Raw genomic sequence first — 70,406 nt, 5'->3', positions numbered from 1 at the left:
CACCAGCCGATTATAGATCATGGAATACTTTCTTGAAATTTTGGGGAATTTTTTTAAAAATTTTTTAAAATGAAAAAATTATAGTCCCCCGAAAATGCCCCGGTGACGTTTTTACCTTTTAAAAAGAAAGGACGTCATATACCTTTTAAGTTGCCGTCCCCCAAAAAAAATTTTAAAGCTATAATTTCCCCTCAAATTTGGTTTTTTTTTTTAATTTTTCGAAAACCCCTAAAAATCGGCTTAAATTCCTAATTAATTGGGGTTTACCGCTTAAGGGAGAAAAACCCCCCCAAATACCAAAAATTCATTTAAAACCCCTCTCATTTTAAAAAGGCTTTACAGATCGAAAAACCCCTTTTACGGAGAAAAGGGGGGGGTTACAAAAAAAGGGTGGGATTGTCAAAATTAAAAAAATTTAAAAAAAAAATTTTAAAATCCCTGCCCCTTAAAAACCTTATTTTCTGATATAAACATTTTTATACAATGGGGAAAATTAAATTTCCCCCCTTCAAAGCGTGCACAAAAATTTTAAAGTCCTTTGAAATTGATTTTAAAGGGGCCTAAATTAAAAAGGGGGATTTTTGAAACGATCGTGTTTTTTTAAACAAAAAATTACGCGGAAAAAGCAATTATGTCACAGCAGTATTTCCCCCGGTTTTTGCGAGATTTTGGCGAGATGGCGCCCGCAGTTGGGGGCAGTTTTTTCCCCGGGGGGTGGCTACTTTTTTTTTTTAAAAAACAAAAATCGAACAGCCCGATATAGGATAAAAATATCTTTTTTAGGTTTTTAAAAATTTTTTTTTAAATTATTACAATTTTTTTAATTTACAAACCCCCACCCCCATTTTAGCCCCTAAACCCCACCCCTTTTTAAAAAGGGGATTTTGCGTTTTTAATGAAGCCGTTTAAAAAACCCCGAGCTTTGAAAGATAGTGGTAAGATATCGCGTTAGGTTTTTTTAATTTTTTTTCAATTTTAAAACAAATTTTTTAAAACCCCCTTTTCATTAGTACCAAAATTTTTTACTCCTAAAAAAGGGGTTTTTGGGGCGCCCCTTGAACCCTTTTTTAAAAAAAAAAATTTTTTGAAAGATAGGGGCCCCCAGGGGGCCCTTTTCTATCAAAAAAACGTTGGGTAAACTCTGCTCTAACAGAAAAGCTGCAATTTTTTTTGGTTTTTAAAAATTTTGGCCCCCGAGCAAATCAATTTGCACCTTTTTTTTAGAGCGTTTTTTGGAAAATTTTTTCCGTTAGAAAACGGGCCCATGGGGGAAAGATTTTCTCTTAAAAGGAAAAAATTTTCTTTTTTTAATTTTTTACAAAAATTTTTTCCCCTCCCCCCTTTATTTTTAAACCCAAACTTTACCCCTGAAAAAAGGTTTTTTTGACCATGAAGCCGTTTCAAAGAACGAGCTTTGACCCGTTTGTCGCTTTCAGATGCCTCGTTAGAAAAGGGACAGAATCTCTCGTTTAAAATTTTCCTTTTTTTCTAGAAAAGAATTTGCATCCCCCCCATTTATTCCTCTCTTTCTTTTCCCCCCTCTCTCTCTCTCTCTCCCCTCTTCCCCCCCCCCCCTCCCCTCCCCTCTTTCCTCTTCGGGGGGGGCCCTCTCTCTCTTAGTACACTGGGAGCGTAAAACTTGTAGGAAAATCGGGTTTTTTTTGGAATTCAAAGGGAATTTTGGGGGAAAAAAGAAAAAGGTTTTTAATTTTTTTTGGAAAAAAAAACTCTGTTTTTATTTCGTTGAAAAATTTTTTAAAAAGGGAAAAACAAAATACAATAAATGAATTTTAATTTTTTTTTTTTTATTTTACAATTTTCCTCTCAAAATTTTAAATAATATACAAAAAAAAACCGTAACCCCAATTTTAAAACCTACATTTCCCCTACACGGGGCACAGCAACAAAACGAGCACGTGGGGCAACGCACTTAAATATATTTTTTTTTTTTTTTTTTTTGGGGGGCCCCCCCCGCCCCACGAGGACGATGTCCGGACGGGGGTTTTTTCCCCGGGTTTCCCCCTTTTTACTTTTTTATAACAATAAGAAAAATTCCCCTTGTTTTAAATTTTTTTTTTGGCCTTTTTTATCTGGGGTTTTTTTAAAAGTCAAAGTGTTTTTGCAAATTTTTGCGGAAGATGTATACAAAACCCCACAACACCCACGCCCGCCCCCCCGCACCACGCACGCCCAAAACACACGCAAAAACCACGAACGCACGCCCGCCCACGCACAAAAACAAAACGCGGGGAACCCAGGCACCCCCCGCACGCACGACGCACGCACGCACCACGCCCCCGGGCACGCCCGACAAAACGCACGCACGACGCACGCACGCACGCCGCACGCCCCCCCACGCACGCACGCACGCACGCACGCCGCACGCACGCACGCCCACCCCCCGCACGACGCGGGGAAAGCCGCCCCCCAGCACGCACGCACCCCCCCACGCACCACGCACGCACGCACCACCACGCACCCCCCGCACGCACGCACCCACGCACGCACGCCGCACGCCCCCCACGCACGCACGCACCCGCACGCACGCACAAAACGCACGCACGCACGCCCAAAACCCAACAAAACCCCGCACGCACGCACGCCGAACAAAAGCACGCACGCACGCACGCACGCACGCCCCCCACGCCGCCCACGCACGACGCACGCACGCCCCAAAACGCACAAAAGGGCACCACAAAACCCCACGCCGCCGCACGCACGCACGCCCCCCGGGGAAACGAACCACCACGCAGCACGCACGAAACCCCACGCACAAAACGCACGCCGCCCCCCACCCCCCGCACCACACCCCCCACAAAAAACACCACACACTTTTTAAAAACCGAGCGTTTTTTTCTGTAGAATTACAATTTTCACTTTTTCCCCGGAGTAATTTTCTAGTTTTTTAAAAACCTTTTTTCCCGGCAAGGGGAATTATCTAAATTTTTTTACTTTTAGAAAAACCTTTTCGCAAAAAGGGAGAAAAGACTCACACCCACCTGTTTTTTTATGGGGGGGTTTTCCACGCCAAAGGGGAGACCCCTTTTTGGGGTTTTTGCTTTTTGATTTTTTTGAAAATTTTTTTTTTTTATAGTAGTGGTTAAAAGCCTCCATTTTTTTTTTCAAAATTTTTTTTTCGAACCTTTTTTAAAATTTTTTTTTTTTAAAAATTACTTTTTTTTTTTTAAAAACCCCCAAAAAATTTTACGAAACATGGGAAAAGGGGAACGTTTTTTTTTTTCAAAAAATTTTTTTTTTAATTTTTTTTTAAACTTTTTTTTCAAAAAGTTTTAAAAAATTTTTGAAAACCAAAATTTTTTTATTTACAAAAACACGTACTGATCTTTTTCCCCAAATTTTTTAAAAAAAATATCATCTTTTTTAAAAAATTTTAAAAAAGCCAAAATTTTAAAAATGAGAAAAAAACGGGATCTTTTTTTTTTTTCTTTTTTTTAAATTTTTCCATTTTTTTTTACCCTTTTCAAAAAAATTTTCTGAAAAGAAAAAAAATTTTTACAAGGAAAACTACTATTAAGAATATCAAGGGGGGGGGGGGGGGGGGGGGGGACATAGTGTTTACTTACTAAATTTTCCCCAAATTTTTTTAAGAAAAAAATACAGTAAATTTAAAAAGCGTTTTTTTTTGCTTGAAAAATTTTTTTTTTTTAAAGTAGCTTATTTTTTTACATTTTTAAATTTTTTTTAAAAATTTTCGATTTTTCAAAAATAAAAAAATTTGGGGTTTAAAAAATTAAAGTGCCTTTTTTCCGTCGGAATTAAAAAAGGATTTTTTTTGTTTTCCTTTAAAATTCCCCGGGGCCAAAAATTATCTTTTGTCTAATGATTCTTTGCTCTGAATATAATCTTTGTTAGAGAAGAATTGCGCATAGATATTTGGCAAAAAATTTAATTTTATCGCCCAGTTGATATAGTTCTTGAGGAGTTGAGATTTGTTCGTCATATGAAAGTTGAAGACTTGCCTGTGCCGCTATTATTTAACAGTTCCTTCTACTCCATCACAAGGACCTTTGCCATGAGCTGTTGCAAAATAATGCCATTCAGCCAAAGTCTTCTTCATGAAAATTAAGATTTACAAAATTTTTATAATTTTTAAATTGTTGAGGTGCTCCGTCGGAAAATTTGCCAAATATCTATGCGCAATTCTTCTCTAACAAAGATTATATTCAGTTGCAAAGAATCATTAGACAAGCGATATATTAGAGCTAAACAATAACAGGAACGCAAGAAATAATCATTGGTATTCCAGACGGAGAAGGCACTTTTGAGATTTAAACAATTTTCATCATCTGTTGAATCTCGAATTTTTAAAATATTTTTAAACGTGTAAAAAAATAAACGCTACTTATAAAAAAAAAATTTATCAAGCATAAATAATAACGCTTTAATTTCACTGTATTTTTTTCTGAAATCAATTTGTAAACTATTTAGTAAGTAATTCACTATGTCTTAGATAATTATTAATAGTAGTTCCTGTGTAAATTATTTTTTCTTTTCAGATATTTTTCAGCACGGATAAATAAAAGATGGAAATTAAAAAATCGAAAAAAGAAATAGATCCCGTTATTATCTCATTATAAATTTAGGCTTTTAAAAGTTGTGGAAATCAATCGATGAGTTTTTTACAAAAAATTTTGGAGGAAGAAAAATCGATCAATACGTATTTTTTGTAAATCAAAAATTTTTGTCAAAAAGAACCCCGCACAAAAACCTATGGAAATGGGTGTTTCGGCGAATTTGTCTGAACTTTGGGAAAATGTTGTTCATGTCATCTTGATCAAAAGTTCTCATGGCAACAACTTTCTTTAAACAGAATTTTTGATCCAGGAGACCTCAAAGATGGATTATTTATCACGCGATCACAGATGATTTTACCCATTCAGCTTTTAGAATAACTAGACATCACAGACGCGCGCTTCGCGCGCGCTATTTAGCTTTAATATTACACACAACTGTCAAAATATGCTATGACAGCCGCTCACGAAGTTAGCGCAGCAACAGAATCAATCCAGCATCGCGGAAAAGAGCCAACAAAGCAATTCGAGACTTTCGAGAAGACTTCGAGAGATGCGAGTATCGATTTAACATGCCTTTTTTTAGAAAGGATGATTGTGTGTGTGTATTGCATAACCCATGAAACCTGAGAACAAAATCGGTCCTTTTCAGGGCCATAATAATGTGCAAAATCCGATCGCGCAACCTTCTTGCGGTGCACATTGGATAACGCTAATCCCGACGGTTCATACTGTTATTACTGTTATTCATCAATACATTAGGTTATTAGGTTTTATGGGTTATGCAATACACACACAAACACACACAATCATTATTCTGAAAGCTGAATGGGTGAAATCATCTGTGATCGCGTGATAAAATATCCATCTTTGAGGTCTCTTGGAGCAAAAATTCTGCTTTAAAGAGAGTTGTTGCCTTGAGAACTTTTGATCAAGATGACATGAACAACATTTTCCCAAAGTTTCAGACAAATTCGCCGAGAACCTATTTCCATAGGTTTTTGTGCGGGGTCCTTTGAAAATCTTATAGAAACACAGTTTGAAAATATTTTTTGATATTTTTTATTAAGTGTGTTTAAAAAAAAATTTGAAAAAAACGTCCCATTTTTTTGGCCCATTTTTCGTAAAATTATGGGCGTTTAAAAAAAAAGTAACGTAATTTTTCAAAAATCGATATTTTGAAAACGGTTCGACAAAAAATTTGAAAAAAATCATGGAGGTATTTTTCAACTAATACTATAACATAAAAAATTTTCAAAAAAATCGGAGATGCAAAACCCAAATGGTGTCCGATTTGGCGCGGTACGTCTTATATATATCTTCCATCGCGTAAATTCTACAAATGAACTTTGCTGGAAAAATACATGTGATATAAAAGGCACAAAAGAAATTTATGCAAAATTATTCTTAGTACAAAGTAATCGGAGCACGATCCTGGAGACATCCCGTGTCCGCGATATCGTCATCGTGGACGAGGCTCCGGGCCCAGAGAAAAAATAATCGTATTATACAAACGATAGACCCCCAATATTGTCGTACAAAATGTATGTGTATCTATCCCTATAGCTTCTTCTCCTCTCTATATTATAATGAAAGAAACGTATCCTACTGAGAAAGGCCCGTTTAGCGAAATAGTAAGCCGATGCCAGCTAGTCTCACGCAAAAAGCGAACGTCGAATTTATAACACAATGGCTGTGTTCGGGAAGCGCGCTATTAGCGCTATTGCATCATTCTATCTTTATCGCTTCATCAGGTGTAAAACAAGGATAAAATAAGCAAATAGCACTAATAGCGTCTTCCCGAACGCACCTAATAAATTAATATTTAGCATCTCTATCGAATTTCTATAAAAAAACGAGACAGGTCATTTTTTTGTTTTCTAAGAGAATTCAATCACTCTCTCTAACCGAATTTCACTAATATTTAAACGTCAGAAACGCACGTGGTCCGAGTTAGCACAGGTCCGACAGATTTCTTTCTATAGACGGCATAGTTGCCAAAATATATTTCATGAAAAGAAAATTAATCTACAAAAATCAAATAATATTATGAGCATTGCACAAAAAAATATACACGAAGAATGTATTTTGAGAATCAGAAAGATTAAAAAAATGCGACAAAGTTTTTTCCCTCCGGATGAAATTCCAACGTGCACTTCTAAGGTCAACGCGCATCCTTTGCTAAACGAATGAATTCATACACGTTTTGCAGCCAGATTTTTATTGACGTGATACAGACGGGTGTACATCTGAGCCTCAATAAAGCGCAAGTTTAATCGTAAATCAGTTATGCGAAAGATCTTAGATCTTATACTTGTCAATAAAGTTATAAAATCCGCAAATAATGCGAAAATTTGCGCAGTCCCTCGTGATCGAATATAAATGGATCGCGTCGCTTCGCTAATGATCGGATGAACATTTTCTAAAAAACGCAACAAAATATTTGCTCCACGAAATAAGCTCGCACAAATCGCATCTGACAAAACTGAAATTTAACAATTATATGTAAAATCATAAAGCTATAAATTAGTTTTTGTTTTTAACAAGAGTTGAGACACGTAGCGATAAAATTGAATGAATTTCCAACACGATAAAGATAAGTTTAATAATTTTCTTCTACGGTTTTCGTTTCTTTTTTAAAAAATAAAGATGTTAAAAAAATCAAAATAAAGTAATATGTAACAAAAGTTTCTCTTGGTGTAAATTTTTAAAAGGAGAAAGCAAGTTTGAAAGAATAATATGATGAATCAACATTCTCTGAATACATATAGAAACCATTCAATTTTTTCCCGACGCGTTGTGTAAAATATGACGGCTCCGTATATAATCGTTAATTACCGCTAACAAACCGTCGTAAGCAAATTCCTCGAAACGTTCGCTACAAAAGAAAACGAAAACAATTTTGGGACAAGAACGGAAGCGTTCGTTTGATCGTCATCGTCTTCGTTTCTAAGCCGAAAAGATGTACGTACTCCACTAAGATAAATTATAATTATTCTTGATATCAGCATTCGCGGCACCCTAAAGTCTCAATGGATAAAAACTAAATACTTAGTAGCATCCGAGTTTGATTTAGTCGGGCAACGTGAACACAGTTACACGTTTGCCCGTCTCTGTGAAAAAAAAACGCGACGATCACCTTTTTTCTTTCTTTTCAAGTACTCTGTATACTTGTAAACTATAAATGTATAAAAACGATTAGGTACTCGCCGCGATGGAAAGAAAGTAACACAATACAATTTCTTTATGATTCTCGAAATCAAATCTGTTTGGATTTCTAAGCACAAGGAAAAACATCTCTTTTGCTTATGTATTATTCGACAAAGCAATGATACTCTTCATGGAGTGCAGTAACGGCTGTCGCATACTAACAATGGAAACGAAGACGAGGGCGAAAACGGATACAAGATTGAAAAGCGCACTCGGAAGGGAAATGAAAGCACTGCGAGTTTCCTCTTCTCGACGGTCCTTCGACTTTATTCGCGAGGCAACGATACTTTACGCAAATATCCAGTATTCTGTATACAATCATAATTAGCTAATCATCCGTCGACGAAACATATCGCTCGCGTTAAAACAGCCGCTTCGGCGTAAACTGCACACGTTATGCAGTTATAGATAATTAACAAACTGAATAAAAATCTTAATTATTATAACATAATGATATTAAGAATTAAGATTTTTATTCAGTTTGTTATCTATACTGTTCATCAGCTGCGTTACCCTCTACTCTGATGCTAAGAGACTGAGTGTAATAAATCAATACTATATAAATTTAATATTTATTGCATTTGTGTTATAGAAGTTATTGTTTTACCCCATCAAGAATGGATCGATAGATCCTTTGAAATAGTTTTACATCATTCATTTACATTACAAGAAAAAAATTATTTGAGGTGCAAGAGATGCAGTAAATTGCCAAGTCTAATAAGTACCCGCGTCGCATCAATATATACTATGTATACTAATTCACATTCTCAATTGTGCTACTGTTATTATTTGTCATCAGACAATTATAAACATACACATAATAATTAGATAGATATTATATATATATATATATACGCATGTGTGCATAAGAATATATGTAATTTATAAAAAGCGGGTGCTTATCAGCCTTGATACGTTACTGCCTTCTGCTACGCGGACGGCCAGAAAGCATTTTCAGGTTCAGGCCGTATTGCTAAAGAATCCAAGACGCGGCAACGCCGCGCGGCGTTGCCGCGTCTATAGCATATGTCTCTCTACCGTGCGTCCGTGTGAGCAATTCAGTGGTTTCAGTGGTGTGTGTATGTACGTGTACGGACATATGTACACCACTTCATAGAATCTGAAATAAGTTGGTAACACTGAAACCGGAGTTTCGCGTTGTCACCACGCGAGGTCTCCAATATCAGTTCGGCTTTTGCTTTAGTTGACAGAGTTGACATTACCGACGTCGAGGAAGTTCGGCCTTAGCTTTAGCATCCCCTTAAGGGTCGACAGGAGTAAGAGTGGAGACCTCTGTCGGCCGGTCGGGAATTACGGATTCGTTTTTCCCAAAGTTTAGCCTAATTAATTAACGAATCTCATTTTACTTATGCTCGTTTTAATCAGTAAGATCAGCCGCAAGCTGGTACAGAGCCGGATTTTGGAAAAAGGATCGAAATAAAATTTATAATAAATGTGGGGAAACGCGCAGCTAGACACGGGTCAGGTTGGGTCAGCTGCGAGTCCGTATTTTATTTATAATAAATTTTTAAGAGCCAAAATGCAAAATCCGGCTCTGTACCAGCTTGCGGCTGATCTTACTGATTAAAATGAGCCTAATTTTAATGAGATTCATTACGTAATTAGGCTAAACTTTGGGACAAACGATTCTCACTAGTAAGAGCAGCTTATGGGGAATTTCCGTGGTAACATACTGACAACTCTGACAAGGGCTGTGTTCAGAGGTGCCAACCTCTATGAAGTTGGCCGGACAACTTCAACGTATCGAACTTTCATTAATTGGAATCGATTGGTGGTCGTTTGGTGGTCTTTGGTAGTCTAGTCCGATCGTTTGGTGGTTAGTCGTTTTCCTGTAAAATAAAAATGAAATTTCCGGTGTGAAGTTAGCCGGGCAATTTTTATTTTTCAACCAATTTAACTTTTTTATAGCTCATTCGACGCGGAATCGTTTGATGGTCACGAATATCGTAATTTAAACGTTTGGTGGTCAATGGTTTTCCTAAGAAATAGAAAAAACCGTATTTTCACGCCATTGGTCGCATGACTCCGTGACGTTGCTTGGTAATTTGATGGATAAACATTATTTATCAATCAAATTGACTTTCATACGGCTCAATCGACGCGGAATCGTTTGGTGGTCACGAATATCGTCATTAAAACGTTTGGTGGTCAATTGTTTTTTTAAGAAATAGATAAAACCGTACTCTCACGCCATTGGTCGCATGACTCCGTGACGTTGGCTCGGTAATTTGATGGATAAATATTATTTATCAATCAAATTGACTTTCATACGGCTCAATCGACGCGGAATCGTTTGGTGGTCTCGAATATCGACATTAAAACGTTTGGTGGGTCAATGGTTTTTCTGAGATATAGAAAAAACCGTACTCTCACGCCATTGGTCGCATGACTCCGTGACGTTGGCTCGGTTATTTGATGGATAAACATTATTTATCAATCAAATTGACTTTCATACGGCTCAATCGACGCGGAATCGTTTGGTGGTCACGAATATCGTCATTAAAACGTTTGGTAGTCAATCGTTTTCCTAAGAAATAGATAAAACCGTACTCTTACGCCATTGGTCGTATGACTCTGTGCTATTAGTCATACGACCAATGGCGTGAGCGCACGGTATTTTCTATTTTTTAGGAAAATGATTGACCACCATACGTTTTAATGACTATATTCGTGACCACCAAACGATTCCGCGTCGATTGAGCCGTATGAAAGTCAATTTGATTGATAAATAATGTTTATCCATCAAATTACCGAGCCAACGTCACGGAGTCATGCGACCAATGGCGTGAGAGTACGGTTCTTTCTATTTCTTAAGAAAACCATTGACCACCAAACGTTTTAATGACGATATTTGTGACCACCAAACGATTCCGCGTCGATTGAGCCCTATCAAAGTCAATTTGGGTGATAAATACAATTGTTCCGACTAATGGCACAGAGGTGATATGTCCGGCATTATGCGCATACGGTTTTTTCTATTTTTGGGGAAAACGGTTGACCACCAAACGTTTTTATGATGATATTCGTGACCACCAAACGATTCCGTGTCGAATGAGCTATAAAAAAGTTAAATTGGTGGAAAAATAAAAATTGTCCGGCTAACTTCACACCGAAAATTTCATTTTTATTTTACAGGAAAACGACTAACCACCAAACGATCGGACTAGACTACCAAAGACCACCAAACGACCACCAATCGATTCCAATTAATGAAAGTTCGATACGTTGAAGTTGTCCGGCCAACTTCACAGAGGTGAGGTGCCAATGGTGCTGTTTGCCCGCTGCCTGCGCGCCTGGTGGGGACACGCACACAGCTGACGAGTGACGGAGCCGTGTACGTGTGCGCTGGGCGCTCGGCGGCGACCGGCGACTCGGCGCGGCTCGGCCAGCTTCGGGCGGGTAGAAGAGCGCCTTACATAAGCATAGCCATAGCCATAGCCCGCATAGCCGGTCCGAAAGTCGGCGTATGCGTTCATATGCGTTAGCGCGTCGGCTGACTTGACTCGTCTGTTATGTCTCGCGTTTCCCTTCTGATGTTGATTTATGAATAAAATATATATTATGACATTGCATATGACAATAAAATATCCCTTCCCACACTAGGCGTGAAACACTATCGTGTGTCTCTTATTTAAAATAAGTAATGAAACTAATAACAAAAAATGTTAGTAAAATTGATCAATTACATAAATAATATCTAATAAAACTATATTATCTTTATTTTGAAAATAAACTGTATATAAGAAATAAAAAACAGAAAAAGCGTAAATAATAGAAATCCACTCTTGGCCAATATATGTACGCTTTCTTCTAAAAAAAATCATGTTATTAATGTAGAAAATAAATTATTGTTAACACAAGAAAAGTGAAATAAAACATTAAATTATATATTGTTTGTTTTAGAAATATTGTTTTGATAGTATAATTACTTTGCTAATGGCAAATACATGTAATATAAAATTTAAAAAAGGAATAAATTATTTGTGCAACAATATGATAAATTTATTGTAATTGTTCTCAAATAAATGCATGGACAACGTACATATTGTTGCTCAACGGAAACCGCGAGAAGGTGGTGGTCTTTTCCGTCAAGAGAAAATGTAAAAATTGTTTTCTTTAATATTAAAGAAAACAATTCTTTACATTTCCTACGAATACAAATAGAACAAAGAAAGAGAAAGATAGAGAGAGACATAGAATTGGTATAAAGGATAGACATAAAAAAAATATAAAAGGATAGACAAAAATATATAGGACAGAACATAGAAAAAGAAAAGATATTAAAAGAGTATTAGTTTTAATTTACACGATTTATAATTCACGACAGTTTGTGACAAAATTGCATATATAAAAAAACATTCAAAAAATTAGAGGTACATGTAAAAAAATATATACAGATACAGACATATGTATACATACATACATTAATTATACATCTTCAAATGTTCTCTAGATTACAAAATACAAAACATAACAAATAGAATTATATAATTCTTCTGACGTGAATTATATTAGATTGTCTAAAGTAACCTTTACACTAGAAATATCAAATAATTTTCTACCGTTTCAATTTTTAAAAGTAATGTTACATTAATTATGTTAAAAACATCGAATAATTTTTTTATTATAATCTACATTTTCTACTTTTACAATAAAAAACAGGATATTAAAAAATAGAAACGGTTGAAAATAGCTTTTGGTATTTCTAGTGTTTAATCGGAAAAAAATGCACATGTTTTATTTATTATAATACTGAAAATAATAACATTCCAGGTAGCAAGCACTCGTCATTTTGACGTCAATATTTGGTCATAATTGGTCAGTAACGTCATTCGTCGATTAAGTGACGTATATTTAACGTCATGTTTTAATACGTCAAAAAGACTTTGTAAAATGACATTATATAGACGTTTACGTGACTACCCAGGTAGCAGACAGTCGTCATAATGACGTGATTCTTACGTCATTTTATGACGCATGTTACGTCATTTATTCCTAAAGTTTAACGTAAAAATGGCATATTTTTCACAGTATTTTTCACAGGAATATTCCTACATTTATAAAGTGTTTCGTAATTTTATGATTGACGTGGTGAATTTATGGTATAAGTGGATCTAGTTGCGTGTGTAATTATAGTTTTATGACAACTACTTCATGCAGTGTTATAACTATCAAGAAGATATTATTACAAGATTTTTGAACACTTTAAAGATGTACCTGTTTTATAGATAAGTACAGTTAATAAGAAAGCATCAGGGTGAGAAGATCGTCACTGTCCACTGGATCATCGAAGTCAAGCGACTCCGACGCGGTACTGTACTAGGATGGGTGGGTGACCGCCTTGAGAGAGCGTCTATATGCACATGGCATGTAACGAAACAGTTAAAAAAACTTTTTTTTTCTTAAATAAAGAAAAAGAACATATTTTTATAAACGTTTATCAAGTAGACAAAATTTTCAAGTTTTAAAATTTTAATTTCATAAAAAACATTTCTAGAAACCGGTATGTCGTACATTGAACCCATTTTTGCCGTCAATAAAACGTCAGAAAATGACGTCTTTGGGATGTGACTTAGGACCGTGTAAAATACGTCATTTTTACGTTAAACTCTAGGAATAAATGACGTAACATACGTCATAAAATGACGTAAAAATCACGTCATTATGACGATCCGACTGTCTGCTACCTGGTTTATAGCAAAAATATTTCAGAAATCATCCAAACTATTACGACTACAGCCAATTTTTGAAATTAACAAAAGAAATATGTTATAATAAAATCAAAATCGATATAAATAATGTTATTACAAAAAAAACAGATATAAAACTTAATTTATAACCACGGATTAAATACACATATATACATATATGTATTTAATGAAATAATAATATATATATTTCTTCTACATTTTTTACACAATTTAAAATAGAAAAAGTTGTTTGATTTTGCCAAGGGAAACATTCTATAGGAATGTCGTACTTAAAAGTACAATTTTGTGCAAAATTATGTACAGCTGTTTAAAAAAACAACGTTTTAAAGAACTGTCATTTAAAACCCGTTTTTATCTTGAAAAACTAACATGAAATACGTACATTACGTCCGTATACATTCAACGTACGTTGAATACCTCGTCAAATAATAATTTATTTTCCTCTTTACCAATGACTATTTTAAACATTTTGTACAATATATTGTAATACAGGCCGTAGAGCTGTGTTCCGAAATTGACTGCCAGTGCTGAAAATCTGTAATACATGTGACGTGACCTATAGATTTTTAGTACTGGGCAGTTTCGGAACACGACCAAGAGTGACATAATTTATATTATATTATTTATTATATTTTTTTATTTGACAAATATACATAAAATATATAAATGTAACGTCCAAACATACGTACACACCACCGTAAGAATGTTATATATTAGTACATTATTTCCGAAAAGTTAGACAAATTTTGGCACCAGTTTCCAGTAAATCGGTCCATTAATAAATGAGTAGTTCGCAGTAGGTAAGTCAGACAGACAGACAGACATTATAAATATTTTAGAACCGATATCCCAAAAAATCGGTAATGATGCGGTTCTCAAAATATGTCTACGGTCTAAGTTAGAGTATCATAAAATAGTATACCAAATTAGGTTGATTTAATTTCAAAACTGTAGATTTGCATAGCGGACAAACACATATACATTCATTTATATAAAGATAGAGATAAAAATATGATTTTATTACAATTATATGTATTTCTTGTGCTAATAATATAATAATTTTTAACAAGTATAATCGCTTATCCATTGTTATTAGTAAGCTCAATTTTTTTTAAATGTCTGGATGCAAATTTAGTAGCTTCGGTCACTGCTTTTTCTATATACGTCCCAAAATCTTGTGACACATGTGTAGATTTCATACTGGCAATTAACATGGATTTGAATCCTTTAATAGGTCCTTGATTTGCATTAAAAATTTGTAGAACGACATCCATCCAGATTTGTACATTGAATGCATTATAATCCATCTCCTATATAGTTCCTAATAGTTTTTTTCGTTTTTTTTGTTGCTTGCTTATTTATTTTCATACAAATAAAATGAATTATGTTATACATCATTCATTATTTATATTACAAGGAAAAAAATTATTAGAAGTGCAAGAAATGCAGTAACTCTTTACATACATTATAATTATAGTTATGCAGAAAATATGAATGAAACATAGATGAATTTGGTGTTTTGCTAATATATTTAGAAAATCTACAATAAACTTGAATGATTTATTGTCAAAATGATTTTATATACAATTTTATATACAATTATATATACAGTCGAAGTAATTATAAATTTTCAACACCAAACTCCTTGGCATTATTATCAATGGTAAGATTAAAGTAAATAATGCTATAAATATATCTGTCATATTCTCTGTGATTAAAATATGATGTAACTTGAAAATAATATCTATTTTATATATTATAGGTAAATATGAGTTATAAATAAAAATTACAAAATTATAAAATTTAATAATAGAAAAGCACAGTAAACATCAATAAGATATTAAATAGTATACCAAAATAAAGTCGGTATTATATTGGATAAGACTGTATGCTCTATGCATTAGAAGGTGGCCAGAGAGGTGCAGTACCTATCTCAACATACATGCAAGACATAAATGAAAACCTAGATGAATTTTGTGTTTTGCTGATGTATTTAGAAAATCCACAATAAACTAGAATGATTTATCAAAATGATTTTATATCAGCGGTGCACATGTACTTTTGTTGTTAAAATTTTGCAGCAATTATTGAGAGCCTGATGTATTTAAAAATTAGATGGATAATAATGTTAATTAAACACTCCGTTTTTTGTTCTTTTTTTTAATGTTATAAAACTTTATTTCATATTATACGAAAATATTTCACAATAAGTTTTATTTCTGTAATATATTATATGTAAGTGTTATATCACATATATGTCATATATATATATATATATATATATATCACATATATGTCATATATATATACACATACTTATTGCAAAGTGTTCTCGTAATAATATGTTTAATTCTCATTTATTTAACATTTCTGATATTGTAGTATTTGAAAGAGTGACTATATAGAAACTATAGCAAGTAAAAAAGTCATTATTTTATTTTTCTTCTCATTTTTTTCAATACAGAACTGCCTAATTGCGTAGTTTTGCAATAAAATTATTTTAAACATTATTTGATGAAAAATTGTCGCAAATACTTGCATGATTGTATATATATATATATATATATATATACACATACATACTTATTGCAAAGTGTTCTCATAATAATATGTATAATTATGACATATGTGATATTAACTTACATATAATATTACAGAAATAAAACTTATTGTAAAATAATTTTGTATAATGTTAAAATAAAGTTTTATAACATAAAAAAAAAAAGGAGTGTTTATCAACATTATTATCCATCTAATTTTTTAATACATCAGAATCTCAATATTTGCTGCAAAATTTTAACAACAAAAGTACGTGTGCACCGCTGATATAAAAACATTTTGATGAATCATTCTAGTTTATTGTAAATTTTCTAAATACATCAGCAAAACACAAAATTTATCTAAAGCGGGTGCTTGTTGGCCTTGGTACGTTACTGCCTTCTGCTACGGACGGCCAGAAAGCATTTTTCAGGCCGTATTGCTAAAGCGGGGAGCACGCGGCAACGCCGCACAGACGCGGCAACGCCGCAGTCTTAGCATATGTCTTTCTACCGTGCGTCCGCGTGAGCAGTTCAATGGTGTGTGTGCGTATTCATTCACAGTATTCGCACATAAAACCAGAAGTTAGTTTCTCGACGTTGGCGACACTGAAACGAAGTTTCGTATTGTCACCGCGCGACCTCATAGAAGTTAGCCGGACAATTTCGACTTACGACATTTTTTTTTTTACGAATCGATTGTTAGTCGTTTGTTATTGATTGTTAGACTAATTAGAACGTTTGTTAGTTAATAGTTTTTACGTAATCACAAAAATAATTTTTAGTGTTAATTTAGCCGGTAAATATAGAATTCTTTACAATTTTTGATTAAAACCGTGGTCAATCGATGCGGAATCGTTTGTTAGTTCCGAATATACTAAGTAAAACGTTTGTTAGATCACGGTTTCGCTAAAAAAAAGCGAAAAACTGTATATCGTTTAGCTGCCGGAGAGTGGGGGTGAGACGTAGAATATGTGGTGGTTTCGGAACGCATTACGTTATAGTTTATCAACACGGGAAACGTGCTTAACCAGCTTTAACCTATTTTCAATTTATTTGTCAGATTTGTGTTTATGCCTAATACCTGGCTACATTTCACGTGCAAAAATATAGGTAAGTGTAAAATGCAAATTTAATTCTGAACTTAGTAAAAAGTATCCTTGCAATATGAAAGAGATATAGATTGCAAAAGTAGAGAGGTAACCTACTAAAGTTGTATTTGAACAATTACATCAAATTACAGATTTATGAAATATAGAAATAAACTTATATTGTATGTACAAGTAGATATAAGTAATTTTGTCATCGTACGGAAACTCGCAGTTTAAACTAACTATAAAATTGTTTGCAGATGCTTGATGTCATTGATGTCATTAAGAGGTAGAAAAGCAGTGGAATACTTCATGCACTTCCAAGTAAGTTAGAAAAGCATTAGCGAAGCTCCTTAATCTTGTACAAATCGTATTAAAGTACACATTAAAGAAATATAAATATATTTTGTCATTGTGTAAGGGTTGGAATCTGTCTTGGGACAAACGCAAAAAGAGAAGCCATAAGATGTCAAAGCGCTTAATCGAAACGAAACAGAGCATCAAGAACCTCGTCGTAGAGCGAGAAGCGGTGGCAGTCGAGCTGCATCATCTACGACCGGAATTTCCGAAGATGGCAGTTCAGGCCAACACGCTGATTATTATACAGAAGTAAGTTTCATTTTCAAGTTACAAATTTGATTTTGGACGTTTCAGAACTTTTATAATTTAATAACAGAAAGAGATAATAGCAATAACTTGAAAAATATGTGAATTTCGTGCTTATTTAAGAGCTGCTCGATGGTCAGTATTAAAGTTTGATTAATATTTTAATGACCTATAAATAGCTTTTTCCTCGGAACTTTATTAGTTCTTTTTTTTTACAGAGATACTTGACTTTGGATATCCACAGAACTGTGATACGAGAGTGCTGAAGACATTTATCACTCAGCAAGGCGTGAAATCAGCCACCAAGGAAGAACAAGCTCAAGTAACATCGCAAGTCACCGGTCAGATCGGTTGGAGACGAGAGGGTATCAAGTACAGGCGTAACGAACTTTTCCTGGACGTACTTGAATATGTGAATCTATTGATGATCCCTCAGGGTCAGGTTCTCAGCGCTCATGTTGCCGGAAAGGTAAATCTTCTAATTGTAAGGAAAATAAAATGATTTTTTACAGATTTTTAATAAAAAGATTTTTTGCAGGTGAATGAAATCCTATTTATCCGGAATGCCGGAATGCAAGTTTGGGATATCAACGACAAGATCGTTATGGAGGCTAAGGGCATGAAAGGAGGTGGTGGATTGGGAGGCGGTAGAGATGATCCCACAGGCGCTAGATCCGGCAAGCCAGTTGTCGTTATCGATGACTGCCAATTCCATCAGTGCGTTAAGCTTAGCAAATTCGAGACCGAACATTCCATTAGTTTTATACCGCCGGATGGTGAATTCGAGCTGATGAGGTGAGACAATCGTGAGAATAATCGGTTCTAATCTAAGGTATAAAAAAATCATTCTTATTTACAGATACCGTACCACGAAGGATATATCATTGCCCTTCCGCGTGATACCGTTAGTACGCGAGGTGGGCCGAACGAAAATGGAAGTTAAGGTGGTCCTGAAATCAAACTTCAAGCCCTCGTTGCTGGGACAGAAGATAGAGGTGCGCGTACCGACGCCGTTGTCAAATACCGCCGGCGTGCAGCTGATATGTTTGAAGGGTAAGGCGAAGTACAAAGCATCGGAGAACGCGATCGTATGGAAGATCAAGCGCATGGCCGGCATGAAGGAGACGCAGCTGTCCGCCGAGATCGATCTGCTGGAGACGGACACGAAGAAGAAATGGACGAGGTCGCCGATATCGATGAATTTCGAAGTGCCGTTTGCGCCGTCCGGCTTCAAAGTGCGCTATTTGAAAGTTTTCGAGTTCAAATTGAATTACTCCGATCACGACGTGATAAAATGGATTCGTTACATAGGCCGCAGCGGCCTGTACGAGACGCGGTGTTAATGATTCCGAGTCTCGATGGGCAGGCATAAATAATTGTTAAAGAAGTAATCTCAATGCGAAAGCCACGACTACGAGTATCGATATTGGCTGTTTCTCGTTATTGGCTGCGTTTTGCCGAACCTCCGCTAGCCTAGTAGTCGCTCGTCTGGTAGCGGTTTTGATTGCAATACTACGTGACTTAACACGGAGATAGACAGAATGGAGGAATTTTAAATTTGCATTACTATGAGCACGTAGTATTAAAAAATTTAATATATCGACAAATTGGGTAAGATGAAGATAAAGTTTTATAATGTGAGTTTTTAATTGTATATAGAATAGTGATATTTAAATGTTTATAGAATTATTTTATGTGTTCATGTATTATGTCATGTATTATATCATGTAAATTATAAGAAGACGAAGACGGTGATATGCGAATGTACCGGCGGGAGGAGGAGGCCGACGGACTGGTCGCAGATCTTCTCTTTAACACACTATATAACAAGCTATATATCACATTCTGAATGTGACTGATAAGAAGAAAGAAAAAAAAAGAACTTCAACGTTTTCCATCCAATTCCTTATTCACTATCCGAAGTGTCTTTACGTGATTACTGTTTGATTACTAAAAACAAGTTTGTATTGTTACATACTGTAGGAATTCTAGAACGGCCATTACAACGTAAGTGATACCGTTTTGTATATTACCTTTTCTTTTTTTATTTGCTTAAGATAATCGACTTATATAGCTTGCGAATGCAGAGGGGGGGGACGAACCGTTATGTTAAAAGCCATTTATGATATAAGTGAGTGTATAGCAATTATATACACTTGAAAAAAAAACGACTTCGATGAAGCACGCGTGGTTACAGCACCGTTTACAGACTATTTTTTTCTCTTCGAATAACAGCCTGTTATATTTGTTATACAGAACGCTGTCGCAAAATCCAATTGTACAAATCTTTAACGAAAATTGGATACATTTATCTCTTGTTACACATTACAATCTAATTAAACGCTGAATCAAGAGACACGGTAGTGTCTCGCGCCAAGTACACGCGGAGCGAGACCGACCGTGACTATTTTACGCGACGCGACGGGTTGCGAGTACCCGAGATGTTGAGATCTCGATAACGAGTGAACGGATCAAGTTCTAAGTAGGCTTGATCGATAGCTTGGGGTCCAATTAGGGGGGGGTTTCTCTCATAATATTCCGCTACGTGCCCTACGAGCGGAGATATTGCGACGCAAAGTCCAAATGTGAAAATTTATTTTTAAGATACGTATACTACTTCTAACGCCGACGTCTGATATGATGACGTCATAATCAGAAACGTTACTTTCACTTTTTCGACGCTGGCGGCGCAGGTATCGCCAGTTTCGATATCGCGCGCGTATTTCGAAATTAGGTCGATAGACTTATCGGTCAGAAGGAAGATTTCTATTTAGGTAAATTAGGTATATATATAAATAATATATATTGAGTTAACGGAAAAGAAGATTCTCTACGCTTGGCAGAAAATGCCGCTAGGGAATTTTTAAGTCGATTCTTATGAATTAAGCTTGAATTCGATGTCTAGGTATCCCAGATTGCCGATGACGAGGTCCAGATAGTGCGCTTCATAGTTTTCGGTGTCCAGGTGTAATAACACGTTGAATTCGATGTCTACGTGTCCCAGGTTGCCGATGACGAAGTCCTCATAGTGCGCTCCGTAGTTTTCGGTGTCTACGTGTATTAATACCTTGAATTCGATGTTTAGGTGTCCCAGGTTGCTGATGACGAGGTCCAGATAGCGCGCTCGGTAGTTTTCGGTGTCCAGGTGTAATCGTACGTTGAATTCGATGTCTAGGTGTCCCAGGTTGCCGATGACGAGGTCCACATAGTGCGCTTCGTAGTTTTCGGTGTCCAGGTGTAATAATACGTTGAATGCGATGTCTACGTGTCTCAGGTTGCCGATGACGAAGTCCACATAATGCGCTTCATAGTTTTCGGTGTCCAGGTGTAAGAATACGTTGAATTCAATGTCTACGTGTCTCAGGTTGCCGATGACGAGGTCCACATAGTGCGCTTCGTAGTTTTCGGTGTCCAGGTGTAATAATACGTTGAATGCGATGTCTAAGTGTTCCAGGTTGCCGATGACGATGTCTAGATAGTGAGCTCCGTAGTTTTCGGTGTCTACGTGTATTAATACCTTGAATTCGATGTTTAGGTGTCCCAGGTTGCTGATGACGAGGTCCAGATAGCGCGCTCGGTAGTTTTTGGTGTCTAGGTGTAATAATACCTCAAATTCGATGTCTACGTGTTCCAGGTTGCCGATGACGAGGTCCACATAATGCGCTTCATAGTTTTTGGTGTCTAGGTGTATTAATAACTTTAAATCTGAATGGGTGCGTTTAGCCGATACTCCGCTAGCCTAGCAATTGTGAGCAGTCGCTCGTTTTCGCTCGTTTCCTCTCCTTTTAATCCATTAGGTCAAAAGAGAGGAAACGAGCGAAAACGAGCGTCTGCTTACGATTGCTAGGCTAGCGGAGTATCGGCTGAACGCACCCAATGTAGGACACGTAGATATCGAATTCGAGATATTAATACATGTAGACACTGAAAACTACGAAGCGCACCTTGTGGACCTCGTCATCGGCAACTTGGAACACGTGGCCACAAATTCAAGGTATTAATACACCTGTACACCGAAAACTATAGGGCGCACTATGTGGACCTCGTCATTGGCAACCTGGGACACCTAGACATTGAATTCAAGCTTGATTCATAAGAATCGACTTAAAATTTCCCTAGCGGCAGAATTAGAATTGTCATGACATAATAAAAATTGCTAAATTAAAATTATGTCTAGACATAACAAAAATTGGACAAAAATTATGTCTAGATATAATAAAAATTGGATGAATTAAAATTATGTCTGACGTAAAAATAATTATCAAAAATATCGATACCTGAAGATATCGGTACATACATATACAGTTGCGAACAACATTCAGTAAAGACACGCAAATAAAAATAAATAAAGAATTTTACAGTTAACGACTTATTAACATTAATCATGCTTTATTGCGGTTATGTTTTATATTGAAATTGAAAAATATATACAAGGTGTACAACTAAAAGGGTTACAGATTATTATTTTAAAAAAACTAAGCAAAATATTAAATTGTTGTTTTCTTTAGAAATAATAGTCCGTAACAATTTTAGCTTCATACCTTGTATTATATACTGTTTATAAGATTATAAGATATATTGTTTATAAGATTAAGATGCGTAACACTATAAAATGGCGTGATATCCGTACAAAATTACCTTTTAAAAAAAAAGGTAAAAAAGAGCGCCAAGTACACGCATATTAGTGTATATGTATTATGTTGTTACCCTGTTATGTTGTTACCTCGAAAAAAACAAAGTGGTAGTATTATACCTCCAAATAGCTTTATCCTGTACATACTGTTTATAAAATGCGTAATATACTACAAAAAGGCGTGATATCCGCACAAAATTACCTTTTTTAAAAAAAGGTAAAAAAAGGCGCCGAGTACACGTATAGTAGTGTATATGTTGTTACCTAAAAAAAAATGAAAGTGGTAGTATTATACCTCGAAAAAACTTAAGTAACAAGTGGTAGACTTTTATATCTCAAAAAATCTCGAAAAAATCTAAGCAGTAGTATCTTTATTTCCGAAAAATTATAACTCAAGTGATACACGTCACAAAATTAAGTTTCCTTATCAAAAAGAAGAGTCGCGCTTCAAGTGATCTATTACAATTACAAAAAAGAAATGATATCTCTTTAAATTAGAGCGCCAATTACAGAGAGAACATGTATATTGCCTCAAAAAATAATTGTTGCACTACTTTGAAAAATCTTTACATTGTGTCAATTAGAAAAGAATGTATGATAACAATTTTATAAGATTAAAAAATTTTATTTAAATTTAACAAGGGAATACAAGATATTTAAATACAAAGTTTACATGTGTATTTTTTAATGGTCACAAAAATTTACAGAGGTAACAGTACAAAATACAAATATTTTATTAAAATATTTAATCCAACGAGGGAATACAATTTGTATTTAAATATAAAATTTATATATGTATTTTTCAATAGAATAAAATATTTAATCACAAAGAATTACAAAGGTAACAGTACAAAATAAAAATATTTTATTAAAATACATAAATTTTTCTTGTAAAAAAACTTGGCGCTGTTAGACCTCGAAATTTTAAATAAATAAATAAATTTATTCTATACTTAATTATAAGCCGCATTATCCGCCGTCCGCGTCGTCACGCACACCCATATCATTCACTCCCACATCCACGCTGATAATCATTTAATATTACTCCCATCGCATTTTTCTCTGAATTATTTTTATTTACTGTTGTCCTTATTTATTTAAAATTTCGAGGTCTAACAGCGCCAAGTTTTTTTACAAGAAAAATTTATGTATTTTAATAAAATATTTTTATTTTGTACTGTTACCTTTGTAATTCTTTGTGATTAAATATTTTATTCTATTGAAAAATACATATATAAATTTTATATTTAAATACAAATTGTATTCCCTCGTTGGATTAAATATTTTAATAAAATATTTGTATTTTGTACTGTTACCTCTGTAAATTTTTGTGACCATTAAAAAATACACATGTAAACTTTGTATTTAAATATCTTGTATTCCCTTGTTAAATTTAAATAAAATTTTTTAATCTTATAAAATTGTTATCATACATTCTTTTCTAATTGACACAATGTAAAGATTTTTCAAAGTAGTGCAACAATTATTTTTTGAGGCAATATACATGTTCTCTCTGTAATTGGCGCTCTAATTTAAAGAGATATCATTTCTTTTTTGTAATTGTAATAGATCACTTGAAGCGCGACTCTTCTTTTTGATAAGGAAACTTAATTTTGTGACGTGTATCACTTGAGTTATAATTTTTCGGAAATAAAGATACTACTGCTTAGATTTTTTCGAGATTTTTTGAGATATAAAAGTCTACCACTTGTTACTTAAGTTTTTTCGAGGTATAATACTACCACTTTCATTTTTTTTTAGGTAACAACATATACACTACTATACGTGTACTTGGCGCCTTTTTGTATAATACCAGATTGTACTGTTATTTTTATTCGTACATAAAAACGTGTACATTGCTATGCGATATAAAGGTCATATGGAAAAAACGTAATAAAGACTGTGGTAGATTTATTATAAAATAATCATTTCCACATCGTGCTATTCGTTAAACCTTTCATCTCATACATTTCTCGTACAGAGCACAGGAAGGTGAGCATGAAATATGTTTTCTTTGTGAAACAAATTCATTTCTGTCAATAAACAAAACATAAGAAATTATATATACAATGTACAACATTTTCTCCCTCAAATCAATTTTTAATTTTTTTATTTTACAGCAATCAGCGAATGTATTTCTTCCTATTGCGAAAATTCTTACATTGTATCACTGCGATCTCTATCCTACGGACGCGACTATTAGTTCAGCGACATCTGGATCTTGACAGAGAACAGATAGTTGCGCGTGAACTTGCGTTCCATTCAGTGCTAGTATAGCATGTGCTAATACTTCCTTTCCTCCTCGGAAGACGCCACTCAGGAGCAGATTGTGAGCAGCCGCTCCGGCTCCTTATAAAGACGTCACTGTGTCTCCCAAAACGAATGTCTCCTCTAGCTTGACAAATCCTTTCGCAGCGTATGTATCACAAGCGGTATTAAAGTCCATGCCTCTGTTACCAACGCCACGTACTTGATCAGCTAGAGTCACTTCCAAATTTTCCAACTAAAAAAATCGCATTTATATACAAATTAATAAATAACGTTAATTTTGTAAATAATAATTTCGTTGATATAATAAATATTTATAAACAAGCGCATTTTTCTCATGAGATTTAAGAAATTATATTAATTTTGAATTAATGCATTGCTCGCAGAAGTATTTATATGAAAGTCACTTTTTGTTATATTTTTCTCATGAGATTTAAGAAATTATATTAATTTTGAATTAATGCATTGCTCGCAAAAGTATTTATATGAAAGTCATTTTTTGTTATATCATTAAAACTGATCTTTTACCATATATTCGTCGTGGTATCCTTGTTCCACGTCCGGTATTCCCGTCGTTGGATCGCAATCCCTTGCCATAAATCGTAACGTCATAGGAATGGTAACGATACTCGTTCGTACATCTTCCAAATATTTCAATACTGTGTAGGTGGTTCCTGGTTCATTGTAAGGTAATCGCGGACATGGTACTACGCACACAATGGAGTAACTGAAATAAACGACTCATTACAACACCTATCATAAAAAATATAAGGAGGTAACATATATATAAATGCGTCGATAGTATATTTACCTTGTAAGAGGTTCAACGGCCACTACCACATCTTCGAGAAGTTGATCGAAGAGAGTGTTCACACAATCAAACTGCAAAATGAAAAATTCATACATGTGTTTATCGAGATATTTTATATTGCAATAATATATAATTTAAAGAAATATAATACCTGCTTCAGTATTCATAGTTCTTCAGAGACTTTTCACCGGAACATCAATATATTTCTCAGTTATGGAATGATTGGGAGCTCTGTCTGTCTAGAAGATCGCTCGTGATATTGCTAGAATCTGGATCATCCGTGAGAAGTACGACTTCCTTGCAAAGAATTGCACTTCGTATGACTGTAAAAATAATAGGCCTTGTTACACACATATATATATGTATATAAAAGAAAAGAATCAGCTATCAAGATCCGTATTAAAGATTATCTCACCAGTAATTAAGTCCAGAAAGAGGATGTCTCCTTTATTTGTCGATGAGGCATATATGTTGATAGTGTGTGTCATTTTTTATGGATAGAAGTCAATATCACTAATATTTAAAATGTTTTAACGTCAAAAACAAATTTTAGTCTACTTGCTGAACTTGAAAAATAAATGCAATATACAATATAGGTATACAATAAGAAAAAAGTATTTTAACCAACTTCAAAGATAATTCAAAAAATTAATTAAATTAAGACTTCATTTTTAAAATTTAAAGTACAATGTATGTATTAATAATCGATATTAATGTCGCGTTGTATTCGATTAATACAATTGCTTCGTTTGTGTAGAATGGAAACCCTAACAACGTATATACACGGCGAGGTGGGGGTTGATTTCGGTGTTTGGACTACACGTCCGGATGGCTGTAGCCAAATCATCATAAATGTGCCAAACTCCACTGGGGAGCAGGCAGTATGAGATATAATGGTCAGAGTGTGAGTCAAAGGCTACTATTCCGGCCAACCTGTAAATGTAACAAACCAATTAAAAATAATTCTTAAAATGTGTATTTAAAAATACAATAAAAAAGCATATCATTATACAAACCTGTATTCAAAACTTATATCTTCGTGTTGAAGTATCAGTGTAGCTGGCATTTGCTTCAGAGCGCATGTCTTTCCTGTCGTACATTTGATATTTGAACGTATATCAAGTTCAATCATAATGTGATTTCCTGGTTCTCTCAACCACGTATACTGTCCCAGACAGGGGTCACGGCATTTTATCTTGAAAATCGGTGATCGGAAGTGTAAAGCTGTCTCCAAATAGCCAAACCCTTTATTTGCAATGTTCCTGTGATTAGGCGCTAGAATTATTGTCCCATAAGTTCTACCTTTGCAGTGCGAACAAATCTCCGTATTCTCAACACTAGGCTCCGAGGCTAGCGTTTTGTTGGCCACATTCGCAATACTGTCAGTAGCATCGATAACGTACGATACAACCCGTACTTCTGTCTGTATGTGCGGTTTACAAGAATACAGGTTTTTAAGAATTAGAATTCTCTTGCGTAACACGGCTGGCGTCGCTCCTTTCTCAATTAAATTACACACAAGTTCTAATGTGGAATTTTTGGAACTCTTCAGGAAGTTGAAGTAATTGACGTCGTCAATTGCAGGCCTCATGAGCGCGTGGAGTAGTGCGTCGAAGGCGCACGTATTAATGGCGTAATAGGACTTTATTTCGCCATTTTCTTTGATTTTGACAGGTAGACAACGCAAACCGTGTGGTAGCAGTGTGAATTTCTTCTTCTGCGCGACTAAAGTATTTCTGTGTCGAATTTCGGGATACGCTCTAAAGAATTTACTCATCTTTCTTGGGTCTCGATTACACAGTTGTCGTTCGTCTGACTTTGTACCCAATTGTGATGCTTTTGCGCTGAACGTTGGCCGTATATCTAGCAATTCACTTTCGCTGGACATGTTAATCGACGGGCTATCTGAAACGGCCAATTTCGTGTCGTGATGCACGATTGAGTTTATAACCGAATGAGGTGATGTATGAGCGCTCGACTTTGGTTGCCCTTTTACATTTAATTCGAATTCACTGTAATTAGTGCTCTGCAGGTTCAACGTATTGCTAGCCGAATCGGTCGATTTTTCCGTCGTGCAATAGGAGTGATCCACCAAAGATGCATTGCTCATTGGTTCGAAATTCTCGTTCGCAATGTTGAGGCCTGTAGACAACCCCGGCCAGTTTTCCAAAACATCGCAACTGTTCGAAATTTTTCCATTCAGATTATTTGTTTCAAAATCATCGTGCAATTTTTTGACAACCGGTAAAGTTAAACCATTAACAAGGGCTTCGATATCTTTCGATGACAAATCAACAAAACACGATATGTTTTCATCATTCAGGTCGAATGTATCACTCTCGAGCTTATCCGCTTTATCTTTTCCTCGCCAATTTTCCGTAGCCAGTAAGTCTGAATCATTACAACAAGCTTCAATACCGTTCCATCCCGTTTCAGCAAAACATGGTACATCTTCGACCTGGTTGTATTTTGTCCGCAGTTGCACAGATTCCTTGGGAGATTTGTTGATTCTATCTTCCTTGTTGCTCGATAATGCTTGATGGAAGGGCGTTCTTTCTTCGTTGATGTTTGATTCAGCCTCTCCATCAGCGGATCGTTCGGTTGAGACGTGCAAGCATTTTCCTCGATTGCCAGGTGGCAACTCACTCAAATACGATATGTCTACGCTCCTCTTTGATTCGATGCTTGGTATACATTGTTTGGCATTGAAATTTATCATCTTTGATGAGAAAGGCGAAGTTGCACCAGCGATGTCACGTGCTTGCATTATTAAAAATTTATCGACGCGCAATGGCCGGTTAGTGTTTTCCAAAACTCTGGTCTTAATATCATTGAAATAACCTTCGACGTAACTCGAAGTTGCATGTGAGGTACCACAAGCCATTCCGACGCTAGTCCAGAGCGGAAACTCTTTAGCCCGACTCGAAAGAAGCTTGACGAACTCTGGCAGGTAAAACGGATTCAGATCTTCACCATCTCGTTGTATATTCCCGGCCTTTGCAACTTGCCCGTCGACCCATTTTTCAATGCAACTGCTGCTTTCGTCCAATTCGTCAGGTTCACTTATATGCTCTGCTTCCAGATGTTTAGGCTCATCGTCTGAAAAGCTCTTCAAGTTTGTGTCAATATTTATACCACGAACTGCTATGCAATCTTCAAGTTTCTTTCTTGCTTCTTTCGCTGTTCGCACCTCCGAATAAACGAGTTCGGCGTCTTGATGAGTTTGAAGACCTACGACACAGGTCAGATAAAAAATTTCTTGGAAATTGGAAAATTTTGTGCATTTTACCATCATAGCAACGCAGCGAACGAAGAAGTCTTTGATGCAAGCTTGACGCACTAACTTCCAGCAACTCCATCTGCATACGGCATGGATCAGATGAGCTACATCCACTCGAATCAATGTGTCTGGTCTTTTCTCCACTCCAACTCCCGATATTGCACTGAACATGGTATTAACGTATGATTTGATCGTCTGGTTATTGAAGGCTAGACTGATGCCACACAAGAACGCACGCGAATAATCGCACACGGCCTGACTTGGCTTGGGGGCACCTCCTCACAGCCACTGCCTAAGCCACAGTTCGATGAACTCAGTGGTGTGTCTTTCCGATAACATCTGGTGAACAGCAATTGTAGTACCATCAAAATTTATTACAATCGCATATAAGAAGATATGACCTCTACGACCTGTTTGATCGATTTTCTTTACAACACTTCCCGTCGCATCAAGACTTATAACCGATATTTTGTTCAATCGACAATATTCCTTATATGCATATAATTGAGCAGGAATACTATACGTAACATGAAACGGCAGCAATCCGACATCGTGTATGAAACCTGCATATACAGGATTCGATGCCATTTCCTCGATGGTTCGAACCAGATCTCGCCCATCTTCTTTTTTGATTCCTAGTTCTGCGTTTATTTCTTCCATTCGTGCTTGTTGGCATACATTGCCACTGGGCAAAGATGGAGGTTCGGTTTCCCCACATCGCATATTTTCCCTTGCATATCTTTTCCGCCACACAGAACACCCTTCGGTTTTTAATTCTTTCCGTATTTGTTTCCGTCGTTGGCCGTTCAAGGGGCGTTTGACTAACTCGTGATTTTCCAACCGAGTGTCTCGAGTTTTAATTTGAATTGTTAAACCCTCAACACAGGTTTGTTTTTCTGCGTCACCTCGAAAAGTGTTTCCACAAACTTTGCTTTTGCATGACCCGATTATTTTGATTATATATGTCGTATCGTCTGGAGAGAGAATTACCTCGGATCGCTTAAATACAAACGCGCAAGGTAGTCGAAATTGTTGCCAAAACGAGATTGAAATCTCGTTTGTCCATACCCCTGGCTTCAGTTTTAGTTTTGGTCTTCCAGAGTTCACCTTAGTGTCTGACTTGATAATATCAGGCTTCATCTCGTTCCACTGTTGCTCGGTCAGGACCAAATCAAACGTATCCAGTTTTTTTTCGTTATTCTTCAATTCAAAAGATGTCTCAAAGGATGCATCGCCATCAGATTTTCCATTGCTAATAATAGACTCTTCCAAACCAGAATTATTGTTCTGATCGAATTTCGGTGGAACAACTAAGCCCATTTCTTTTCTGGCGGTACTCAGAACACAATTTCTATCATAGTACAAATTGAGATAGCAGGCCTCAAAACTCCATTTTTTGTTCAACGCAACAGACATATCTTTTCATACCTGGTGTGACCAGGAGGGTAGTGGGTCACTTTTAAAGTATTGCATGTATTTTTTTATAATTTCGATAGCCAGCTCGGGTGGTACAGCTGACTTCTTAGGCATATTGCTACTGAAAACTCCTGTAACACCAAGAATTGTATTTTTTCAACAGTATTAAATCATATTTTCTTTTAATGCTGGGGGTTCTATTGTGGCAGATAAATACTTAAGAAAGCTGAGTATATTGTTGCATTTAAATGTTAAATTGTATAAACATTTTAGAACATTATAATGAAATAAAAATCCGAATAATCTTCACTACTAAGAACATTAAATTCAGACAGCAATCGTATTGCGAACATATTAAAACAGTTAAAACAGTTTTTCTGATATAAAATCTAATAATGAATTCGATCACCCGTATTGAACTGGATTAGTGTATATTAAAAGCTGCCACACAAAGTTTTTTTAATGTAGAAACATAAATATTTTAAACGACTTTACAAATAGTCAATAATAATATTGCCACGTTACTTTAGTAGAATGATTTTAGTAGAACGCATTAATGAGTTCATCGTTAAAGTAATTATATTATACCATTGCATTTAGATATCTTCATGTGTAACAGTATTTAAGGTGCATTAATTCAGTGTAGTGCGATCAAATTCGTTATAAACGTTTATATAGGGGAGACCGGGGCTATCTGTCTACGAGGGCTATGTGTCTACAGTACTGTTATCTCATGTGTTAAAAGATATATTTCTCGGTAATTATTTAGATTAACAAACTCCCCCTCCAATAATCTTGACTTTAATATTGTGAATTATAAAGTCATTGAAAGGGGGTTCGTTAATCTAAATAAATCAACTCAACCCAAATACAATGTATTATCAAAGCTCTCTCGTATTCAATAACACAGCTCTTATAAAACAAAATATAAAACGTAAACATATAACTAGTAATAATATAATAAAACGTATAAAAAGTTTTCTCACGTTTCCCCTAATCAACGGCGATAATCTATCTCTTTTAACTTATATCGGACCTGAAAACTATTGCCTCGTGTAATAAGGCCTGTATTCTCGATTCTCTTTTATTGATAAAAGCGCGCTTTTTTCCCGAGATGGTATAGTTCATGTTACGTATACTCTATAGCATATCTCATAGCGTTTTTTCTTGGCTGCACTATTGCCCACTAGTGCAACACTAGTGCAACATTAATGCAACGCTATTGGGTAGTGCAGGGCAGTGCAGGGCGATAGTGCAGCCAAGAAAAAACGCTATCAGAACTAAAAGTGCGCTTTTATCGGTAAAAGAGAATCGAGAATTTGGGCAGACCATAATGCTATACCGACTGAGCCGAAGGCGCCCCACCAACCGTCTTGATTCTATTAACTTGTGGTCAAGAAAAATGTGTCAAAATTTTTTTAGGTTTAATCTACAATAGGTGTAGTAATCCTTAAGTCCTAAGAAATTAACCAATCATAGTTAATTATTTTCCTCACATTCGACTGTGATTGATCAATTTCTTACAGCAGATCTTAATGGAACAGTTAATAAAGTTGTAGGGTAGTATTTCATTGTCGGACATGGGTTTTCTCTTTAGGTAAAGATTATTGATAAAACTTTAACTCGTAACGAGGTAGCAACAAAAGTTATTTTTAAAATATTTATTATAATATTATACTTTTAATTGCTTAATTTTAACAGCCATCACAAAATCTGAGTTTGCCAATACGTATAAAAAATTTTGGCACGCGTCATTGTCAAATAATATGGTCAAACGATCCAGAAGTGCACAAAAAAGCCAGACATGGTCAAAGTAATTGCATAGTCACATAAATGTATATTTTAACTTTAGCTAGGATACTAAGAACTTTTTGTTACAATAGGAAGTTTCAAATTGAACCGTCTATCGAGAAGTTCCAGCTGATAGTTCTAACGTAGTTCAATGCAAAATATGTTGGGATGTGTAAGTTTGAATTCGATTTTTATCATTTATTCATTTATAATCAAAATATTTCATAAAAAAAAGAATATTTTTATAATTTTTATGATCATACTTTATAATTACGTTTTTCAAATATTATCGTAAAAAATGTTTCTTTTTACATTAAAGAAATAAAATCTTAACGGAAGATTGGTACATATTCGAGCATATTTTTGGACAAGGAAAGCGAAAATTGATTGGAACCTCCACATTTAAAGCTACTTTTATGGAGCCACAGATTACGTTCAACAAGCGAGAGTTAACGTTTTGCATTGATATATGTCCCGAGGGAGAAGAGTTACAACAGACAAGTACAAAATTGTATATAAACATGTTCGTAACTATTTTAGAGGAAACTATCCGAAAAAGTTATGCAATATAATGTACTTTGGCGTCAAGGTTTACTACGTGACAAACAATTAAAATTTTCATATTATTTAAATTAAACATATAAAGTTTCGTATGGCATTATACTAAATAAAATAATAATGTTTTTAATTTGCTGATTTTTAGACGAACTAATAGTGACAAATCAATCGCGATTAAGTTTAAATGTTTTATTGTACATTGACGCTCCCTTTTATTTGATTAACAATAAGAAAAAGTTTGTGCATAAAAAGACCGGCTGGAGTATAATCTTAAGATGTTATAAACTAATCACTCTATTGTTAGATATAACGGAGCCGTATTATCAACCTTAAGCCAATGTCTTGAAATAAGAACCGACTATATGTATATTAGCCTTAATTTTACTCATTAATTCCTCCTTTGAAGTAACAATTGCTTGTTCGTTGCTTAGCAAGAAAGATTTTACAGAAAAATATTGTTCTTTTTCTTACCTATATAACAGGAGATGAGGTAATATGCGAAATCGAAATATATACGCAAGCCGTCTGCGACTTCTCTGCATATATTTACTTCGTTTACTGTTTTCTCTATAGTATTATTCACTTTATTCCGTTGAGGTTTCTCTGGGATATTCGTAAACTGCGTCGTAGTAAAATGCTGTGCCAAAGATTCTGGTATATTTATCACAGTAGGTTGCGCCGGAAGTACAAGCTGAAATAATTTTCGTGTCATATGTATGTAGACCTTATATCAAATAATTTTATGTAAAAACTTATCGCACAATGCAGGGCAAACATTATTACAATAACATCACTGGCCAACACATGCTACATTCCAAGTTTCAAACTCTTTCAAGTCATATTCCTTTCACATGCTTTATCAAGAATAAATAAAGGATGTTTTTCAATACATTTGTATTTTCTACTACTAATCTTTATTATTATTGAATATTCTGAGATCACAATTTATAACATGTACAACTATTTCTTCTTATAATGTAAAATTAAAAAATCAGCTAGCAGAATTTAATAAAAAATGTAGCTATCACAATTTAAGAAATAAAAATAAAGAGACATCCTCTGTAAAAAGAGAAGTTTAAGAGAGATAATTCATAGAAAGATGCGTGGCAGAAAGATCACAGGCTGCACGGAAAGCACGAACAATGATATCGTACGACGCACTGAACGATATTAAATGTAAGTAAAAATTTATGAATATGATCAAATTTGATATGCAGTTATATGCAGATGTAATTAGGATTCATCATAAAGTATTGTGAGAATAAATGTATGAACTGATATTATTTGTTGTGAGATATGGATAAGTAATAAACATTCTATTTCGTTTAAACTGTAAGTTAGGAAATAGCATTAGAAAATTGCATACTTTATGCTAACGTCTTACCTCCTCCTTGGACTCCAGTAAGTCTCTCACAAGTATAGTAATTCTTGGCAATAAAATCGTTCTACAGTCCACATTTAAAAAAAGCGGATTGTGGACGATGTCATTTACCGTCATCATTTTTTGTTTAGTTAATCTACCCGTTGGTAGAGTCACGAGTAAATCTGTTAAAATTGTGCTTAATTGCTTGCCGCTATAAACTCTTAATAAATGAGGTATCGTCGTTGGTAGGTACTTGAGACAGGCGTCTTGAACCAACAGAGTACCATCTGTTTCATGACTCATGAGATTAACGATAGACCGTAATAGATCAGTCAAGGTTTGTGAGAACTCTTCTTCATCCTGATTTAACCTTTAAAAATAAATTACGAATGTCCATTAAAAATCATGCATACTTCTTTTTTTTGGAGTAGATATTCACAGCCATATTTATTATATTGTCGTATTTAGACAATTTTATAAAACGTTTTATTAACGATTATATAACGTGTGAGAAAAGAATTGTAATGATAAATAAAACGTACTCAGTAAATAAAAGACGAGATTCGACAATAAATCTCATGCAGTATTGGAGACTTTTCATTGTCTTAAGCAATAAATCTCGTTCCTGTCCATCGCCGTTGTTGACATTATCTATACGCTTGTGTAATACCGGAATTAATGTCTTATATGCAAGAGTTGCAGAGAAGCTCTCAGAAATATATAAATCTAATACTGGTTGGAAGTACTGGTACTTTCTATCGGATACGAGTCCGATAATATATAAAAGGCACTCAAAGACCATGTCATCGTAGACATCACTGTCAGAATTACTCATTAAGATATTAAATAAAGCATCCAAAACATCCTGGAACGTAATAATTTCAATATAATTTTCCCTTATAAAAACATTTTTTATTATGTACGTAATCTTAATTTTCGTTAAATCAGATTTATTTTACCTGCAGAAACTTCACTATTTCCTCCCCGTCAACTTTCATTGAAGCAGCTAAAGATTCTTTTAAGTCCGTATTGTGCAATGCCCAATTAAGTAAATCTAATAAGTCTACATTCTGGGTTAATTTAGTTGAGCAAATATTGGTCGCTATCAAAAAACTATCCGTAATGCTTAATGTTAGCGATCCTAAACTTGGCTTTTTCTCCATGTTCAATTCAACCTAAAACACAGATAAAAATAAAGAAAAAGTCAGTGATATATTTGTATAATATTTGTTTTCAGAGAAAGATTAGTTTTTAACATAAATTTAAATTATACAATCCTTGTATAATTTTAATTTAAATATGAAAAGTAAATAAAATGCAAACAGCAGGAATAGTTCTTAGTTGTTGAAAAATGTATCTGGCACAAACGCTTTATAGCTTATATATCTGTAATATATATTAACTAAAAATTAATTGCTAGCTTACCTTATTTTTATTTGGTAGATCTTGCTTGTCCTTCACCTCACTTGAATGCCGCCTATCGCCGAATCTGCTCTCCATCCTGGAAGCAAAACAGTCCACGTGAATGTTTATATGTTGTTCGTAATTTTGCCGGTCCGCACTGTACGCGTCGGGGCGCAATAATCTCCCGGTCGGAGTCAGTCCGCAAACGGGAGAGGAAATTCAATCAACTGAATCGTCGTTGGTAGATAGGAGCACTTTATTTTACAGTTTCGGATTATCGCGCTCGACGTGTCACTCTCGTGGCTTCTGAAGGCTCACTAAATTCCTGGCCGCGACCGAAGAACGGTTTCCGCGCGTGAAACGCGTGATCGAAGCGTGATCAACGGCCTGTCTTCGCAGGCATGGAATGTCTTTGTCTGATTTCGTAAATATTCGATCACGCGTTCCGCACCTGCGGTGACGAGCTTCTAACACCACGTGATTCTCCAAGGACGAGAATGTTAGACAGAGACCCGAAGAATCGATGAATAAAAGTACAAGTTATACGTTGCATGTATGCTAGGATAACTTGGTTCGCCCGAAAATCGGCCAGGAGGTAGACGTATCATACGTCCGGCACGTCCTCGATTAACGTTAACGTCAATGATTGAAAGCCACGACATGAAATATAATAAATTATATGCGAGACGAAAAAAAACGAGAAAATTTCGAAGAGAAACGATAGAATTTCATCGTCGTCAGATGATTGCAGATTAATTAATTTCAATAATGGATTTGATAGAATATCTGAACGTCATGAACAGTCTACTTGCTATTTCAAAAATAAAAAAGGATTTAAATGATTTTCTTTTAGCAATAAATCTCACCTCCTGTACTACACCGCACCGCGATGTCCCTAATTTAATTAATTTCTTTGCAATCTTCTAATTCGATAACACTTCAAATTGCAACAATTAAGAAAATAAGCTGAAGATATATAATTAGTAATCCTTAAGATATATGTAGTAATCCTTAAGTCCTAAGAAATTAATCAATCATAGTTAATTATTTTCCTCACATTCGATTGTGATTGATCAATTTCTCACAGCAGATCTTAATGGAACACTTAATAAAGTTGTAGGGTAGTATTTTATTGTCGGATTTTTTATATTTAAGGCCGGCTGGAGTAATCTTAAGAGAGAGAGATGTTATAAACTAATCACTTAATTGTTAGATATAACAGAGCCGTATATATTATCAACCTTAAGCCATTGTCTTGAAATAAGAACCGACTATGTATACTAGCCTTAATTTTACTCATTAATTGTTCGTTGCTTAGCAAGGAAGATTTTACAGAAAAATATATTGCTCTTTTTCTTACCTGTATAACAGGAGATGAGGTAATATGCGAAATCGAAATATATACGCAAGCCGTCCGCGACTTCTCTGCATATATTTACTTCGTTTACTGTCTTCTCTATGGTATACGGTATTATTCACTTTACTCCGTTGAGGTTTCTGTTCGTAATATTCTCGGTTCGGAATATTCGTAAACTGCGTCGTAGTACAATGCTATGCTAATCTGACAAATAAATTGAAAATAGGTTAAGCACGTTTCCCGTGTTGATAAACTATAACGTAATGCGTTCCAAAACCACCACATATTCTACGTCTCACCCCCACTCTCCGGCAGCTAAACGATATACAGTTTTTCGCTTTTTTTAGCGAAACCGTGATCTAACAAACGTTTTACTTAGTATATTCGGAACTAACAAACGATTCCGCATCGATTGACCACGGTTTGAATCGAAAATTGTAAAGAATTCTATATTTACCGGCTAAATTAACACTAAAAATTATTTTTGTGATTACGTAAAAACTATTAACTAACAAACGTTCTAATTAGTCTAACAATCAATAACAAACAACTAACAATCGATTTGTAAAAAAAAAATGTCGTAAGTCGAAATTGTCCGGCTAACTTCTATGAGGTCACCGCGCGAGGTCTCCAACATCAATTCGGAGTTCGGCCGTGACTCCTGTCGACCCTTAGCCCGTATCAGACTACCGACTGCGAAGGCCAACCCGACTGCCGATCGCGACTGCCGACTCTAATCGGTCAATCACATTGCCCAATCTGTCACCAAGTCGCCGATGCTGACTGATCGTATTTAAGCGAATTTTAGTGAGAATATGGCATCAATATTACCGAAAAAAAAGTATTCCTTTCAATGCATGCAAAATTTGAAAAAACGAAAAAAACTTGTTCTTCTATGTTTCGTGTTTATAATAGAAGAAATCCGATATAAAAAGCAAAGGTTATGGGTAAAGCCATGGATAGCACAGAGGCAAGAACAAGGAATACATCGCAATTTTTTTACTGAGTTAAGTCTTGAAGATCCAAACAAATTTTGCAGGTATTTTAAAATTAAAAAATTAAACATTTTAGGTATTATAACTTATAAGAGTAGACGTAATATAAAGTTTTTGTTTTTATTTTGAACAGATGTTTGAGAATGGTCACTGCCACCTTTGAGGAGCTTCTTCATAAAGTTGCACCTTTGATTATGAAACAAAATACTCATCTTAGAAAAAATATCCCACCAGCAGAGAGATTATCTCTTACCGTATCCACAGGACACCCGCGGAACATTACAAATTACAACTAAACTATCACGTGATCGGAAACTGTATTTCTATTGGTTCCGACTTTGAGTCGGTGAGTCGAGAAATAGACCAAAGTCTAATGCGAGTTGGCCGACCAGTCAGTCGGCGCTTCGTTGTGATTGGCTAGATGTGAGCCGGCAGTCGCGATCGGCAGTCGGGTCGGCCTTCGCAGTCGGTAGTCTGATCACAGTATATACAGTAGCGCAACTCCTCTGATTTCGTGTTGGCCAAAACGGATTGCGCATGCGCGAAATAAAGCACTACCTCTGTCTCTTTTCTTCTTTACTCTCTTTCCTTTTCTAACGGATTTAGAGGCACATTTAAATGCTAAGGCGTTAAAGTGCTATAGACAGCTATAGATTGACTTGATAAAAGTCGGAAAAAAAATAGTGTGAAGTGTGTGATTGTAAAGTAGGTGATTGTGAAGAGATTTGTGAAGTGATTGTGAAGTGATTTGTGTATTGGAAGTATAGGAAGGAAAGTTAACCTGTATAAATTTTATACAGGTTTTCTTTTCTTTGAGAGCACTTTGATCTTAGCTTTGTTTCAGATTTTTTGCTACAAGAAGGAACTAGAAAATGGAAAAAACCATTAAAAACTTTAAAAAAGAAAGTCATTGGTGTGCAGTGACAGGATGTATGAGCACCATAAATGTGGAAAAACGACATTTCTTCCTCTTTCCAAAAGAACATGATAGGTACAAATACTATTTTAATAATTGTTTACATTATTATTTTATTATTTGCGTAATTTAATTAATTATTCTGACATATACAGGTGGTTGGCATGGGTTCAAGCATGCAGAAGATCAGACTTAATACCGAAAGGCCCCGAGTATGCTCACCGCAATTGTCGATTGTGCCATGTACATTTTGAGGAAGATAAATATAAAATGGTCAAAAGTCGAGCTCGCCTTCATCCAGATGCTGTACCAACAAGATGTTTAGAGTTCACTAATAATAAGTAAGTTTTCATATATATTAGTTTTAATTACTTTTTATTTGGAAAATCTATAGTTTTGTGATACTTCAGAATATTTTTGATAGTAATATAAAATAATTAAAAATATATTCTTTTACAGCAGTACTACAGCTTCTGCAGTATCAACGGATGGAATAGTATTAATGGAATATGAAAACAATAATGTGTAAGCTATTTTTGCATTTATCATAAAAATATTAGAAAAATTAAATTTAAATTAACACATAACTCAAATCAACTTTTTTCCAGAAGCACAATAATGGACAACGATGAGGCTTTGAACATTGAACAACACATGTCAATGGACACTGTACAAGAAGAAACAACAAGGTGCGTCAAATAAAAAAAAAGATATATATATATATATATATATATATATATATATATATAGAAAAAAAAGGCTCTTGTCCCCTAGGTCCTTAATTCTCTCCATCCATCATATAAAAAGAATTTATAGTGAAGAGGATAAGAGGCTACAAGGGTTCGCAAGCATCCTGTAAAATTTCAGTCTGCTTCAGTCTGCTGGTAGCAATCAAATGCAGAAATACTCAAAAATCAATGAAGAATTTAAAATATAAAAAAATATAAGAAATATCTACAACTCTTTTTTCTATTTTTAAATTTATAATATTTTATAACATAGTGTTAACTTCAAAGAAGATGTATGAATTCTTTTATATTTTTTCAATTATTTTAATGATGTGTATAAAATGGTCTACATGTCTGTTCCGGCATCGAAATTATTGTCCCGTAATCCACACGAAACGTTCGTTGGAAGCATCGCCACAATTCGTTCATTTTGCAGATCATCGCGAACGCTCTCGAAACGAAACGCTTGGCTTAAACAAACACGTGATCGTCACCAGTATATACAACTTCTGCATTTGGTTGCTACTAGCAGACTGAAGCAGACTGAAATTTTACAGAATCCTAGCGGGCTTTTGTGGCCTCTTGTCCCCTCCACTATAAATTCTTTTTATGGTGGACGGAGAGAAGGACCTAGGACAATAGCCTTTTTTTCTTAGAAAAGTTTTCTTATATGATGTACGAAATATGCACGTGTTGAGTTTGAAAACTAAAATCGATCGGTTTAGATATATGGAAATGGATTACGCGCGTTGATCTTCTAATAACATTGAATAATATCGATTTTACGTATCATTTCTATCTTCAAATATTCGATTAATTATTTGAAGTTATTTTTACAAGTGAATTTTGTCCAATGTGAAATATAATTTCATGTTTAATAATCGTCACAATTACCACACATTTTATATACAAATATTAAAACCAAAATTGTAATAGCTCATTTAACTCGATTTTTTTGTAGCAATACATGTTTCAACGTTGGAACGTTTGAGATGGATCTGGATGTACAGATTGCAACTCCATCAACAAGCAGAGAAGAAAATAACAGGTAATAATAAAAGACCAGTAATTATTTTTATAAACACTTACCAAAAACAATATATATAATAATTTTTTTTTCAATGTTTGGAAAATATTTAAATATTGTAATAAAAATAACATTCTTTTAATTATACCTTTTGCAGTAACTTGCAATTACCTGAACCTGAACGTGTAATGAATAATGATGCTGAAATTGCTGGACCGTAAGTTTTATTTATTTTACTTCAATCTATATATCTCTTTAGCCCGTATCAGACTACGGATTGGGATTGAGATTGGATTAAAATTTAATCAATCAGAACAGAGAAAACTGATCTCAAGTTTAGTAAACTTTGCTCTGATAAAATTTCAATCCAATCTCAATCCCAATCCGTAGTCTGATACGGGCTTTACTGTATTAATTTATCATCTGTTTTTGCAATCTGTAAGAAATGTAAATATTTTGTGTGCGCAGGAGCACATCTGGCACATGTACGAAGACCCAGCAAGCAAATATGTCTTCCGACAATTCTCCTCGAAAGACGAAACTGAGATTGAAGAATAAGAAGTTGAAAGCGCAAGTTAAAAGTCTGCGAGAAACGATTAGACGGTTAAGAAAAGGTAAAGTGCCTAACTCCAAAAAAAAGCAGCAAATGCGGAGGATGCGGATCAGTTTGAGACTCTGCGTACATTAGGAAGTAAGTTATTACCTGTAAGGTTTGCGAGATTGTTGTCGGTACAAATTGATGCGCAAGTAAAACGTAGCCGTGGTAGAAGGTACGATCCTGAATTTAAAAAATTCGCATTATGTTTATATTTTTTAAGTCCGCGAAACTATAGAGAATTGAAGAAATCAATTCCATTACCCTCAATACGTTGTTTACAATCATTGACTCAAACGTGGAATATTGCACCTGGTTTAAATAATAAAATTTTTGATACTTTAGCATTAAAATTAAAGTCATTGCCTCCGATGGATAGACATTGTATTTTATGCGCGGATGAGATGAGTTTAAAATCTCATTTATTTTATAATGTATCGCGAGATGAAATTATTGGGTTTGAGGATAATGGAAAGGAAAAATCATCTGTACCTGCAAAAAACGTTTTTGTTATAATGGCACGTAGCATTGCAGGAAATTGGAAACTTCCTTTATGTTATTGTTTTGTCGAAAGTACATGTCGGAATCATGATTTAAAAAGTATAATATTTGAAACAATAATTAAATTAAGAATGAGTGGTGCAACAGTACATGCATTAATAACAGATATGGGATCTAATTTTATCCATTTATCTCGCGAGCTAGGAATTTCGACAAAAAACTCAATCTTTTTAGTTGAGGAGGAAGGAGTACTTTACATTTTTGATACTCCTCATTTATTAAAAGCAACACGTAATAATCTCCTAAAGCATGATTTTCAGTTTAATAATAAAATAGCATCATGGACTCACATTGTTCAATTTTATATGAAAGATAGTAAACAATGGATAAAATTGGCACCTAAATTAACGAAATGCCATATTGAACCCAATGGTTTTCAAAGAATGAAAGTGAAACTTGCTTGCCAAGTATTTAGCAATCGTTGCGCTGCAGGCATGTGTACACAAATGTCTCACGGTTTACTTCCAAGTGAAGCAGTTGGAACCATTGATTTAATAGACCATTTTGATAAATTATTTGATATTTTGAATTCTTTTACTGCAAGTAGCCCTAAAAAATATGGTAAAGTTTTTACCGGACGCAAAATACAACAACAGTTTTTAGAAGAAATGATATGCTTTTTGAAAAGTATTAAAGTCATTGATAAAAAGGGTACTAATGTAAAAGTAAGATGTTTTGAATGCTGGCAGATAACGATTAAAAGTATAATAAAACTTTGGGAAAAATTAAAATGTTACAATTTTCCATACTTGAAAACACGTAGGATTAATCAAGATTGTCTCGAAAATTTTTTTGGTTCGATTAGACAACAAGGTGGTAATTCTTTAAATCCAACACCTATACAATTTTCACGCGCTTTCAAAAAACTGTTCAGTATAACATTTCTGAAACATCCAGATACGCAAAATTGTGCTCCAGATGGAGATGATATGTTAAGTCTAATTGGGACACCAAATTCTACTTCATCTACCGTATCTGAATCTGTTCCATCTTCAACGCGTATAATTTTAGACATCCCAAATCATGATTATTATACAATGGATCTGCCAGAAGAAAATGCATTTAAATATGTATGTGGGTACCTAACAAGAAAATGTTTAGAAATACATTTATGTGATACATGTATAGACTATGTAAATAAAAGCAAGGCTACTTTTGATGATACAACGTTATATTCTTCATTTCGAGCTTATGAAAACAATGAAACAAACATGTTCGGGAACTTAAATGTAGCAAGCGATGATTTCTGTTTATATATACATAAATTAGAAGAAATATTTGTGACAAATTTTGAAAAAAATTGTTTTCAGAAAAATATTGGCAGTTACTTATTTCAGCTTGTGCAAAATATAATTTTTGAACCGCCGTGTCCGCATTTTCCTAAAATATTTCTTATCAAATTATTTTTGCGTATGCGTATTTATTATACATTATCAGAACATAACAAATCATGTAAGAAGAAAGAAAGTAAGAGGAAAAATAGAAAACTTATAAATATTCTACATTTATAAAAAAAACTTTTTTGATCTTCACTTTTTATATCTGTATCTAGCCTTGTTTTTATAAGTATTTATGTAATTATATATTCTTATATTTATATTCATTATTACTATATTATATTATTTTTGCTTTTTGTCTGTCTCTCTTTTCGATTTGTATCGAGGTGGATCGAGTAGCTGAGATACGAATAGATGAGAGAGGTTGGTGAAAAGAAGCTGAAGAAGTTTGTGTATTATTATTAGTATTACAATGCGCGAATTATATATTTAGTTTTTAATATTAATAAGCCATGCAATTTTTTTTGTGCAATAGCTTAGCATTATCAGTAAAATTTTCAATAATATGTATTCCATTATTTGTAAAAATTTATTTAAGTATTTATATAAAATGTAAAAATTTTATTAATATATATTATAACTACATATTATCGTATCATTAAAAAATTGTGTTTATTACTACAAAAAAAATGTATAATATATATTTAATATATAATATATTGTAAAATGTGACATGTTTTATAAAAATAAATAAATGTATACATTTAAAAAGTGTTATATATTAATTTAAAATGTTTACATAATTTCTTTGTGTGTATACTATGTGTGTATACTTTTATGTGAGAAAATTAATCTATATATATTATGTGTTATATATATACTTATTTTACATTTATTCCTGACTTATTTTATATAATATATATTTATATATAACATATATATATATATATACTATTATTATTAGTATAATATTTCATATATTAGTATTTATATTTCATTATTTTGCATCATTAACAATTCATCTATTATTTATGTAATATTTTTCAATATTTTTTTTAATTTCTTTCATTTTTTTTGCGCGCATTGTTAACATTGTACATCGTTAACAATAATTCTGCATAATTTTTATTGAAACTAACCCAGCAAACACAGAATACACCTTTGATAGCAAATTGTCGCCAAGATGGCATCAAATTCCAAATTTAATGCTATCTTGGCGACAATTTGCTATCAAAGGTGTATTCTGTGTTTGCTGGAAACAGATATAGTTGTATCTCGCGCCAACTGCGTTAAACTAACCTCAATATGGGCTAACGAGTAGGAAAGAAAGAGATGACGAAGAGAGAAGTGAGACAGAATACTGCTTTATTTCGCGCATGCGCACTCCATTTTGGCCAACACTAACATCAAAGGTGCCGACCGAGAGTTGCGCTACTGTATATACTGTAGTCTGATACAAGCTGCCCGTGTCACACTACGCATTGCGGACGCGGATTGGATTCGGATTGCGAATCATTGAATCTGAACTCTCCGTTCACACCACGAATTCAGTATTCAGTCTGCATTGGTCTGCATTGTTTGCTATGTGCTGCGTGTAACAATATGGCTTGTCAAAACTATTATTATAAGCGATATATATATATGAAAAGAAAAAAGTTGCAAGCATGTCTTTTGCTTCTAATGATCGCTGAATATGAATCGCGTAGATGTAATGAGCGAAGACTATGGGTTCACAAATGGGTAATAAGAAGGAAAGAAAAAGGGTTGCATCATAACCTCTTTTTGGAACTTTCATTAGAAGACCCTGATCGGTTTAGAAGGTTTGTTGCAGTTTGTAGAATATAATTTGAAAAACTAAAGGAAATGTTTTACTTTTAAGGAAATTTGTTATTTTAGATGCTTCAGAATGGACACAGATACTTTCGAACATCTTCTGATTAAAGTCGATCCTATAATAAGAAAGCAAGATACTCATTTACGAGAAAGCATTTCACCTAGTGAGAGGCTATCAGTTACTTTACGACATTTAGCAACAGGTGAAGGACAGCAGAATTTCGATTGATTATAGTTGTATGCTTTTTGTTATGTAACTAAATTTTTTGTATTCTAAAGGAGAAAGTCAAGAATCGTTATCTCTTACATTCAGGCTGGGTAGAAGTACTATATCAAACATTATAAAAGAGGTAACAGCAGCAATATTTTTAGTTTTGAAAGAAGAGTTTCTTTGTTTTCCTCAAACTGAGGATGAATGGCGTGGGATTGCCAATAATTTCGGAGAGCGATGGAATTTTCATCATTGCGTAGGGGCAATGGATGGAAAACACTGCGTTATTGATCCCCCACTGCAGTCAGGATCCATGTTCTATAATTATAAAGGAGATTACAGTGTTGTACTATTGGCTCTAGTAGATGCTGATTTACGTTTCATTTATGTTGATGTGGGAGCTAATGGCAGAGTCAGTGACTCTGGTGTTTGGAATAACTGCTCCCTCAAAAATTATCTAGATAGGAATGCTCTACATATCCCTCCTCCTGCCCCATTGCCAGGTATAGAAGAAAATTTTCCTTTTGTGATTATTGGGGATGAAGGTTTCCCATTATCAGAGAAACTCCTAATCCCTTATCCAAAACCTCAATGTAGTGGGAGAATACATAGAAGGATATTTAATTATAGGTACCTATGTAAAATGTTTCTAATTTTTTTAAATTTATAATATGTTAAAAGTTACAGCAATATCAAAATATTTGTTTACTCATATGTTATAGATTATCTAGAGCTCGTCGTTGCTCGGAAAATGCATTTGGTGTAATGGCTGCACGTTTTCAAATTTTTCGTTCTCCAATGCGATATGATCCTGACGATGTTCGCAACATTATCTTAGCTATATGTTGTTTGCACAATATGCTGCGAAGTCAGTCTGTTGGGCGAAGTATGTACACGGAAAAAGGTATTCACCGTATAAGATCATGCAAGGCGGACCATGAAACGCGCTGCGCCCTGCCACTACGCTGGGCCGTGTCCCCCACTTTTTTCCGTCGTGCGCCCATGCAACGTCTTTCCTCGTACTAAGCACGGTATTTTTCCGTGCATTGCACCGGCTTTCGCGTTGCGAACGTAGCACGTCGTATCTTGCAGCGCTGCGCAAAGTACGAAAGCCGGTGCGATGCACGGAAAAATATCGTGCTTAGTACGAGGAAAGACGTTGCTGCGCGGCAGCGTGTTTTGACATGGGCGCACGACGGAAAAGAGTGGGGGACACGGCCCAGCGTAGTGGCAGGGCGCAGCGCGTTTCATGGTCCGCCTTGCATGATCTCATACGGTAAATACCTTTTTCCGTGTATACACCACCATCATTTCTAGACGAAGAAAATGAAATGTTAGGTGAATTGCATCGTGGAGATTGGAGAGCTGAAAACGCAAGAGGCATGGTAAATTTTGCTCATCAAGGTGGCAACCGTCACGCAAATCAAGCCATTTTACTCAGAGACAGGTGGTGTTATTACTTTAATACTGTTGGTGCAATTCCCTGGCAAGAACGTATGATACAGTGAATTATTAATAATATTGGAAGTAATAAATGTAACTGACTTCAAATGCGTGTATGTTAGTATTTAATATCTCTATCCTGTACTTTAGAAAAATAAGTTTATTTTTTATTTGTTTTTTATTGCTAGTACAGTCTTTTACATTAATTAGTACAATGTTACATTTAAATAAAAGAAATACGGAGCTTCAGTCTTTACCAACATAAAATAAATTTCTCCTGCGGTAATAACAATTACGGAGCTTCAATCTTAACAACATAAAATAAATTTCTCCAGTGGTAATAAGGTTTACGGAGCTTCGGTCTTAACATAAAATAAATGTTTCCTGTGGTAATAACAATTAAATCAAACATTACTTTAAATATATATTAATATACTTTTTTCTGTGTATAAAAATGACAGTACGCCTATCAGTGTAATATATTATTGCAGATAATGTCGATATATTCAAAAACTTATTGCAACCTTGGCTGAATCAATACTCTTAAAATTTCCTTTTCATAATATTCTTGATCCTCAGGAATCATTGACCGAAGCTTCGATGCAATATATGCACTAAACATATCAAATTTATCCATGTTTGGAGGAGGTAATTCTTGTTTAGCCAAATTTCGTATAGCATCTACAGCATGTTCCATTGCGTTAGATTTTCTTCCTCGTTTTGTATACATCGGGGCCTCAATAGAACGCTTATTAGTATTTAATGGAGCAGATGCAGCACTAGGTGAAGATGTAACTATTCCAGATGATGTATTACTTGATATATTACTTATTATCGATAGAGGTTGCCTGGCGTTGAGAGGTGCAAATGACCTATCTGAACTAGATTTTGATGAGACATGTAAATCAGAATGTTCAGAATGTGATGTTTCATCGCTTGCATCTGCTGCATTGTTAGGTCCAGATGAATCAGATGGAATTAACATATATTGCTAAACGTAAAAATCAAGATATATTAAACAATACCTATAAAAAACAATACTTTTTTACATTGTTTGTGTTGAATACAGGAATTAATAGATAAGTAAATAACATTGAAATAATGAAAAACAAACAAAATGATATAAAGAGAAAAATTTTACACTTAAAAATAAGAGAAGACAGGGCTATCAGGATCAAACGCAGATAATGCAAGTCTTCTGGAGAGATATCTTTCATTGTCTAAAATTTTACACTTACTTGTGCATTTTCATCATAATAAATGTCTGTAACCTGTGATAAATTTTGCACATCACTATAAGGTTTAGAAGTAGATAAACAATTCATTGTCTCTTCGCTGGCTGTAGAAATTTGACTTTGTGAGGAGAGGTTGTCAATAGTTTCGGACTGTGCACAAGTTTTCTTTAAAAACAGGAGCATTTCATAATAATCCCACTTTGGTTTGTAAATTTCATCAGTCCCTTTCCCACTACAACGAGCTTTTGAGGCTTTTATCTTCCGCTCGTTCGCACGGAAAGTGCTTTCCATACTTTGAAACCGCTTATAAACTGATTCTCCTGCAACGAGAAAGTAAAAGGGATATTAACATTATTATTAGTAAAAGAAATATTAACATTAATAATTTTTCTATAACCTTAACACATAATCCACATTCAGTAACTAGCTATTTGTGACATATGTTCATGCTAATAACTTTTCTAAAGGTTAAATAACCTAATTACATCTTCATTTCAGAAGCAACATGGTTAAATAGAAAAAATAAGATAAAATATATCTAAATATACCTGTGAATTTGGGACCTAGGCCGGTATTCATAGTCTTCAAGATCGTCTTAAGTAATGTCTTAAGACGCTAATACGGTTCTGTGATTGGTTCATGACCATGACATCTTAAGATTGAACTTAAGACGGTCTTAAATAACTATGAATACCGGCCCTAGGGCTTCCGCTATTTGGTCCCAATGCATTTGTTTCAAATCAGTTCGGCGATATTCTTCCGTGCTTGTATCCCATAATAAAGGACGCTGTCTCACCATTTGGATTAATATACATTCTATTTCTTTTGTAAACAAATCACTTTTGGGACCCATTGCCACAGAGAAAACGATATGTGCCCAGATAGCCACGACCAAACCTCTACATTTATTGCCAGTTGCCACGCGATTTGCGTATCACAGATCGCAAAATAGAAGCTCACCTATTTTGCGATTCGCCATCTGGATCTTTGGCTCCTTCCACCTGATTGGCTAATCAACAATTCGCAGTTTGCAATCCGAATCCGATCCGCGTCCGCAGAGGATCATCTATTCTGCGATTCGCAATCTGAATATTTAGCTACTTCCATCTGATTGGCTAATCAACAATTCGCAGTTCGCAATCCGAATCCAATCCGCGTCCGCAATGCGTAGTGTGACACGGGCTAAGGGTGCCATTATATACATGGAGCGCGGAAACGCGGAAGCGCGGAAGACAAAATTTACTAGATTTTCGTCGATCCGTTCCGTCTGTTTTGAATGCCTTAATATTACATGGAGCATATTTTGAGCGGAAAAGCGGAACGGAGAATTATAAAATATTAATTTTTAACGGTATTTATTGATTAAAATGCTTGTATTCAATAGATAAGCTGAAAAGATAAGCATATTAATAAAAATTGCAATGAATTAAGTGAACACAATTTTAAGAAATGAATACAAATGTCTATTTGTCACTATACTGTTCCGCTTTTCCGCGCAAATTGTGCTCCATGTAATATAAGGAGAAACAAACTCGCGGAACAAACGCGTCAAAATCCGTTGTCAACGCGGATACAGTATACTCCATCAAATTTCGGAGCTGTTTAATCACATTGAAAAAAAAAGCTTTTACACATACTCTTCGATTACTTTATTATTTAATAAAAGTGGCAGTATAATATTATAGATCCAAACATCATGTTGATGGTTATTATGAAGTATATCTTATATGCAAGCCAGGGTACATACATAGGCTGCGTTAAGTACTGGCAGTGAATATCGAAACGCAGCCATACATACATACATACATACACGATAATAGCGGATTCCGCTTTTCCGTTCAAACGTGCGGGACTCAACTCGCGGAAACGCGGAATCTAGTTACTATTCTGTTCCGCGCTTCCGCGTTTCCGCGTTTCCGCGCTCCATGTAATGGCACCCTTTTCTGCCTGCTGGCTCGCGACTCGCGACTCGCGAGCCAACTCCGCGTGACAGCGCCACAATGGCAAAACTGTGAACTATAAGACGTGAAAAATGACACGTCAAAGCAAAATTGTCCTTGCGATTTACAGCGTTATTCTTCATTTTAGTGCAGTGTTTTTAAATTTAAAATTATTGTGATAGTGTTAAAATATACCGAAGGTATCCACTTTATTGTGATTTAATATATGCAAGCAAATACTTATTTCAATTCGGCAGCTGTCAAACGGCTTGTTTTCGTTCTTGATTAGGCAACATTTACTTCGACAAATGTGGATTACTCATATAAAAGGGGAATTTTCGGTGTATTTTACAAATCTATTTTATCGTTTACAGATGGTATTTTATTAAAAAGCATTTTTATTTTAGTGTAAATCACAAGAATTTTCATGATATATTTTCTCGCTTCTGACGTCATCAATCCAAGATGGCTGCAGTGAGTGAACAGGAAAAAATGTTAAAACCGAATTCTTACAATTCACGACTTATGACCCATTGTAGAACGACCCTGCGTGACGGATACGACATACGCTAATACGACATACGCTAAGGGCCAGGGCACGAACATTGCCGTAGCGTCTTACGCCTTACATAAGAATCTTGCGTTACGCGACACGCAAGTCAATCTTACGGCAACGCACGAAGAAAAGCGCAACATAACGTACGTAACATAAGACTAATTACGTTACGTTCTTCTTTGTGCGTTGCCGTAAGATTGGCTGCGTGTCACGTAAGGGCCAAAGCACATAACATGACGTAGCGATATACGACAGTCGTAGTCCTCGACCTGACAGATCAGGATACGCCAAAGCTTGTGCGATATTTCTCACGTAAGGCGTAAAGACGTTACGGCAATGTTCGTGCCCTGGCCCTAACGTCAATCCTTGTGCGTTAACTTTCGACACCGGCTTATGACTTACGACAGTCGTAAACGGTTACGACAATCTTTGTGCTCTGGCCCATAGCTTATCGTAACGTGGGTCAACGCACAAGAAACGTATCGGTTACGGCGTAACCGTGCCAGACTAGAGTCAAGCTCAACAGGGTCTTACGCTACATTACCATATGAGAATCTTTAGTCTTGCGGAAGCTCTAAGGCTGATGGCAGAGAACGAAACGTGTAGGTTCTTACATTTATCGTAATCGTAGACGTAAAGCAAGGCAGGCTTTTCATGATTTTGTACTACGTAGTTACGTATACGGTTTTCTCTGTCTTGCTTTACATCTACGTTTACGATAGACGTAAGAACCTACGTTTCGTTCTCTGCCATCAGTCTTAGGAACTCTAGGATAAATTATAGGTATTGGATGTGTTGAATTTCATCGATAGCAGACGCATAGGATGAGATAATGACATTTAATATGTCAATTCTTATACATCGACGTCAATATAAGAAATACGATTTCATTCGTTTTGCTCGATCTGATTGCTAATTAGCAAACAACCGCTCTCCTAGTGATCAATTGACAATTAATTAGCGCTTTCCTTCATAGTGTAGTCGTCTACAAAGTTAGATGTCGATCACAGCCTATCCAAGACTTTGCCACACATCATTCTCTCGTCGTGTTAAGCACAGAGATAGATACCTAGGTAACCTCGAAGAATTCCATTCCCTTACATTTCTCACAAAAGAAATAGAATCTTCGTATTTGGAAATCTTGATCTCGAGTTACTCTTAGTTAGGGTATATAATACAACCTCGTATGCGTGCGCATATACTGACTCTCTGCCATTTTTTCTCCATCAGCTATACCAGCTATAGTGCTTGTTCGTACAAATTATTAATCTAACAATAAATATATTAGATCGCTTAGAACAACCTAGACGCGTTAGTCCATGTGCCATATGTATGCAATATAAATTATGAATACAACAAGCGCGTCGTATGGATTAATCGCATTCTTCATTTTTTTTCCTGCTCGACTCTTCTCGTAGATTTTTCTCTTTAATTCACTGCGGCTGTCGCAACGGATGGTTGCGTTTTCTGATGTGTTGCCTGTAGTAAGCTGTCACAGCAGGAGTCTTTCGTACTGGGTGGCAACTTCCTCGACCTCTGACATGTAACTGATTGTTGTAGAGTCGCCGTTTCGAAAGATTCCGCTTCATTTTCTGTTTTAATGTTCTGGTGTCGAGCATTACACTGACAGGAGCTTGTATGATGGTGGTGCACCCGCGCGTAACAGTCGCTACACACTCTTACAGGATTGTAGAGTTGTTCGCTAGGCAAAGGGGTAGAGTTCTCGGAGCAATCGGCACAAAAAATCTTGCCACAGCATCTATATATATATATAATACAAAATATATAATACGAAAAATAAGTCTAAGAATTATACAGTTAAACAAAAGAATAATCTTTCTTTTTCATAATGCTGAATACGATTTATATTCAAAAGTATGATGTAATAATTCTGAACAATTAAAAAAAAAATCAAGATTGTAAAAAAGGAATATTTGAAAGTAATTTACTATAATTGTGACTATTATGATATCGAAAACGTTTTATTTATTGTTTTCTCAAAACTAAATAAATTATTTAAATTTTCAACTTTCTAAAAGACATTTGTAAAAATTAATATTAAAAAGATTTTTGTGACAGGAAGATAAACCAAAGATCACAGACATTTGTATCAAATATTGAAGCAGCTATATATTCACTAATGTTAGATTCGTGTCCAGCAATCAGAAATATTTTGTGCATTTTGCAAACATTCAAGGTTTTTTTAGTTTTGACATCTACCATATCATTTATTATACTGTTTTAAATTTAAAATAAAAATATTATATAACTGGCAAACTTAATTTAAATAAACAATTAAAAATGTAGATTGTCCGTGATGTATCTCACAATTCTTCTGCAATGTAATAGACTCAATATTAAGTTATATAAATGCTAGTAAATTTAAATTTTCATAGCAAGTTCAGTCTTTTAACGACTGACAATTTTTACAATAGTCTTTGTTTTAAATTTGACTAATATGTCATATGCCGTAGTTATAGTTACAATTTTAATTTAAAATTTTTCACAATTGTAATACGTTGAAATTGTATTTAATATAAAAAAACTACATTGAATGATTATTTTCTTTGTGGAATATAAAAAATTCTTTTATTAAATTGCGGTTTTTTTCCATCATTGTGTACGTGAACGAGTCTTCCTATTATTAGTGACAGCTCTACTAACAACTACTGTTCTATCATGCAAAATGCATACCTGCAGTGATGCTTACGTCTACCGAGCCAGAACTCTGTGTTACATCCCATGCATCGAGTCACGGCATGATCGGGCACCCATAAGGTAGGTGCAGGACCTAATTCCTCCACAGCTTCCCAGGACATGTCCGACGGTAATGATTCTCCATGTTCACCGGCGCTACCCACGGAATCAGGTAATGAACCCTATAAATCATCGCGTACATTATTTTTATTTTATTTTTATTACATCATCGATCGCATACACACGTAAAAACATAAGATAAACTCAACCAAAGGACTCTACTTACAATGTCATCGATACGATCGGTATCTGTGTTATGATTGCAAACTTGCTTAATTAGTGCCAATCTCGTCGTGTGTAGCTCCTTTCTTAAGGCTTCCTCCTTGAGCTAGAAGAGTAATTCGAAATTAAATAATTATATGACAAAGGTTATTAAAAGATTTTTGGAAACAGGATCATCTGTATGATCCTGTACATGATATATCGCCAGATTTCAAGGAATATGCCAAAAGTGTGTAAAATACCAATAATTGCTGCTCTAAGTACCTTATGCTCTACGATAATTTGTTGTACTCGCATTTGAACATCGCAACATATGACAGGAAGACCGTCAACGTCATCCAACCAGTCAGGATTATCTAGCACAACGTCCTGATGGGTCGGAGAAGCTGGACATATGCTACTGGGAGTTCTTGATATCAATGGGACGCTGGTATCACTCACGTCACTACCCTCATTGCGATTACATGAAGAACAAACAACCTGTGCACTAGTAGTGCCAGTTTCAATCCATGGTGAAACAATATCGCGTGAAGAACTTGTTTGTGGTCTACAAATTTCAACAAACTTTATAGATGCTTAAAGTTCATAAATTTCAACAAACTTTATAGATGCTTAAAGTTCATTTAAATATCATTGTAGATATAAAAAAAAACTGCGCACTTACGCTTCTTTCTCTCCATTTACCACTGGAACGACGGAATCGTTATTGGGTATTAAAGTATCAGTAGAACTGTCTACCGAAGGATTAGCGGGCGAATCGCTGGATGTTTGATTAACAGTATCTCGTTTTGCCCCGATATCAGTCTCTGACAAGTTCTCGTTTGCAGCTTCATTTTTGTTATCGTCTATGTTCTTCACACTCTTTTGAACCACCTCAGTCTGAAGTGCCAGAGAGTCAAATTTCCTGCGACAGAAACGTACAAGAAAAATTTACAAACGTGTCGGCTTATCGACTCGAACTGTATCGTCGATCGCGTACTTTTCCATAGAAATACTCGGATCACTACGTCTTCGGTGCAGATATGCCGCATGATCGGGGGCGTGCATAAGATCACCGTACGACCTCGTCTTCGTCATTTGTCCCTGCGGCTCGTCACTCTCGCCACCTTCGATGTCTATCACTGTCATTCTTTGTTTATCGTCTCTCATACCGAGTGATGATTCCATGGAGCCTAAATATACCTCGGACCATAGAACAAGATCGCGTACGTTACAACTTGGCCACAATACCTAAAGCAAAATAATTAAAATTAGGATTGTTTGAAAAACCGTTTTGTCATTATGTGGAATTGTATCAATCATGTGATACTTTGCGACGCACTTGATTCTTTAACGGCGAATACAGATGATTCACAAACGCAGTTGAGTTGAGGAAACGCCAAACTGAAAACGTACGCTCGCGTATTCTCAATTGTAGCCTCTCCTGCCTGGTATTACACAGAAATGTACCAAACAATTGCGAGTACGTATGTTGAGCCAATTTCACCTAAAACATTAATATTACAGATCGCTTAGAAATGATTTCTTCGATAATACATATCTTCTCTCATGACTGTTTATATATTTACTAGATATGCTGATGACATTTGAAAACTACATTGAAATTGCAGGATTAACTGATGGACACAGTCAAGCCACTGAAGAAATACTGGACAGCGCTCGTTGGGATCATCGCAGCCAATCATTTGACCACATCGATCCGCGAACTTGTGTCCAAAGTCTAACCATTCTCTCTCAACTAAGACTTGAAATCCCTAGAATAAAACAATAAATGTAAAATCAGAATAGTATAAAATTGTGTATAGAGCAGTACTCAAATCACTTGGTCATCTATTATCCTTAAAAGGTATTGTATACCTCCATAGTACGATAATATGGATCGAGTAATATTTGGGCTAATGCAACAATTTGGGGAGTTCTGTCCCAACCGTCGCTACAGTGCACTAATACTGGTCGACCGTCCCTCTCAATCGCGGAAGCCACAGTGACCGCCGCCCGCAGTAAACCCGACATATGCTGCAACCATCGCGTCCCTTCCAGCAAACTTAACCAGCTGTAAAATTAAGTTATATAAAAAAATTAAGATAACTAAGAAATTCAAGAATAAACGGCATATAAATTTGAAGTCTAAGAATAAACTCACTTTGGTTGATCCGCGTCCGATGCACAAAGCTGTCGCACGGCATGAAAACTCTTTCGTATTGAATGGATATTCGGCAAATTCATAAATTGTATGTCACAGCTCGGATAATACTCGGGACACTCGCAACCACCGCCGCGTGCCCGATTTGCTACGGCGGTTGTGTACGATCTGGCATCGACAATTAAAACTTTCTATAAAGCAAAAATTATTTATGTGAAACATGAGATATAATTGTATACCTAAACTATATATACCTATATCTAATTCTTTTGCTTTATTTTCTTTTTATTTAATTTCTTATTAAGGCTGCGGTCCACTTGATGCTAGAAATGTTTTGGAGCGTTCTTCTTCTCCTTCTTTCTTCATTGAAAGAAAAGAGAAAAGGAATGCTTCGAAGCATTTGTAGCGTCAAATGGACCGCAGCCTAAGACTCCTATTTTTTGCTGTGATATGAAAAACATTTTTTCTTGCACTATACAAATTAACCCTAATCCCTCTAGTCCAGTCACTATGTACATTTAAAAAAGACATAATTTTGACCCAGGATTTTTCTTTTGGGGGGTGTTGGGGGGTTCAAGAAAAGCTTAATCTCAAGTTTTCGACCTCTGTCTCCCGCTTGCTAAGAATACACGAAAGCGTGCAGTTTTATATCTAAGTGACAATATTTGTGAAGTAAGTTTATAATAAGAAAGAAATACTTTACCGCTGACGCGATGGCGACGATTCTCCACTTTGAGGCGCTCTAAAAGGCGTAATTTTCAACGAAATAAAATGAATAACAAATAAAAATTGTAGGTTTTTTTACGCTCTACAAGTTTCATTTGAAGCATTTTTGCAATTTCGGACGACAATAATGAGTAAAAAAAAAAACTAATAAATATATCTCTCATACTTTTTTATTTCCCTTTCTCGTTCGATATCTCGAAAACAATCGATCATACGTAAAAATGTCATACGACATAATTTGTAGAGCGTAAAAAAAGCTTTAAAATGAGCTCCGATTCGACCTTGTAATTTTATTAGAAACCGAGTTATCGCGGAAAAACCATTTTTTCACATTTTTTACTCCCGTAAAAAAAGCAAGCGGGAAACAAAGGTCGAAAACCTGAGATTAAGCTTTTCTTGAGCCCCCCAACACCCCCCAAAAGAAAAATCCTGGGTCAGAATGTCTTTTATAATCTATTTTTTTTTGTACATAGTGACTGGACTACTCCAACGTTCCGCCATTTAATCAACGAGATTTTGACTGTTTGCCGTTTCGAGAGTAAATGAGCTAGGGCTCTGAAATTTCTACCTGATGTTCCCTACTATAACAACTTTTTTTAGAGGTAGAGGGAATTATCCCACGGCCGTTGATTTTCCGGAACCAAACGACGTTAGAAACGCGTGGGACACGAAAGTTACTGGTTGGAGGGATTAGGGTTAATTTTGTCACATGTCAATACACATGTTTTATAGTGTAGAAAATATACTGAAAACTCGAAGACTCCTATGATTTATAAATTAATAAATCGCTGTAAATATCGATCAACTATTGTAAAATCCATTTTCACTGAAGATGTAAGATATTGAATTGTCACTTATTAATGCAGAATAATAAAAAGGTGAGTTTTCAGGTATATTGTATTATTATTTGATATAAGCAGTGAAGAAAAAACCGCGAAAGTTTTAATCAAATTGACTGATTACAATCCCCTTACTTTGGCAGCACTCGGCATTTTATCACCAGCGTCGGAATATATAATAGGCGAATCTACGATAGTAGATTCGCCTTTATCATAGCTACACGCATCCGCGAGAGCTTTTAGAAGATCTTCGTCCTCAGAACTTCTCCAACCGAGCCAACCAACTTCCGGTTGACTACTGCGAGCTATCACAGCACCGTTATTTACGTGTCTTAAAATATATAATTGTAATAATAAAATAGATGACACTTATTATAAATACTACCATATAAAATATAGAAAATAAAGACTATACCTCCAGACAATAGCTGGAATTCGTCTGGAACTCCGAAATTTGGCAACAAATTCGAGAGTTTCATCGGAAATGCAAGCGGGAACTAGAAGCTGTGGCGGATAGGATGGACACATCCGATAATCCTTATTTATTTGACTTATGCGCCATGTACCATGCAAATTAAATTTTAATCGCTCGACCTAGGATATAATTTTGTGGAATAAAAATTTAGAGTAAACATTTCTACAAACAGCCACAATTACAAACATTTAAAAGGCGTACTGACCTCTGAATTAAAAGTAGTTATATAAGAACTATTATCTTTCCCGAGCCTAGGGTAATCTTTGCCTTCTTCCATAGACCAAGCATAGTATGCGAACGCAAATATATCCTCTATACTTTTTCGCGGATAGGTCACTTTGTGCAATCGTTTAAACCACTCCAAACAGTGTTCATTTGTAGTAAATGCACAACTGAAATATCAGCATTTATCAATATTTTGGTATCTTCTTGATAAAAGTAAATTGATAAAAAAAATTATATATATATATATATATATATATATATAATTTTTTTTATACGCCATGTTTAATAAATTTAAACGAGAAAACTGCGACAAATCTCATACTTATATATGGATGTAAAAAATAACAGTATATCATAAAAACCTCAAGGAACGTGCGTCTTTGCATCCAATGTGCAAATAAAATATCTCCTTGACCTCCAATTGCTCGATGAGACCAAGAGGTATATTGTAACACGTTTGACTTAATTGTAGATAAAGTCTATAATTTGAAAGTGCCAAAACACCATCCGTTGTCCGTCCCAATGCCACAACCGATTCTCCGCTCAGTGGTGTAAATGGAATCGTTAACGTTTCATCCTCGCATTCAAAGTGTATGTGCTTAGGAAACAACTCTGAGGCATGTAGATGACATATGGACTGCAAACTGGTAGGTTCTTCTGAACTCTCCATCTCTTCGTTCTATAATTAAGATATATCCTTAATATATTTACGGTTAACTGTACTGTTAATTTAATTATGGTTAACTGTACTGTTAATTTTATTATATGTATGCGACATTTAAGATCTAAGATCTCAAAGCAGGTAAAAAATATTGACGGTCATTGTCTTATCTCTATCATTGTATTATTCTTTATATCAGTAATACAATTCAAATAATACAAACTTACTTAACACAAACTCAGTGACTATTTGGTATGCCAAGCAAGTGCCCTGGCAAGTGCTCCTGTAACATATTGATAACTTGTAATAACATGTATACTTTGCCTCCAAACAGGCCTAACAATAGGCCTGTTCTTTTTAGCTGAACTTCTTGGACAACTCATCTTTTCTTTTTTTTTCATGTTGAAAAAAAAAAGAAAAAAGAAACTGTGCAAGAAGTTCAACTAAATAGAACACATCTATTTATATATAAACTATATTATATATAGTTCGATATTATTATCAATGTACCTTCTTTCCTATCTACGTGTACGTTAAGCCCATTCCTTTCAGCTATATTTTATATGTCTGTCTATCGCTAAAGTTTAAATATGCATAAGTTATTAAATGGATGTTGTCCATTTAGTGACACAAGACAACATAAGTGTCGTTCTGTTTTTTGTTACTTATTGAATGCCAAGGGCTGCGTTCGGGGAGCGCGCTATTAGCGCTATTTGCTTATTCTATCCTTGTTCTGCACTTGATGAGCGATAAAGATAGAATGATGCAATAGCGCTAATAGCGCTCCCCGAACGCAGCCAAGAAAGATAGAACGTTTGTATAAAGTGTCACTAAATGGAAAGCCAATATAGAACATTTAAAAGTATATAACAAATTCATCAATTTTATAATTAGATTAAATTTTTTTCATCGGTTCATCATAAATTCCCTTTTGGACATGTCATTCTTTATTTTACTCCTATAATTGCCAAAGACTTTACATCCTAAAGTACACCACAGTTTAATCGTAGTGTTATCATTGCATGTAGGAAAAGTAGATTGAAGTCCATGAGTCTTAAATACCTAAGTTAATTACCGCCAATTTCAGCTGACTTTTTTTTCATATTATCACATAGAGTCTGTTTCCTATTACTGCACTGACTGCACTAGTTCAATAACTGTATGTACATACATACACTAAAGTGACTAATACTACGTTTACGCGAGCGTTACTTCTGTAGTAACTTATGATAATTCACCCGTTTACGCGAAGGAATTATCGTAAGTTACTACAAAATCCCGTTTACGCGAAGGAATTATCGTAAGTTACTACAGAAGTAACGCTCGCGTAAACGTAGTATAAAGCATACTATGTACGTATGTGCATACGTTTCTCGTTTCAATGTACACTTCTCAAACTAGTGCAGCCAGTGTAGCAATAGAAAAACAGACCCATAGGTGGAACCATTCACAATTTAGAAAACACAGTAACTATTTTCTACAAAATTCGAACATAATAACCATTTTTAAACAGAAAATACAGCTGAATAAGTGTCCTACATATTTGCTCTTTCAATTCTTACGCTTGTATTTTTACTGCTTTCGTCTATTCTTTTTTCTTATTTTTCGATACTTAAATAAATATATATATATATATATATATATATATATATATATATATGGAAAACTATGTAACTTAATGTAGCAAAGATAAAAAACCTATTATCTTTTCTTATCACAAATCTACGTTGGTTGGCGGGACACCGCAACATCGCGTTGTAACGCGACGCGATACAACGTTAGACGCGTCACGGCCACACTACATTGGCTGGGTTCCACTTATCGCTCACAACGCTCGCGAGCATCATTTCGTCCTTGTTTAACATTTGACAAACAACAAGGATGAAATGATTCCGCGAGCGTTGCGAGCGATAAGTGGAACGCACCCATAGCATTCTACTCCGCATCTCCGCGATGCCTACCTGCTTCGTCTGGCCTTTCGCTCTTATCATTATGCAGCCGAAAGATAGCTCGGCGACATGTGTCAACCTTGAGACGCGCATCGTATACGGCATGTAATTATTCGTGTGATTACTTGCCCTCTCTCCTTTTTCATCTTGTGCGTGAAAAATAAAGAGAGAGAGAGAGAGAGAGAGGAAGGGAGAGAGGGGAAGAGAGAGGAAGAAAGAAAGAGAGAGAGAGAGAGAGAGAGAGAGAGAGAGAGAGAGAGAGAGAGAGAGAGAGAGAGAGAGAGACACACAGAGTGCATAATCGTTTACGATATTGTACGACCACAAGCGTAGACTCGCGTCTTACTCACTTCTAGATGTGATATCCCACACGATGGACAACGGTAAATCTGAAGGAGAGCTCCCTCCTCACCAATTTCGCTGAATTTAGGCTTAATCGACGCGTTTTTGCACAAAACAAACGAATCTGGCAGAAAAAAGCCCCGCTCTGTCCCGCGAAGCGAAATATTAACGGTTAAAGTTGACGACTATCAGGTTATGAGACCTGTCATACCGACGCGATGTAGAGCGACTACGGACATGCCCTGCGGCCATATGCGCATGCTCAGTAGCCGCACGCGCATGCAGCCGATCACGTGACAACTGTTTGGTTGGTAAGTCAGAAGTGTTAACATAATTCGAAATGATATATATTCTTTCGGCGTATAGATTAGTGACGCTTTAAAAGTATTTAACAGTATTTAAGTGCTTAAAGCGCGTCAACTAAACTAAGTAGGTTAGTAACGCGCTTTAAAAGTATTTAACTGTTTAATGATTTTCGATAAAGCAGGGCACACACGCACACACACGTGTGTATATGTCCTGCTTTATAGAAGTTGTAATTTTCGTTAAAACAGGGCACATACATACATGTGTATGCCCTGATTTATAGAAGTTGTGATTTTCGTTAAAGCAGAGCACTACACACACTTGTGTATGCCCTGCTTTATAGAAGTTGTGATTTTCGTTAAAGTAGAGCACACACACACGTGTGTATGCCCTGCTTTATAGAAGTTGTGATTTTCGTTATTTATGTTACAGATATTGGAACGTTGACATGTTCGTGGTCGCTACCAGTCGCTACATCGCGTCGGTATGACAGGTCTCATAACTCATAACCTGATAGTCGTCAACTTTAACAGTTAGGCTGAGTTTCCACTGAGCGCGTCACGCGTCGCGTCGTACGAGTTGAACCAATCAAAACATCCCATTTCGATCCCGTCACAAGAATGTAATGAAATGGGATGTTTTGATTGGTTAACTTGTGACGACGCGACGCGTGACGCGCTCAGTGGAAACTCAACCTTAATATCTCGCTTCGCGGGGAAGAGCGGGGCTTTTTTCTGCCAGATTCGTTCGTTTTGTGCAAAAACGCGTCGATTGAGTCTAAATTCAGTGAAATCGGTGAGGAGGGAGCTCTCCTCCAGATTTACCATATATATATGTATATTTCTCTTTTTCTATCTCCCTCCACAGCTTATATTCTCTCACGCGAAATCCATGAACTGAATGTTGCGGGACGCCACGTACTAACGACGCTGCCCCGCGACGCGGAGCATCGCCTTCACGGGCACCACTGCGACGATGAAATGTCAGGAACACGGATGTGTACTACAGGCATATGTTGAACGGCATCGAGCACTTGGTAGAAGTGGTGGCGACGGCGACGATCAGTTATCAATGTTCTCATTACGGCGCGGCGGCTGGCTCATTGCAGCACGCGTGGCCCGTGTCGTCTCGCTATCGAAAGTCGAAAGCCGAAACGTTCGTAATGTTCGTATGTACATATATTTGCGAGACAAGCGCGCAATTTCGTTGCGTTACATATAACCGAGTTGCGATAACGCACAACGATATCGATACATTCCAATCTAAATCGACTGAATCTTCAGAGTTGAATCTTCGAGTTCGAAGCTCGGTCGCGATCACACACGATCACACTGATCACAGACTGCTACGTTCCGATATTCACTGTCAGTACTGAAAAATTATAATTGTACATAGTGTACATACGTCACGTAAACTATAGATTTTGCAGTTTGCAGTGAATATCGGAACACAGCCAATACCCAATACACACCATCAATGGGTGCATCCAGAAACGACCACTCACTGAGCTCAGTAACAATTAAGTGTGATTGGTTGGATCCAAGGGGAAGAACCAATCACATTCAATTGCTACTTAACGGCTCAAGCTGTATGCACAATGAAAAACACATACTACGTTTACGCGAGCTTTACTTCTGTAGTAACTTACGTGATTTATATATTACTCGTTTACGCGGAGTAAATTATCGTAAGTTACTACAAAATCCCGTTTACGCGAAGGAAAATCCTGTTTACGCGAAGGAATTATCGTAAGTTACCACAGAAGTAACGCTCGCGTGAAACGTAGTAACATATACTACGTTTACGCAAGCGTTCGCATAATGCGTAAGCATAAGAAAATTGATTGGTCCATACACATGTGAATAAGGAAATAGACCAATCAATTTTCTTATGCTTACGCATTATGCGTTGTGCAGAAGTGTGTGCTCCCCGCTTTAACATTGCGTATATAATTACTACGTTTACGCGAGCGTTACTTCTGTAGTAACTTACGATAATTCCTTCGCGTAAACGGGATTTTCCTTCGCGTAAACGGGATTTTGTAGTAACCTACGATAATTTACTCTGCGTAAACGAGTAATATATCGTAAGTTATTACAGAAGTAACGCTCGCGTAAACGTAGTAAATAACGGCCGGAGAATTCGACAACCAATCAAATGTTTATCCAAAATGTGGCGCCACATTTAAATGCAGCATTAGTCACAGTTTGTGACAAAAATGTAAACAAAAATAAAAAATTTGTAAATATAATACGAAACCTTATAAATTAATAAAAAAATATAATACATAATATACTAATGATAAAAAAACCATCTCTACATTAATAAGTAAAAAAAGATTAAATATTGCAAATAAGGAATTAGAAAACATTATTAATAAAAAAGTATACAGAAATGATTACCTGTATTGCAAACTGTAAGAACAATATTCCTGACACAATTACTACGTTTACGCGAGCGTTACTTCTGCAGTAACTTACGATAATTCCTTTGCGTAAACGGGATTTTCCTTCGCGTAAACGGGATTTTATAGTAACTTACGATAATTTACTCCGCGTAAACGAGTGAATTATTTTAAGTTACTACAGAAGTAAAACGCTCGCGTAAACGTAATAAATGTTTTATATTTAAAATCGTCTTAAGTTTATTATAGAATGCTATAATGAAATAGCCTTTGCAGCATTTTAAGATAAGCTTTTCTGTAATCTGAAATCGAAGATTAAACTATGAGCACCGTTCTAAGTTGTAGAGACGACAATTTTTCTTTTTTTGTGGGCCTATGCACAGACCATGAAATAGTATAAGGAGACATGACTCCGTAGTCACGAAGTGGTCACAAAAAATGTTCCGTATGGAGGAATGTTCGCTAAATGAAATAGCTTGCAACATTTCGTCGCCATCTTAAAATTGTGACAGCTGTTGAGACACGAAAAGGTTAGAAACACATGATCACACGTGTATACGGTAATAAATGTAAAATATATCAGAAATGTGTTTCATAAGTAAATATAATATTTTATAAACGTATAAAAACGTTTTTCATTGGGCCTATACTAAAATAAATAATAATACGCGTAAGTATATATTATATAATTATAAATAAGCAAAAATAAATGTTAAAATTACAATAAAATATATAATTTAAATACGTTTACCTTAATTTAAAATTAATATAATTAAATATATTTCAGAAAGACGAATCCTGGATACAAGTAGAGAAACATAAGGAACTTAAGAATAAAACACAATGGAACATAAGAATAGACATATATATTTTAAATATTTGCAAGATAATTTGGAGTTGATAACTCTTCCGTCTACAGAGTGGAGTTATTCAAGAGGAAATGAAAAGTTTTTTGGTTTCCAAAAAGTAGAAAGTGATTATAGTGTAAAAAAAATTGCTTTTTTATCAAATGGACAGGTTAATATTTATATAAATAATGAAATTTATTCTCTTTCAAAATTTATTGTAATTGTAAATATTGATCGAAGAATTAAATGAATTGTTACAAGTTGTTGATAAATTATAAGAAAAAAGAAACAATCGTGAAATTAAGATAGCTTAAATGTAAATTTAATTGTAATATGTAATATTTATTTCGATAGTTTAATTCATATTAGATACTGAAATTGTTATATTTGTACGATCATGAAAGATCAAAGAGTATCATATCAGGTATTATGTTATTTTAATGTAAATTATGTATACATATTTACGTGTATGTATATATAATTATGTATATATATATATATATATATATATATATACACACATATAATTTTTATAAAGAAATTGGAAATTAAATAAATGTTAAACAAATTATATTATAAAATAATTGTATTATAAAATAAAATTGTGTGCTTTAGTTACTAAAATAAACATTTTGTTTAACTTGGTATTAAACTTACAAAAAAATATAGGTATAAAATATATGTATATTATAATTATAAACAATTAATGTTTTCAAAAAACAAGTTTTTATTATTTTTTTAGTTTTATATTCTTTTTGTAAAAATGCATCTTCCTTAATAATATCTTCGGACTTGAGGTGCAACTCACAAATTCTACTACTTTTTTTTATTTGTACATTTTTTGTACACATAATATTGTACCATGAGATAAACATATCATTCTATAAAAAAAATTAAATTTTTGTTTTGAAATAAAATAAATAACATAAAAGGCATGTTTGTTTATTACTGACAGTTCATTGCCGGTACTGTAAATCTATAGTTTATGTCATGCACATTATAGATTTTCAGTACTGACAGTGAAGTGTCAGTAATAAACGAATATGCTTAAAGTAAATATACTCTTAAGCTTACAGCACACAATGCTATTTTGTGTGCTTTATTACTTGCCGGCTCCTGTGCTAGCGAATCAATAGACAGAGTTGATAATCATTTTGTCTGCCAATTCGCTAGCACAAGAGCTTGCAAGCAATTTAGCAGGCAAAAAAGCATCGTGTGTGCTATAGGCTTCACTGTTTTTTATTCTAACTATAGAAAAAACTTGAAACAAAGTACTTCTTTGAATATAAATACTTACTGTACGAGGTGTAAACAAACTTTTCTTTTCGTCTCCTTTTCTGCCTCCTCCGCTGCTGCATCCTTTAACGCAACAGGCCATTTTTTTCAGAATTTATTTTATCTATAATGTAATCAAAATTAAGAGCATTAAACTTAAGACATCTAAAGTAAAACATTTATTATGAGTAAAAAGTTGAAAATATTAATACAGCAAAAATATACTATTTATATTAATGTGTGTTTGGACTTAGAAAATATACAAAATCTAATTATTAATAACAAAAAAAATATTGCTCAAAATTAAATATTAATAATTACTTAATTTAATTTACATGGAAATAATTTTAGGTTATAAAAGCTTCTTCTTCCTTACCTCTTAACGAAGCTGGCACTTGATTTCTGTCACACAAGATGACACAATACGGCCTACAATTTTTAAGTCCTTTTGGGACAAATTGACCAAATGCGATTGTATCAGTAACCTTTACAAATCAACAGATTCACACATTGCACATTGCACATATAAAACTTGTTCGTTTTCGTTACACTTTTGAACTAGTGCAAGCAAGTGCAAGTGCAATAGTTTAGAATGAAACAAATATACTTTTCTCTCGTTCTAACTTATTGGTGGAAAGATGGCGACGAAATGTTGCAAGTTATTCCGTTCAGCAAACCTCCCCTCTACACGGAACATTTTTCGTGACCATCTTTTGCTTCTCGACACTATCTAGTCATGTCTTCTTATACTACTTCATGGCACAGACTAAACCATGGTGTAGACAAAAGAAATGTTGTCTGCGCGCGCGCCATGGACTAGATCATGGTATTCCCATGTACTTTTGCCTGCTGAAATCAAATATGATCTCAGTTTTGCCCCTACACGTCAGGATTTTTTTTCCACAGCCAAAAACAAGGTGTTTTGCCCGTAGAAAAAAAATCCTGACGTGTAGGGGCAAAACTGAGGTCATATTCGGTTTTAGCAGGCGAAAATACATGGGAATATTATGGTCTAGTCCATGGCGCAGACAACTTTTTTTTGTGGGCCTGTGTTATAAATAAAGGAATGCAATTCTTCCAGACCATGTTTTTATTTTATATTTTTTATATTTTCCTTATTCTCTCTCTCTCTCCAGGCCAAACACTGAACCGATCAATCCAATTTTACAGCCTTGATGCACGGTAATGGAAATTTTTTTACATTTCTTAAAAACCTGTAAGCTTTTGGACTTAATGATCTTAACGAAATGGCTAATGTAATATCTTCAGCTGACCATTTGACATGACTCCTTGTCGACGACATTAACATTTTAAACTGGCTAGAGTGTATAAATACCTTACGCAGAGCATCAATAATATGGCTATTGTTTCCGCCTCTTTATGCCTATTCTTTTAGGTGCGAATTCATGGGACGCTCGTTTCAGCGTATAGGTGCGAATTCATGGGACGCTCGTTTCACGTGATTTCGCGCTGACGCTAGCGTCAAGCAAAGAAAGCTGGATTTTCTCAGCTTTAGCATCAAAGCCAAAGCAGCGCGAAGACGCCGAAATTTTGACGCTGTTTTCCTTTTCATGAATTTCAATTGACGCCGACGTCACGTGTGGTCATGCGACCTTCTTGCCGCTGAAAATGAGCGTCGAGCGTCAGCATGAAAAGGCACCTTAAGTGTTTCGATACTACAGCGTCAATTCCGAGACGCTATAATCCTTTTCATGGATTTAAACTGACGCTGGCGTCAGAAGTGGTCACGTGACCCTTTTGACGCTGAAAATGAGCGTCGAGCGTCAGCATGAAAAGGTACCTTTATAGATAATTAACAAACTGAATAAAAATCTTAATTATTAATATTATTATGTTATAATAATTAAGATTTTTATTCAGTTTGTTATCTATACTGTTCATTAGCTGCCCTTACCCTCTACTCTGATGCTTAAGACTGAGTGTATATTTTTCTATATAAAGACATAATAAAATTAGTTATATAAATCAATACTATATAAATTTAATATTTATTGCATTTGTGTTATAGAAGTTATTGTTTTATTCCATCAAGAATGGATTGATAGATCCTTTGAAATAGTTTTACATCATTCATTTACATTACAAGAAAATAATTATTTAAGGTGCAAGAGATGCAGTAAATTGCCAAGTCTAATAAGTACCCGCGTCAATATATACTATGTATATATACTAATTCACATTCTCAATTGTGCTACTGTTATTATTTATCATCAGACAATTATAAACATACACATAATAATTAGATAGATATTATATATATACGCACGTGTGCATAAGAATATATGTAATTTATAAAAAGCGGGTGCTTATCAGCCTTGATACGTTACTGCCTTCTGCTACGCGGACGGCCAGAAAGCATGGCCGTATTGCTAAAGAATCCAAGACGCGGCAACGCCGCGCGGCGTTAAAGCATATGCTATAGCATATGCTCTCCACCGTGCGTCCGTGTGAGCAATTCAGTGGTGTGTGTACGTGTACGGACATATGTACACCACTTCATAGAACCTGAAATTAGTTGGTAACACTGAAACCGGAGTTTCGCGTTGTCACCACGCGAGGTCTCCAATATCAGTTCGGCCTTTGCTTTTAGTTGACAGAGTTGACATTACCGACGGTCGAGGAAGTTCGGCCTTAGCTTTAGCATCCCCTTTAAGTCTCTTTTAATTGGGTTGTGGCAGGGCGTTTGAGATAACCTGCTCTTCACCCTGCACAGCTGGTACATCTGTACAAACTTAATTAGCAACTATCGCTTATAATTACAGGCTTATTAGTCTGTATATTTATTTATTTCACTACAAAATAATTTTTAAAAAAACGTTTATAAATTTTCTGTTTGAGAGGGAACCTTGGGAAAACCTACCCCTTTTTTTTTAACAGAAAAAAAAAAATCAATTTTTGGGCAAATTTACCGTTTTTATAAAAGGAAAAAAATTTTTGGGGGGACTCAAAAACCCTTTTTTTTAACACATTCAAAACTCTTCATAAAAATAAAAATTTTTCCCGGGAAAAAAACTTTTTTTAAATTTTAATTATTTGGGCAAAATACTGGTTAAAAATAAAATTTTACAATTAAAAAAATGATTTAAAACCCCCTTTTAAATTTGCACTTCAAAACCCTTACCAAAATAAAAACTTTTCATGGGGAAATTTCCCTTTCCCCCGGACTTTTTTTCCCGGGTTTTTATACAAAAGGGAAAATTTGATTTTCCATATGATGGGAAAAAAATAGCCAACCTTTTTCTTTAAGGGGGTTTAAATTTTTTTAAGAAATTTTGTCGGGATAACCTTAAAAGGGGGGAAACACCTTCTGTAAAACGAAAAAGGAAACCCCAAAAGAGAAGTTGGTTATTGGTTTTTGGGGTCATAACCCCCCGTTTTTTTAAAAAAGTTTTTATAGGGTTTTTTGGGGTTTTTATATTTTGTATTTACTACAAAAGGGTAACGCCGCGAAACTAAATTTGTTGGCTTTTTAACATTACGTTAAGCGTTTAAAACACGTCCGGGGGACAAAAAAATTTTGTCTGACGAAACAAAAACGAGAAAACCCCCTGTTTTAGCCAAAAAGGCCTTTTAACCTTACGCCGGTACCCATACCTGGCCCGGGACCCCCCCCTTACAAACACGGTTTGGGGATTGAAGGAAAAAAATTTTTGACCAATAAAAAAAAGGGAAAAAATTGGGGTTTTTTCCCTTTTCTGTTTGATTAAGGGTTTTTTTTCGTTTTGCGAAAAAAACCCAAAAAGGGTCGCTGGCCGCAGGGAAAGGATCCGCGCTTTCCCCCCCCCCCCAAAAAAAGATAAATTAAATCCGTTTAAAAAAATTATGAACCCCCCAAAATCTGGATTCTTGTTTGGGAAAATCACGGTTTTAAAAATGATTACCCAAAAAAACCCGGGTTTGAAACGGATTGGTATTCAACAAAAAAATTTTTAAAGGGTTTTTCTGGGGGTTTTGAATCTTTAAACCGCAAAAAATTTTTTTGGGGAAAATACCAGATACACAAACAAAAAAATACCAAAAAAATTTCAGGGCCCAAAATATATCTAATTGAAAAAAAATTTTAAAAAATATAAAAATTTTTAAAAAGCAAAAAATAAAAAAATGGCTAGGGGGCAAAAACGAGATGTTTTTTGCGCATGGAAAAAACCCAAAAAATTTTTTTTTGGTGTGGCGGCAGCTGTTCCAGGGCAAATTGAAACGCTGTAGAAACCCTCCCGGTTTACCCTAATTAGGGGCGTTTTAAATTTAAAACAGGGAGAATTACCGGGGATGCGCCGCGTAGGGCGAAAGCCAACCCCTTTTCCCCCCGAGCCCGCGTTGCCGCTCGGGCCCCCCGCCCCCGTCGCTTAAACAAAACAAAAACTTTTTTTTTTTTTTTCCCTTTTTCCCCTTTTTAGTAGGAAAAAATTTTTTTTTCCTTTTTTAAAATTTTGAGTATCGTTTCAAATATTACTTTTTTTGTCATATATTAATTTCCGGTTAAATCCCGGGTTTTTCTCCGGGTGATGAAAATCTAACATTTTTTTTTGTATTTTCATTTTCGAAAAAAATTTTCGGGTATGTTTTTTATCCCGATTTTCCCTTGGGAAAAAGTTTTTAAAAACGGTTTGGGCCCAAAAGTTTAAATTTCACTCGTTTTTTTGGGTTTTTAAACAGTCTAAAGTTTGATTTCGTAAAACCCCAAAAACACAAAAATTATAATGTTTAAAAAGGATTGACTGGCCCCATTAAAAAGAAAAAAAACGTAAATTTCCCGGGGTATATAAACAGGTTTTTTACACTTTTTAAATTCCTTTTTTTTTACTAAAATTTTTTAAAAATGTGCAATATTTTTTTCCCCCTTTTTGAAAACACATTTTTTTTTTATTTCCATTTTTTTTTTTTTTTAAAATTTTTTAAAAAGGGAATTTAAATTTTTTAAGGGGCACTTTTTTTTTTTCAAAAAATTTTAAAAATTTTTTTCAAAAAAATCGGGGAAATTTTTTTAAAAGGACGATTTTAAATTTAAAAGGTGGACGATCAAATGGGGGGGCCCGATTAACTGTTTTTTAAAAAAAAAAAAATTTTTTTAAAAAAAAAATTATAATTTTGTTTTTAATTTTTTTGGGTTAAAAAATTTTTTTTGGGGAAAAAAAAAAAAAAAAAGGCAAAAAACCCTGTGGGTTCTCAAAAGGGGAAAAAAAAACTTTTAAGTTTTAAAATAGGGAAATTCATGATTTTCCCAAAAAGGAAAAACCGGGTATAAAAAATCTTTACAAAAAAAGAGGGGTTTTTAAAAATTTTAATGATTAAACGGTTTTTAATCCA

The 70,406-nt window shown here is 35.0% G+C and overlaps 6 protein-coding genes and 4 long non-coding RNA genes across 15 annotated transcripts; 5 read left to right on the top strand and 5 right to left on the bottom strand.

The window, feature by feature from the left end:
* Window positions 1–16,652: 16,652 nt before the first annotated feature.
* Window positions 16,653–19,859, top strand: LOC143898537 (AP-2 complex subunit mu-like). The gene is made up of 6 exons (XM_077408106.1): window positions 16,653–17,124; window positions 17,363–17,426; window positions 17,524–17,711; window positions 17,927–18,177; window positions 18,247–18,503; window positions 18,568–19,859. The coding sequence occupies exons 4-6, from the start codon at window positions 18,133–18,135 to the stop codon at window positions 19,049–19,051; spliced, it is 786 nt and encodes a 261-aa protein (XP_077264232.1). The 5' UTR covers window positions 16,653–17,124; window positions 17,363–17,426; window positions 17,524–17,711; window positions 17,927–18,132; the 3' UTR covers window positions 19,052–19,859.
* A 5,365-nt stretch (window positions 19,860–25,224) lies between these two features.
* On the bottom strand, window positions 25,225–28,878 carry LOC143898533 (uncharacterized). Of its 2 annotated transcripts, XM_077408100.1 has the most exons (6): window positions 28,710–28,836; window positions 26,437–28,651; window positions 25,836–26,353; window positions 25,572–25,743; window positions 25,421–25,491; window positions 25,225–25,336 (listed from the first exon to the last, which is right to left on the bottom strand). In XM_077408100.1, exons 1-3 carry the CDS (start codon window positions 28,783–28,785, stop codon window positions 26,188–26,190), a joined length of 2,457 nt encoding a protein of 818 aa, XP_077264226.1. In that variant the 5' UTR covers window positions 28,786–28,836; the 3' UTR covers window positions 25,225–25,336; window positions 25,421–25,491; window positions 25,572–25,743; window positions 25,836–26,187. The 2 variants fall into 2 exon arrangements, with proteins under 2 accessions (XP_077264226.1, XP_077264225.1); XM_077408099.1 differs by having other exon boundaries at window positions 26,437–28,878.
* Window positions 28,879–30,108: 1,230 nt separating this feature from the next.
* On the bottom strand, window positions 30,109–37,064 carry LOC143898534 (dedicator of cytokinesis protein 1-like). 2 transcript variants are annotated; one of them, XM_077408102.1, is made up of 8 exons: window positions 37,047–37,064; window positions 36,593–36,793; window positions 35,254–35,329; window positions 34,788–35,003; window positions 34,371–34,693; window positions 33,850–34,198; window positions 32,937–33,156; window positions 30,109–30,247 (listed from the first exon to the last, which is right to left on the bottom strand). In XM_077408102.1, the coding sequence occupies exons 2-8, from the start codon at window positions 36,661–36,663 to the stop codon at window positions 30,123–30,125; spliced, it is 1,380 nt and encodes a 459-aa protein (XP_077264228.1). In that variant the 5' UTR covers window positions 36,664–36,793; window positions 37,047–37,064; the 3' UTR covers window positions 30,109–30,122. The 2 variants fall into 2 exon arrangements, with proteins under 2 accessions (XP_077264228.1, XP_077264227.1); XM_077408101.1 differs by lacking the exon at window positions 37,047–37,064 and having other exon boundaries at window positions 36,593–36,847.
* LOC143898538 (uncharacterized) lies at window positions 30,254–32,865 on the top strand. 2 transcript variants are annotated; one of them, XR_013257239.1, is made up of 4 exons: window positions 30,254–31,713; window positions 31,818–31,929; window positions 32,000–32,079; window positions 32,227–32,865. It is a non-coding gene; the product is annotated as an uncharacterized LOC143898538 (long non-coding RNA). The 2 variants fall into 2 exon arrangements; XR_013257238.1 differs by having other exon boundaries at window positions 30,254–31,929.
* A 279-nt stretch (window positions 37,065–37,343) lies between the features above and the next one.
* Window positions 37,344–43,176, top strand: LOC143898535 (uncharacterized). Of its 2 annotated transcripts, none has more exons than XM_077408104.1 (8): window positions 37,344–37,628; window positions 37,718–38,575; window positions 38,656–38,841; window positions 38,960–39,025; window positions 39,112–39,189; window positions 40,190–40,276; window positions 40,413–40,472; window positions 40,724–43,176. In XM_077408104.1, exons 2-8 carry the CDS (start codon window positions 38,457–38,459, stop codon window positions 40,941–40,943), a joined length of 816 nt encoding a protein of 271 aa, XP_077264230.1. In that variant the 5' UTR covers window positions 37,344–37,628; window positions 37,718–38,456; the 3' UTR covers window positions 40,944–43,176. The 2 variants fall into 2 exon arrangements, with proteins under 2 accessions (XP_077264230.1, XP_077264229.1); XM_077408103.1 differs by having other exon boundaries at window positions 37,347–37,628; window positions 39,109–39,189.
* A 3,141-nt stretch (window positions 43,177–46,317) lies between these two features.
* LOC143898540 (uncharacterized) lies at window positions 46,318–48,071 on the bottom strand. Of its 2 annotated transcripts, none has more exons than XM_077408108.1 (3): window positions 47,959–48,071; window positions 47,414–47,730; window positions 46,318–47,166 (listed from the first exon to the last, which is right to left on the bottom strand). In XM_077408108.1, exons 1-3 carry the CDS (start codon window positions 47,987–47,989, stop codon window positions 46,690–46,692), a joined length of 825 nt encoding a protein of 274 aa, XP_077264234.1. In that variant the 5' UTR covers window positions 47,990–48,071; the 3' UTR covers window positions 46,318–46,689. The 2 variants fall into 2 exon arrangements, with proteins under 2 accessions (XP_077264234.1, XP_077264235.1); XM_077408109.1 differs by lacking the exon at window positions 47,959–48,071 and adding an exon at window positions 47,808–47,929.
* A 552-nt stretch (window positions 48,072–48,623) lies between these two features.
* On the top strand, window positions 48,624–51,583 carry LOC143898544 (uncharacterized). The gene is made up of 2 exons (XR_013257242.1): window positions 48,624–49,550; window positions 49,890–51,583. It is a non-coding gene; the product is annotated as an uncharacterized LOC143898544 (long non-coding RNA).
* On the bottom strand, window positions 50,727–61,160 carry LOC143898539 (phosphatidylinositol-3,5-bisphosphate 3-phosphatase MTMR3). Its single transcript, XM_077408107.1, has 16 exons — window positions 60,254–61,160; window positions 58,182–58,237; window positions 57,656–57,972; window positions 57,274–57,460; window positions 57,009–57,187; window positions 56,729–56,924; window positions 55,029–55,219; window positions 54,743–54,938; window positions 54,454–54,639; window positions 54,207–54,371; window positions 53,865–54,115; window positions 53,550–53,789; window positions 53,150–53,432; window positions 52,890–52,991; window positions 52,601–52,785; window positions 50,727–51,665 (listed from the first exon to the last, which is right to left on the bottom strand). Exons 3-16 carry the CDS (start codon window positions 57,961–57,963, stop codon window positions 51,335–51,337), a joined length of 3,000 nt encoding a protein of 999 aa, XP_077264233.1. The 5' UTR covers window positions 57,964–57,972; window positions 58,182–58,237; window positions 60,254–61,160; the 3' UTR covers window positions 50,727–51,334.
* LOC143898542 (uncharacterized) lies at window positions 59,346–60,197 on the top strand. The gene is made up of 2 exons (XR_013257241.1): window positions 59,346–59,760; window positions 59,886–60,197. It is a non-coding gene; the product is annotated as an uncharacterized LOC143898542 (long non-coding RNA).
* Window positions 61,161–64,419: 3,259 nt separating the features above from the next.
* LOC143898541 (uncharacterized) lies at window positions 64,420–65,818 on the bottom strand. Its single transcript, XR_013257240.1, has 3 exons — window positions 65,455–65,818; window positions 65,101–65,202; window positions 64,420–64,684 (listed from the first exon to the last, which is right to left on the bottom strand). It is a non-coding gene; the product is annotated as an uncharacterized LOC143898541 (long non-coding RNA).
* Window positions 65,819–70,406: the final 4,588 nt, after the last annotated feature.

This window comes from Temnothorax americanus, unplaced genomic scaffold (genome assembly GCF_048541705.1).
Source record: "Temnothorax americanus isolate GAGA-0224 unplaced genomic scaffold, ASM4854170v1 Scaffold233, whole genome shotgun sequence".
Taxonomy (NCBI): Eukaryota; Metazoa; Arthropoda; class Insecta; order Hymenoptera; family Formicidae; genus Temnothorax; species Temnothorax americanus.
This window is presented reverse-complemented; position numbering and strand designations above follow the sequence as displayed.

Bases quoted from the DNA above. Each gene is read 5' to 3' on its own strand.
- LOC143898537 (XM_077408106.1), top strand. From the start codon at position 18,133: ATGATCCCTCAGGGTCAGGTTCTCAGCGCTCATGTTGCCGGAAAG. The intron at 18,178-18,246 runs GTAAATCTTCTA...GATTTTTTGCAG, and splicing joins GCGCTCATGTTGCCGGAAAG to GTGAATGAAATCCTATTTAT. The intron at 18,504-18,567 runs GTGAGACAATCG...TCTTATTTACAG, and splicing joins GGTGAATTCGAGCTGATGAG to ATACCGTACCACGAAGGATA.
- LOC143898533 (XM_077408099.1), bottom strand. From the start codon at position 28,871: ATGTTCAGTGCAATATCGGGAGTTGGAGTGGAGAAAAGACCAGACACA. The intron at 26,354-26,436 runs GTTTGTATAATG...TTACATTTACAG, and splicing joins GATATAAGTTTTGAATACAG to GTTGGCCGGAATAGTAGCCT.
- LOC143898534 (XM_077408102.1), bottom strand. From the start codon at position 36,663: ATGCAGAGAAGTCGCGGACGGCTTGCGTATATATTTCGATTTCGCATA. The intron at 35,330-36,592 runs GTAAGAAAAAGA...TTTTGCTTCCAG, and splicing joins CCTCATCTCCTGTTATACAG to GATGGAGAGCAGATTCGGCG. The intron at 33,157-33,849 runs GTAAGACGTTAG...AAATTATTTCAG, and splicing joins TACTGGAGTCCAAGGAGGAG to CTTGTACTTCCGGCGCAACC.
- LOC143898535 (XM_077408103.1), top strand. From the start codon at position 38,457: ATGGAAAAAACCATTAAAAACTTTAAAAAAGAAAGTCATTGGTGTGCA. The intron at 38,842-38,959 runs GTAAGTTTTCAT...ATTCTTTTACAG, and splicing joins TTAGAGTTCACTAATAATAA to CAGTACTACAGCTTCTGCAG. The intron at 39,026-39,108 runs GTAAGCTATTTT...ACTTTTTTCCAG, and splicing joins GAATATGAAAACAATAATGT to AAGCACAATAATGGACAACG.
- LOC143898540 (XM_077408108.1), bottom strand. From the start codon at position 47,989: ATGAATACCGGCCTAGGTCCCAAATTCACAG. The intron at 47,731-47,958 runs GTATATTTAGAT...TTCTCGTTGCAG, and splicing joins CCTAGGTCCCAAATTCACAG to GAGAATCAGTTTATAAGCGG. The intron at 47,167-47,413 runs GTAAGTGTAAAA...TTTTACGTTTAG, and splicing joins ATTATGATGAAAATGCACAA to CAATATATGTTAATTCCATC.
- LOC143898539 (XM_077408107.1), bottom strand. From the start codon at position 57,963: ATGGAGAGTTCAGAAGAACCTACCAGTTTGCAGTCCATATGTCATCTA. The intron at 53,790-53,864 runs GTACGCGATCGA...TTTCTGTCGCAG, and splicing joins CCGAGTATTTCTATGGAAAA to GAAATTTGACTCTCTGGCAC. The intron at 52,992-53,149 runs GTACTTAGAGCA...TTACTCTTCTAG, and splicing joins AAATTATCGTAGAGCATAAG to CTCAAGGAGGAAGCCTTAAG.